General features: G+C 48.2%; 1 protein-coding gene across 1 annotated transcript; it reads left to right on the top strand.

Moving 5' to 3' along the window:
* The first annotated feature begins 15,311 nt into the window (after nucleotides 1-15,311).
* Nucleotides 15,312-16,640, top strand: LOC117850734 (2'-deoxymugineic-acid 2'-dioxygenase-like). Its single transcript, XM_072292454.1, has 4 exons — nucleotides 15,312-15,507; nucleotides 15,641-15,825; nucleotides 15,964-16,278; nucleotides 16,380-16,640. Exons 1-4 carry the CDS (start codon nucleotides 15,312-15,314, stop codon nucleotides 16,638-16,640), a joined length of 957 nt encoding a protein of 318 aa, XP_072148555.1.
* Nucleotides 16,641-62,204: the final 45,564 nt, after the last annotated feature.

A 62,204-nucleotide genomic window follows, 5' to 3' on the forward strand; every position in this document is an offset into this window, starting at 1 on the left:
GGGTTTTCCTGCTATTCTGTGGGATACCTTAAGGTGGTTTGGGTACTAGTCCCCGCCTCTGTACGTGGGACGGATGTACCAGGAGCACAGAGTGCAGAGATGCAACGTGCAGGTGGTTGTACTTCCACCCCCTGTGCAGCCTAAGTGGCCCCAGCTCAAAATCTTGACTTGCGGACACGCTCTGGAGGATACCTGGGAGTCGGCTGCTCTGCAGATCCTCACCCAGTTCTGTCGGTTACACCCGCTTGAGGTCACTTTGGACCCAATGGGCCTGTTTCCTGCCAGGGACCGGCTAGACCCAGCATGGCTTGATCGCGTCAACAACATGGAGGTGTTGGCAACCTCCCATTCGTTGGTCACCATCTCTACCACCACCAGATGCATGTCAGCCTTGTATCGGCTGATTGAGCTTCAAGGTCGAGCTATGGCTGTCTTGGCTCGGATAGCCATAGACACCAAGGGCATTTTAACGCCGCCAAGAGAGACTTGGTGGGACGATCATATCAGCTCATCTAGAGAGGCATACAGATCCATGACATGTAGACCAGGATCTCCGAGCTCGAGGGAGAAGTGACAGACCTAGTGGATGGCATGATCGAGCTTGCCGAAGAGAAGATGGAAGTTGAGATGGAGCTCGCAGTTGCTAATGCTCATTTGGACGAGCACCACGCCGAGCTCGATGCTATGCATGCCCTTGAGATGCAGCTGGACGAACAAGAAGACCCTGCGGAGGTAATAGGAGCGTCTAGTATGGACATGGAAGAGGACGATGCCCCTTCTCCGACTCATAGTGTTCCCTCATAGGTTGAGAGCTGTGGGAATCTAATCTTTTGTTGTACTCCTCGGCAACCTAAGTTTTGGATGGTAATGTAATAGGTTAGCCTTGAGTTGAGTATTCCTCCTGTGTTTTGGAGAACAGCAATGAAATGATCTTAGTAAAATCAGATCTTGACTTGACTTTTGACCCTTGTGACACGCCTTGGATGCCAAGTTGTGTGAGTATGGTGCTGTGACCACACACCCGTTTTTTGTGGGTCTGTCCAAAACTTGGCCGACCCCGAGTCGCAAGGTCGGATGCGCTCGACCCCTCGAGCAGGTCTCCGCCTCGCCCGACCCCTTGTTGTACGGTTTCGCTTCGCTCGACCTGAGTTGCCTAAGGTCGGCTATAAAGGAGCCCATGGGATACGGTTTTAGTTCGCCCGAGGTTGTGCGCAGAACCGAGCTAGTTGCTAACACAGATGGCAAGAAGAAGTGTGTATCCCCTTAATGAGAAATGTTGTTGTGTTGCACTATCGGCAAGAGTCGCATTTGAGGATTTAACATATACGTTCCCGCATAATTGGAATACTTCTGGGGATTATGGAATTAATGGAACGTTGACTCTTGCAGATGGCACACCGCACCCGATCTGGCTCTATGCCCAGCGGCAGCGAGCAGAGGCAAGATCTTCCTTCGCGTCCGCCCCCACCTTCGCTGGAAGCCATCCTAGCGGCTCAAACCGAGCTGCTAAGGTACATTGTACAAGGACAACAGCAGCCCCATGGAGGGAGGGCTCATCCGCAGCCACAAGTTGCTCGTTATGAGGACTTCTTGAGCACGCAGCCCCCGACCTTCCACAAGACTGAAGACCCACTCGATGCAGAAGCCTGGGTTCGTACTATCGAATCCAAGTTCAAACTCCTCACCGCCCCGTGTCCTGACCAGAACAAAGCCCGGTTCGCGGCTCAACAGCTGCGTGGTTCTGCCCGGCTTTGGTGGGACCACTACCATGCCATGCTGCCGGCCGACCATACTGTCAGCTGGAACGAGTTCAAAACCGCTTTCAGAGGGCATCATATTCAAGAAGGTCTTGGAACGCAAACTCAACGAGTTCTTGGCCCTTACCCAAGGAAGCCGTGACGTCCTACACTACGCACAAGCCTTCAAGGACCTGTGCCGTTACACTGGCTATCATGCAGATACCGACGAGAAGAAAAGGGATAGGTTCCGTAGAGGGTTAAGTCTGGAGCTAAAGGAAAGGCTGAATCCCATCAAGGTGATACCTACAACGAGTTGGTGAATCTGGCCATCTCTTAGGAGGAATGCATGCAGGCTTTCAAAGCTGACCAGAAGAGGAAAGCCTCAGCGGCATTACCGAGCCCGCCCGCTCGAAGATTCAGGATGGTTCCCCCTCAGGTGCCCCACAGGACTTAACAATCGGGATGATGGATTGCTCGCCCTCCACCACCAACGGCACCTCGTTTTCCCGATTTCCAACAGCAGGCGCCCCGGCCGACCTTACCGTCGCTGCGCCCTGTGAATGGTAACCGCTGTTTCACCTGCAGTGCGGAAGGACACTTTGCCAAGGACTACCCCAGGAACAAGAATCAGCAGCCTGGCCAGAACCCCACGGCCAATAGAGGAAGAAGGCCCAAGGTGCAAGTTCGCCAAGGATGGCTCAACTACACCAGCATGACCGAGCTCCCCGAAGGTGCGCCAGTGATGACGGGTACCTTCCTTGTCCATAATCAAGCTGTTGTTGTTTTGTTTGATTCGGGAGCCTCCCATAGCTTCATCGGGAGTAATACTAAAGAGAGATGTGAGCTGAGTGTCGGCCACACTAAAGGTTCATATGTGATCTCCACTCCGGGAAGAAAGATAGCCTCAGACAAGATAGTTACACTTGTACCTATCCAGCTAGGACAAACTCTTTTTAGGGAGAATCTCATCATCCTTGACCTATAAGGAATAGATATCATCCTTGGGATAGATTGGATGACCCGACACCAAGTGGTTCTAGATGCAGCTGCCCGAGCTCTCCACATCGACTCACCCTTGCATGGCAGTTCTACCCTATCCTTGACCCACCTTGAGTACGCAATTCCTTGTGCGTACCCTATATCAGAAGCCCGGATAGAAAACCTTCTTGTTATCTGCAAGTACCCGGATGTGTTCCCAGATGACTTGCCCGACATGCCGCCAGACAGAGATATCGAGTTCGCCATTGAACTGCAGCCTGGCACCGCTCCGATATCCAAGAGACCCTATCGGATGCCACCGACCGAGCTGGCCGAGTTAAAAACCCAATTGCATGATCTGTTTTAGAAAGGCTTTATCCGACCCAGTACTTCACCCTGGGGTTGCCCAGCCTTGTTTGTGAAGAAGAAGGATGAAAGTCTCCGCATGTGTGTGGACTACCGACCTCTCAATGCGGTGACTGTCAAGAACAAGTATCCACTTCCCCGCATTGATGTCCTGTTTGATCAATTAGCTGGAGCCAGAGTATTCTCCAAGATTGATCTTCCTTCCGATTATCACCAAATCAAGATCAGACCCTGTGACATTCCCAAAACCGCCTTCTCCACAAGATATGGACTCTATGAGTACCTGGTTATGTCTTTTGGACTCACCAATGCACCCGCCTATTTCATGTATCTCATGAATTCGGTGTTTATGCCCGAACTGGATAAGTTCGTGGTGGTGTTCATTATTGATATTCTGGTGTACTCTAGGAGCGAAGAGGAACATGCCAAACATCTTCATGTGGTTCTTCAACGGTTGAGAGACCATCGGCTCTATGCCAAATTCTCCAAGTGTGAATTCTGGTTAGAGAGTGTCAAGTTCTTGGGACACACCATTTCTCGGGATGGCATAGCAGTTGACCACAGCAAAGTCTAGGAAGTCATGGACTAGAAGCCACCCACTTCAGTTCACCAGATTCGAAGTTTTCTTGAACTAGCAGGCTACTATTGGTGCTTCATTCTGGATTTCTCCAAGATAGCTAAGCCGATGACTGAACTGCTGAAGAAGGAAGTCAAATTTGTGTGGAGCAACAAGTGTGAAGAAGCCTTCAACACCTTGAAACACTTGCTGACCTCAACCCCGATTTTAGCTCAACCCGACCCTTCTAGGCTGTTCGACGTATACTGTGACGCCTCTGGCACTGGACTTGGGTGTGTTCTTATGCAAGACAACCGAGTCATTGCCTATGCTTCGCGGGTGTTACGACCTCATGAGCTGAACTATCCGACCCATGATCTTGAGTTGGCAGCATTGATTCATGCCTTAAAGATATGGAGACACTATCTGATGGGCACCCACTGCAACATCTACACCGATCACAAGAGCCTCAAGTACATCTTCACTCAGGCCAACCTCAACATGCGCCAAAGAAGATGGTTGGAGCTGATTAAGGATTATGATTTGGAAGTGCACTATCACCCCGACAAGGCCAACGTGGTGGCCGATGCTCTTAGCCGCAAGACTCATTGCAATTGCCGGATGGCAACCAATTTCACAGAGACCCTGTGCCAGGAGATGGGAAAGCTCAGTTTGCAAATTGTTTCCCATGGAACCCTCGGCCATATATCTCTTGAGTCTGTTCTGGAAGACCAAATTGGGTCAGCACAGTTAAAGGATGAGGAAGTGAGGCGAATCAAAAGGAAGATTTCATGGAAGGATGAAGGGTACAAGCAATTCCGACAGGATGAGACTGGGAGAGTGTATTATGGAAATTGACTTGTTGTACCATCTGACCCGAATCTGAGAAAGCAAATCCTAGATGAAGCTCATCTCTCCAAGTTCTCAATCCATCCTGGCAGCAATAAGATGTATCATGATCTCCGTCAAACTTTCTGGTGGAGTGGAATGAAGCCAGAAATTGCACGCTATGTTTCAGAATGTGACACTTGTCAACGTGTCAAAGCCAGCCATTTAAAGGTAGCCGGTACCCTACAACCCCTACCTATTCCCTCTTGGAAATGGGAAGACATCAGCATGGACTTCATTGTAGGACTGCCCCTTACATCGCAATGACATGATTCCATTTGGGTGATTGTGGATCGTCTTACCAAGACTGCCCACTTTCTTCCTGTTTACACCACCTACCTAACCAAGAAATATGTAGAGCTGTACCTTGACCGTATTGTTTCTCTGCACGGTGTGCCTAAGACGATCATATCTGATCGGGGTGTTCATTTTGTAGCGCATTTTTGGGAACAGCTACAAGCATCACTTGGCACCAAGCTTATTCGTAGCTCTACTTATCACCCTCAAACCGATGGTCAGACCAAAAGAGTAAATCAGATCCTTGAGGACATGCTATGAGCCTGTGTCATCCATTATGACAAAAATTGGGATAAGTGCTTACCATTGGTAGAGTTCTCCTATAACAATAGCTACCAGACTAGCTTGAAGATGGCACCGTTTGAAGCCCTATATGGTCGGAAATGTCAGACGCCGTTGAATTGGTCACAAGTTGGCGAAAGACAGACCTATGGCCCTGATTTAGTAGTGGAAGCAGAAGAGCAAGTGAAGATAATTCAAGAAAATCTCAAGGCCACCCAATCTCGACAAAAGAGTTACTCCGACAGGAGGAGAAGACCCCTGCAGTTTGACATTGGTAGTCACGTATACCTTCGAGTCTCCCCGACCAAAGGAGTGCAACGGTTTGGAATAAAGGGAAAATTGGCTCCCCGTTACATTGGTCCTTATGAAATTATGGAGATCTGTGGACCAGTTGCTTACCGGATCCAACTCCCAGAACAGCTTTCGGCCATACATGATGTTTTCCATGTATCCCAACTGAAGATGTGTGTCCAAGTTCCAACTGAGGTCTTGGAACAGCAGCAACTTCAAATCGAGTCCGATCTGACTTACACCGAGTATCCGACCAAGGTCCTCGACTGAAAGGAGAGACATACCCGAAGACAAGTGGTGAAAATGTACAAGATACTATGGAACAACCACACAGACGAAGAAGCAACCTGGGAAACAGAAGAGTATCTGAATAAACACTTCCGAGGTTTTCTTTCCAATCAAGGAGGTAAGGATTGCACACCCCCACTGGTTACCCTTATACTCGAATCTCGGGACGAGATTATTTTTTAGGGGGGTAGGCTGTAACAACCTTGGTTAAATCAGCTGAGTTAATCCTAATCTGAGTCCCTAATCCCTCCGTCTCAGCCCCCTGAGCTTAAGCGCTTCAAAACCGGTTCTTAGCCCCGACCCCTGAAAACCCAACCCTAAACCGTCGGTTCTTCTAAGTCCAAAGGCAGTGTTCCTTTCCATCTTGGAGTAGAGGAGAAACTGAGACTGACTGGTGGACCCGCAGATCTCTTCCCCGGATCTCCCGAGGCAGATGCGCCCAAGCAGCATGCACCCGCTTCAGAGCTTCTCCGCCGCGTGGCCTGATCTCTCCGACGCCCGCCGCTTCGCCCAGTCGCCGACCACGACAGGATGGATTCTCGTGTCCTCCTCCCCAATCACAGAGGAAGCCCTCTGCAACCCTTTCTGCATCGCCTTGTCTCGCTCGCGCCCTCGCCGGCCGCGCCAAGGTGCCCCGTCGCTATCGTGGCAGAGTTTTGACGCTGCTGCGTCAGACCGCCTCGCGACCCGCGCCCATCATCTCGCCGGATCCCCGGCTGCAAGCTCCGATGCCTTCCGGCTTTTCCGCCTCTCCATAGTCGCGCCGCCCACGGACTCGCTCTGCGACGATTCCTCCCTCGCCAACCCCGACTCCGGCAGCGACCGCTCCTTTTCTCGCCCCGCCAGTAACGTGCTCCGACAATGCCGCTGTTTCGCGCTCGCCTTCACCACCGCTCGCCCTGTCTTTTCACCTATTGCAACCTCGCTTGCAGCGCCTTTTTCCCTGTCACACCAATCAAATCCGCCGCTCGACACGACCAGGCGACGCCCGCCTCCGCCAAATCTAAATCCCGGCAAAACCGCGCTTGCGCCGCCTTGTCTCCAGTGCCCAATGGCCGAAGATGCTATCTCCGAAGCTCTGTTCCACCGCCCATCGCCGCTCAATCGCCACCATGGCAACGCACTCCATCCTTTTCTTCCGGTCTTCGTGCCGCTCGAAATCTCTCTCTTCCACGCCGTTATAAAAAGGAAGGCCAGAGTCCCACCGGATTTCCTTCGCCATTGCTGTTTCACCGCCCCTACTCTGAGAGCACCTGAGCACTTCTGCTGAAATCTCAAAAAGTTCCCTTCTCCACTCAGACCCGCTTCTCCCCAATCCACCCAACCGTCTACTCCTCCGTGCTGTGCTAGAGCTTCCTTGTTGCCCACAAGAAGCTCCACCGCCGTCGGAGCACCGTCAAACCTCACCGCCGCCCAAGCCTTAGTGCTTTAGTCTTCCATCCAAGTCTGCTCCTTCCCGACCCCAAAGCTTCACCTATAAACCTTAAGGTAAGCTGCCGACCCCTTACCGGTTCGCCCGACCCCTTTCCGTCTCGCCCGACCCTATCTGTTCGCCGATCCCTATCCGCCTCGCCCGAGGACTCGGCTGTATCTTTTCCCTTGACCCGAGGGTATCTGTGTAAAACATCGGGATTTCTCTGCGTTAAGCCTGAGGGCCCAACACAGCTATTCCTCTAGTTTAAGGGTCAGATCACAAGTTTATCCCCATCCGACCCTTTTTATCATGTTCTCCACCGACTAAAGTGAACTTCCCCCACTTTTTCTGTAGCTTTGCTACAAGTATCCGAGCTTTAACTGCAAGTGTTGTTGAAATAACTGTCTAAGCACTAACTCCTGCATTTGCATCCGTGTAGAGTTACACCTCGCTGACGGCGTCTACGAGCTACACCCGGCGCCCAAAGGCGAATCTGTAGCTGAGCTGCAAAACCCAGAAGCTGGAGCCGCCCCAGCTGAAGAACAGTTCCCCTCCCCTCCGCTTGAAGGCAAGCCCCGGAGCATGAACCCAACTTTCTAAACTTGCACATGCCTTCCTTCTCATGTTTGTGCATTTACGTATAAGAGTTGTGTGCAACCATAGATGCATGACATAGTTCCTTTGATCTGAACGCTAGTTTGTTGGGTCGAGTAGTTGCTATGCTTAATAAGGAATCGGTAAAATTCAAGTGATTTCCTGTCACTCGCAAGTTATAGGAGTTGGTTGTTTTCCTTCTGTTACAACTATAAGGACGATGGATGGGGCAGGGTTTTGGTTAACTCTTTGGTGGTCGGCTGATCGCCCCGTCTGTCTATGGAATCTGTTAAGGCCCGACAGTGGTGGTGTTCGTGATCAAGTGTTTGAAAGTACTAACCTCATACTTAGTATGGGATGGGGAAGCCTAGTACCTGATTGAACCTAGACGTGAGCGGTCGCTCCACTGTCCTTGGAACGAAGTTCCCTGCGGCCACACGTGGTGGCAAGAGTGGTCACAGAACGGCAGAGGCCGTGTCTGTGGAACCTTGCACCAAAGGAAGTGGACCCGACATGGGTTAGGGAATTGATGGGGAAGGCCGACACAGGAAGCGACCCTCGGTGGTGCGCGGATATCGTGAGGTTAGGTTCACCATGCATGGTTAAAGAACTTAAATCGATTCGTCTGCCTGTCACAGTTTGAGACTGCTTGATCATAATGCTACACTGAGTAATGAAGGAGTCTGATGATGACATGGTCTTGATGATGAGTTTATATACATAAAGTTGGACCAATGCTTGCTTGGAGTAAGTTGACAACATAGACTGGTTGATGAACCTAGAATCTGAGCTAAAACTTTGAAAGCAAGGACCTAACATAGCGCTGTCTGCAAACAAACCCCTCAGCCAAAGAGCCTTGCATGTCTAGAAGTGGTGGAGTAGCTTTTACCACCGGTCGGTTAAGTCTTGTTGAGCTTAGAAGCTCAGCCTTGTTGTGGCTTCTCTTTTAAGCTGAGGTTGAAGCCTCTGAGCTTGCCGCTGACACTTGGCCGCCCCAGCTCCCTCCGAGTTGGACGGTCGAGTGGGATCCTTCCTTGGACGGTGGGGAATGGGATCATTGATGTCCTGGCTGGCCTCACCAGGGACATCCGACCCGACGAGTAGCTTCCGCTTTGTTTTATCTTCTGTTGTTTTCTTCAGAATTTGTAAAACTCTGATTTATAACCAAGTGTGTAACAACTTGCTAATCTAATGGTGGACCTGTTGTATTCTCTGGAATCACTCACCTTCGTGTGGGTTATGCTAACTCGGTCTTGTCAAGTGGTTAAATCGGATGAAATCCGATGGCATCTCGAGTTAACGCGATTAAGGTAGGAGAATCGCATGTTAAGCGACTTAACCGTGCTTTAGTTGAGTTAATCCGAGGTGGTTCCGCCATAGCTGCATTGTTGCTTTGAAAATTTTTTGAATCTCATTTGCTTTTTCTTCGTGTGTACATGTCCATCCACTCCCTTTCCTATGTTTCTGGACGTAATTTTTACGTCGCCTAGAATTGGCCCGTCGGTGGAAAAAAACATGCGTTGGCGTCACCTAGCTTGAGGTTTATTATTCTGCTTGCTTGATTCCTACGTGCCCATTCAATAACCGCAAGTCCCATGACCTTTAATTTGAGACGGCTACGTAGTAGCTGCTCTTCATCAGTAAGAGGTCGGTGCTCTTGCACAGTGTCGAACCGTAGAATGACTTCTAGAGCCATATTCATTAGCATCTTCGTGTCTGGTATGATCCTACTGCTCCATTCTCTTAATTGGGCGGCTGTATGTTGTAATTTGTGATACAGCCTGTGGAATGGCTCAACGTGCGGTGATTGGATGTTCCATGCCCGGCCTACAGTGTCTTTGAAACCTGGGAGCATTGTCCAAAAGTTTTTGAACTTGAAGGATTTGGGGCGTCTAGGTCCACCTTGGTTTGATAGCAAGAGCGGGCAATGGTTGGATAACAACGTTGACAGGGCGTGCAGCATGTTTTTATTGAAGTCCTGTTCCCATTCCTCATTGGCGAAAACCCTATCCAGCTTGACAAGGGTCGGGTTGTGTCGTTCATTACTCCAAGTGTACCTTCTGTTTTGGAGATGTACCTCGCGTAAGTCACAATCATCGAGCGCCTGTTTGAATGAGTCCATTAGTCTCAGGTTTATCTTGTTGTTGTTTTTGTCAAACGCTTTATATATCAGATTGAAGTCACCTAGTACCAACCATTGGGAACTGGCGCTAGGTTTTTGTTGCCGAATTTCTATTAGGAAGTTTGCTGTCCTGGTAGAACTGGTAGGGCCATAGACTACTGTCAAAGTGAATTCGTTCATCGCTTGTTGCGCTGTTACCCTTGCTGTGATGTGGTACTCTCCTACAACAATGTCGTTTATCATGACATGATTACTATTCCACAGTAGCAAGATGCCTCCTCTTGTGCCGCTCGGGCCCCCTGCTAGTTTGTACGTGAATTTGTCAAGTATGTGCCCTCCTAGGTACGTGGCCGTGAAAAGATCAATCTCACTAAGCTTTGTTCCTTGTAAACATGCAATGTGGCATAGAGTGTCAGCAACTGTCTCCCAGACCATGTCACGCCTGGCCCTCTGGTTAAGCCCTCTAACATTCCAGCGTAATATCTCAATGTTCATTTGCAACTTTTCTAGTCTCCAGTATTGCAGGATAGTGGTTGAAGAATGATGATCCCCAATGCATTAAGATCTGATTTCAGTCCATGTAAAACAGTGTGCCGGCAATGACAGTTTCTCTGTACTCTGTAAGCCCTTTAGGAACGAGGTCTGATATGAGCTTAGCAAAACCAACATCGCCAATTTTGCTTACATAATTCTTGTCCAACAAGATGTTTCCAGGCTTTAGATCACGATGGACGATAGGCTCTGGTTTTGTTCCCTACAAGAAAGCAAACCCACAAGATACCTCAAAGAATTTGGCATCGTAGAAACCAATGGAGTGGATGCCCTTTATTGTTGATAAGTTGGTCTTCTAGACTCCCATTCTTATCTGAAATTGACAGAAGCATTACAGGAGGCGCAACAGGTACAGAAGCTTGATATAATAGTTGCATATCGTCGACTGGACTATGATTGAAGCGCAGGAGCAAAATAGACACAGTTATTACAGAAGCAAGTACGGAAGCCTGATATAACAATAGCACATCATCGACTCGACTGTGATTGAAACGCAGGAGCAAAATTGACAGAGGCATAACAGAAGCACACGCTAAATGTAAATAAAAGTCAATGCAAGCATAATTGATGGCCCAACTCAGGTGTCTAGTTTTAGGATTACAACCAAATTGAGAAGATGCACATGCTGAAGGTGAACACACGATGATGCAAACATAGTTGCTAGCCCATATCATCTGTCTGGCTTTAGGCTTCAAATTGGGAAGACGCATTGAACATCTGGAGATTGTGGATGGTTTTTGCCCTGGAAAGTAACTGATACACTGCACTTACCATTGGTGGCTTGTGAACTCTTGGTGCTGCTGGAGACACAAATTAGTTGGCTTGTTGGATGGTTGCCGCCTGGGCAGGCATTGCCTGGACAGCTTCTGGCTGGCGTGAGGCTTCTTCCTGGAAATCTTCAATGGCTTCACCGGCCACTGTCGCCATGGCTTCATCAAGCTGCTTGGCCACTGGGTCGTCGAGGTTGAAGATGGCTGTCAGCGCCGCAATGATGTCCTGTGGCACCGGCCCCTGAAACATGGACAGAAATTCCTGCAGTGCAGCCTCGATGGGCTGCATCTCATCAGTTAGCAGACCAAGCTTTCTACATAGATTATGTTGTGCCCGTTGCATCGCCGGCATGGGTCTGCTGGTAGCTAGCCTTGCGCTGCGGCGTACCGTGGACATGTCGAAGACGCGTCGTGGTCGGCGGGTTTTGTTCCTCCCCTCCTTGAGCTGCTGGTTCTGCTCGTCCCTGTGTTCCTCCACTGGAGGTTCCTGGAGCACTTGCGCTGGCATGGTGAAGAATGTGTTGATGACGTTGGTGCTGCGTGGGCTGCTGCGTTGCAGTGCTGTTGTGATGGAGAAGGTGCTGGCGAGGTTGTTGCTGCTGGGACTGCTACGCTCCGAAGTTCTCTGCCCTGCAGTCAGCTGAAGGTTGAAGTCACTGTCATGCTCACTACCGGCGTGAAACAGACCCACCTCAACCCCTGCCTCTCCATCGATGTTGTTGGTTGGCTGCATCTGTGCATCATGAAGGCGAACAGGGGATGCAAGTTGAAATGGTGAAATAGAAACATTGTTAAAACACGGCGAGTCTGGTTGCTAGGCATGGCCTTCCAACTGAACCTGTAGCTTCTGTAGAGCCGCATCCACCTCTTGAATAGAGATGGTGTTGACGTTGACTCCACCCTCCTTCTAGACGTGCTTGACCATGGACAGGTCATTATTGGCTTCTGTATGTCCACGCGCTTTGGACTAGGCTTCAATTTCTTCATGTGGCAAGCCAACCTTGTCCACCAGGGCGGCCACTTTGCTACCATGGTCGAGGGAGATGGTGTTCAGGTGTAGGCCTTCCCTATCCTCCCCTTCCTGAAACCTAAATAGAAAATTCTTGGCGGCCTTCGCCATTGTGGAGGCGCGGTTGGAGAACAAAAATTGTAACTCGATGGACTTCCTGTCGCGCAGGGGGTTGAAGGATAGCGGTGGTGGTGGCGTGGTGTTGTCGCAGTTGGAGACGTCGTGGTGCTGACACCTCCCATTCCTACTGCTGCCACCCCACGTCCTGCTCCTGGGTGAGCGTTCACGCTCGTGGTAGGAGTCGTTGCCCAGGTGTTTGCGCGTGTCGTGGCCGCGGTGAGCGTGGTCACCGCGCCCATGGTGTTCCCAGTCGTCGTCGTCATCCTTCCTCTGGCGCCACACATTCCACCTGGTGTTGTGGTAGTCATTGTTTTGGCTTCTCCGATGACGGCCATGGTCCTCCCTATCCTGGCGCGTTCCTCCTCCCTCGCCACGCTGCTCCGGCCAAGTCGAGGTTGGTCCGGGCGCGGTGGCGAGCGTGTCCTTGCTTCGCATTCCGCCGCCCTGCGTGGTGTCGTCTCCCTGTCAATGCAACCGAGATGCCAGGGAGGAAGCTGGAGGACTATGGGCGTGGACGATGTCCTGTCGTTGAGGTTGACCGAGGATAGGGTGTAGTCATGGATCTCCTCTAGGTGCAGGATGATGCAATGCTTGATGCCGCGCTGCCATTGGTCGGGTGGCGCCTTGGACACCATCACAGACTCCAACCTGGCATCCCGCGCATGGCTGGTGAACATGAGCCACATGCACTTGGGGATGGAGCTCGGGTTCGCCATCCAGGCCCACAAGTTTATGATCTTCGTCTCCTCCAGGTGGTTGAGGTTGGTGTCGATGGCCTCCAGTGCGCAGGTGTTGCCGATGATGTGCTCCGCGATATCTGCCCTCCAGGCGTGCATAGGCACGCCATCGAGATAGAGCATGACTCTGAAGAGGAGAGCTGCTCCTTCTGCATCTCGGAGGCTCCTCCACTTGGTGAAGAGGACCTTGACGCTGGCGCCCGTTGCCTTGCCCCTCTGAAGCGCCTCGGAGCAGTGGCTGCTGTGCTTGAATTTGATCAGGAATGCTTTAAGGAAGTGACGTGAAACAGTCACCTCACTGTGGCACAGCTTGAAGTCTTCTCTGATGGCCCTCTCGACGTCCTACGGTTCAACTGGCTCCTGGCCGTGGACTGCCTAGGTGACCGCAGCCGTGGAGTCCCAGTCCCGCACATCGGCGTCGATGTCGCCGGTGGACTGAACAAGGCAGTCCACCTGCTTTGGCCTAGTTACAGGGTCTCCTAGCCTGGACATGTTGGTCGTGGAGGTGGGCATCGGCGGCGGAGGAAGTGGAGATGAAGCCCAGACACGGTGCGCTGCTTGGTGTCGAGCAGAAGCAGGTGGAGCTCTATTACCACTTGTGCTTGGTCGATGGGGAGGTGGAGCTCTGTTGCCGCGTGGCGCTGCTTGGTGGCGAGAAGGAGGCAGGCTGTAGTGGCTGTGGCGGTTGTTGGAGCAGGATCTTGCATGGTGGCCAAAGTGGTGGCAGATGAAGCAATGGACGGGGTTCCGGCAAGACGCGGCACGGTGGTCGGGGGCCAGACAGATGAAGCAGCGCCCGTCTGTTCTTGCCCGGAAGGCGCGTAGACTTAGCGAAGCTGGATGCTGCGGTCGGGTGCTGGGAGTGTGGCGCGAATGGGGTCGGTCGCCTCAAGGCGCAGATGGCCGACGAGTTGAAAGCGCCCCCCTCAGCCACCAGTAAGGTTGCCTGATGGGCGTCCAACCATCTTGAGTAGTGAATGCATTGCCCTTGCGCCGCACGCCGGTCAGCTCAGGCGCGGCTTCAGAGGCGGCCGGACGACGGGTGGTTGAAGAGGGGGAACCACGACTGTTGGAGTAACTGCGGGCAGCTTCAGTAATGGCGGCCTGCCAGTCTTGAGGTTGCTGCACGATTTGAAATGACCTTGGCAAATCTTGCACCGCGGATCCTCTTACCAGTTGCACGAAGGAGCGGCGGAATGGCGGGGAGAAGCCTTGTTGCGCCTTCGGTGTGTCCTGCACAAAGGGGCTTACCTAGGATGCAACACCGGCAATGGATTTGTGGGGAGGGGATCTTGGAGGGGCGGATGTGCTCAGATCTGGTTGAGATTTGGATTTGGTTTTTGGTTTGGTGGTGGGAATCGGGGAGGGCCAGGCAGCCGCAGAGGCCCTGGGAGCAGCATTGAATCGGCGAGGGGGTGAAGCTGGCGGATTGGTGCGGCAGCGGGGTGTAGTTGGTGAGCAGGTCGCCGTCGCCGTCGCCAGGGGCAGGACGCGCTGGGGGCAGCTACAGTTGTGTGAGACGGCTACACTTCTAGCAACATGCGCTCCACGCCCTCCACGCTTGCATTTCGTGTGGAGTCTTTTTTTAGTTTTATTATGGATCCTTGGTTCTGATGAAATTTTGGCCATGAGGTTCACATATTGCAGTGTATTGGTCGTTAAAAAATTTATCTCACTGAAAATCACCCCGACAACAAATTTCTTATTTATTTGGAATATTAAATGTTCCGAAAAATTTTATTGGTGTAGTTACATATATATATATATATATATATATTGCATATAATGTGATGGCCATAAAACCATGTTAAAGCTAAGTACTCCCTTGTTCCAAATTATAGTTTATTTTGGCTTTTATAGATTTATAGATATTATTATGTATCTAGATATGGTGTATGTCTAGATGCATAATAATATCTATACATCTAAAAAACCAAAACGTCATACAATTTGGAACGGAGGGGTACTATACTACTTCCTCCAACTCAAATAACTATTCGTTTTTGCTTTTCTAGATACATACTAGACATATATTATGCTTAGATTCACAACAAAAATTATATATAGAGAGAAACCAAAACGAACAGTATTTTGACAAGGAGGGAGTAGCGCTGTAACATTCACCAGTGTTGTAAATTATATGCACACAAGGACAGCTCTATAATATTTCTTTTTGAGACCCTGCCCTGAAAAGTGACGCTAGCTGCTCCAAAAGAATGCTTGGGCATACAGAAAGTGGCTTTCATTTTTTTTTCTTACAGTTATAGGGGATTGGATTTCGATTATCTCCACCAGTTCATGTTCGTCCATGGAGAGTTTGCTCCACTCAACCCCGTTCCACACGACCGTCCCAAGCTGCTTCATCTTCCCACCTGACCAGCTCAAACCGGCCACATCCACAGCTGTCTCCCTACCCCTCGTCGACCTGTCCGGCCGCCGTGACGAGGTCTGCCGCGCCATGCATCCTCGACTCCGGCAAGGATCTCGGCTTCTTCCAGGCAAGAGTACGTCCTTCCCCAGTCCAATGAATCGACATCAATGATCTCCCAGTTATCAATTGTAGCATCATGAGAACCAACTAATTAAGCAGGCGGTAATTAAGTACTGCAGATGGTCAACCATCGCGTCTCTGAGCAGGCAATGTAGGACATGAAGTGTCCAAGGAGTTCTTCCAGTTGCCGGTGGCGGCGAAGGCGGATTTCTATTCGGAGGATGTAAACAAAGCCAACAGGCTCTTCTCCGGCACCGTCTACGACACCGACGGCGAGAGGTATTGGCGAGACTGCCTCCATCTCTCCTGCTCATTCCCCGTCGGCGACAGCGCGAAAGGGTGGCCCGACAGGCCCTACCGGCTCCGGTAACTAACATTGGTCGAAGCAGATCAAGTAGACAAAAACATCACAGTCCATCTCGGAGTGTCCTTTATCTGATATGGTTTGGAGTTGATTCCTGTGCTACAGGGAGGTTGTCGAAAAATACACCGTGCAGACGAGGGGCGTGGCTATGTAGATACTGCGGCTGCTGAGCGAGGGCCTGGTCACGACTACTTCGCCGGGGACACCGCCGGCGGCGACGTGGTCCTCAACGTCAACCACTACCCGCCATGCCCGGACCCGAGCCTGACGCTGGGCCTGCCGCCGCACTGCGACAGGTGCCTCATCACCGTGCTACTCCCAGGCACGGTCCCCGGCCTTGAGGTCGCCTACAGGGGCGACTGGGTCAAGGTCGAGGCCGTGCCCAACGCCTTCGTCGTCAACTTCGGCTGCCAACTTGAGGTGATCCCTCACTTCTAGTTGCTTCAGATTGTTGATCAGTCCTCTAGGGATCGCCGCCACGCGTAACCAAGAAGATTGGCGAATTCGTGGTTTGGACGCAGATCGTGACCAATGGAATCTTGAAGAGCATAGAGCACCGCGTGATGACCAACTTGAGGGTGCCGCGGACAACAGTGGCAACGTTCATCATGCCGACAAGAGATTGCGTCATTGGCCCTGCCGAGGAGTTCATTGGCGAGGACAACCCGCCGTGCTACCGCACCCTCACGTTTGGTGAGTTCCAGCGCATCTTTAGAGTTGTCAGACTGGGTTCGTCCCTGAATTGCACTACAAATCTGAAGAACGCTCAGAAGGAGAGATGAAGCAAGACCGGCAGTCCTTGAGGATGCGGTGTTTTCTCCGATCCCAGTTCCCATTTCTCTGCACAGGACATCGATGTCAGTTAAATCCTGCTGTTAGCTGGGATGTACCAGTAATCTGTACCCGTCCCGCTGATGATATTTTTCTTGAAGAATTAGTGGACTCTAACCCGCCTGCCCATTTCCGTCCTGTTGATGATTTTTTTTCAGGAGTTAGTGGACGCTGTCCCTGTCCATTTGCGTCTTTCGTGATTTTTCCCGTCCATAACAACGACAGATAAGTGGATGTGGACGCATCCCGTCCATAACAGTTATGAAGGAAAATTTTCAAATTAGTCCGGATAACCCCATAAACTATATTTTATTTCAATTTACCGTAAATTATATCTTTTGATTCAATTTACCTCTAAACATAATTTATTTTTTTTTGCTCCATACACAAGTTGAATTTTAATTTAAAATTTTGCGGGACGGTGGTGGACAACATAACGTGTGTCAAAAAATAAGATGAATTTTTCATCATTATTTTTCTTATAATTTTGTATTCCAGGAATTGATTTATTATAAATATTTTAACTATCAAATTAATGATAAAAAATTATGATACATTTTTCTAACATGATATCTACTATCATCTTGCAAAATTTTAGTTTAAGACTCCACTTGTGCATGAAGAAAAAAAGACAAATTATGTTAGGGATGCATAGTTCAACAGTAAACTGAATAAAAAAATAGTTTAGGCGTTATCCAGACTTTATCTCTATTTAAAAGGAGTAATTTGAACTTTTTCCAACTTGGCAAAGCGGACACCGGATCGCGTGCCATGTACGAAAATGAGCAATGCTATACGTAAAATCATTTTAGTACGAACATTTAATCTAAGGGTTGAAATCGCCTAGTTAAATGCGATGGAATTGTACTCAGCCATTTCCGTGCTACTACTCTTCCATGCAGAGAAACGAAAGTAATACTACACTTCCATTCGCAACGGCCCGTATGTTCATGTTCATTAGTTCAGCCGTCTAGTCCTCGTTTGCATTCCTAATCCATATTTTGCCGCGGTGTAAAAAATCATATTGTACATCTAATCGGCCTCTTTGATCCTATACCTTCGTTTTTATGAAACGTAGTACAGAAGCAGACGCTCACATGAACGTACGTACATTCACCTGTACCTAACCCTACCTCATGAACACCTCTGAGAGACTGAACCGACGCATCCTCGAGATTGATAAAGTCACCACAAGCGTCTCGTTGTCGACGGGTACGTAGCTTACCACTAAAAAATCATGAAAAATGTAAGCACCGGTACCAAGTCGAGCACTTGAACTATGGTAGGCAGGTTTCACCACAACTAACCTTACCGTACACTCTCAGTTCGCTTCTTAGTATGTCTGTTGGTGAGACTCAGTCGCATTTTTTTTGTAGGATCGAAGATAACTAGGTGTGGAATAGCCTAGGTACCTGCAAGCATCGATAACTAGTGCAATCTTGTAAAATAAAACTCGAAGCTAAACACTATCATTAATTGGCAACATCGATCATCAAACACATTATTAAAGAATAATCAATCAGAACAACCTGCAAGCAATGGACTAGGAGAACCAAATACGCATCAAATGATGCGAGAGCTTCTATAATTCGTCGGAGAAAATCACAAGACCAAAGGGTAATGATCACTCTGTCAATTTGTTAGAACACAAGTGAACAAAAATGATTTGTATTTTGATTACCAAAGTCATGAGAATATCATATATACATGAAGTATTTATACAAGGAACGATTCTCTTAGTTGGGTGTAAAATTGACATGGAGTTTATAAAGCTAGGCTAGATGAAAGGTCTCCCTGAGTTGTAACTCCCGTCAGTTTTCACGGGTCTATTTAGTTTCTCGCAGGTAGTCACTAAATGATCATTACTACTTATTGACAAGTCCAAATGGTAAGCCGTTTGTTGTGTTGAAAAATAGACTTCATATGATTTTTCAACCATATGTACTATGCATCCCGAAACGTTGCCGATTGATGTAGATTTAGACGAGAAGTTAAAGCACTAGCTTGCTGCGTAACCTGCCATGTGGTTTCGGTTCGTGTAGGGTGTACCCCTGTAACGACCCAGCCTAACAAATCAGTTCATGCCCATTCTACACACTGAGCGGATTGCATCTACACTGCAATAACCTGCTTACGCTTTCATCCTCGCTTCATGTAAAAGAGTCAACCCAAGGTTGCAATATCTCCTAGAGCTAGCTATTTAAGTTAGCTCATCCCACTCTCCACTTCCCATTTCGGACTATTCCTAGAGCAATCATGCCTCATGCTTGGTACTCAAATTGTTAGCCCAACTGGCCCATTGGCTGTCACATCCACACACACTTAAAGACTCGATGTCCTTATCGAGAGCTGAGCTAACTCACCCGTACGGGACAAGGGTTCAGGATCGACTTTCCTGACCACATCCGTGCGTGCAGTGTTGGCGCATATGCCATACCGTGTCCACATAGGACCCACGCATTTGACCCGCACGTGCCCATGACCCAACCCAACGAAAGTTGGCTCTGATTACCAATTGTAACGACCTAGCCTAGGAAATCTGCTCATGCCCACTCTGCATGCTGAGTGGACCACACCTACACTGCAACCTGCTTATGCTTTCGTCCTCCCTTCGTGTAGAAGGGTTAACCCAAGGTTGTAGTACCTCCTAGCTATTTAGGGCCTATTTGGGACTGCTCCACTCCACCAACTCCACCTTCCTTCAGCTCCACTCCACCAAATCCACGAAAACATGGAGCCATTGCATTTGTTTGGCAAATGAGAGGACTCTAGCTCTAGAAACATGATGTTTTTATGTGCATTGTCTATTATACCCCAGTATTGTGGGATCCACGCGTCAGTGTACATTGAAACCCGATCTAGTCTGCGGTGGCGCATGGCCTGAGTGGGGACAGCGGGAGCCGGCGCGCGGCACGCTCGGTGAGGTCAATGACCACAAGCTCGCGGCGCTCGTTGGTGGCGAACAGGAAGGAGCTGCTGGACGTCGCGAGGAAGTAGATGTCGTCGCCAGGCGGCACGGCGGGGGCGAGGATGGTCGAGACCAAGATGCGGAACCACCGCCCCGAGGGCCCGTGGAAGCCCCGGATGGCGGCGTCGTGGGGTGGAAGCTTCTTGAAGAGGAGCAGCCACGCGGCGGCTGGGCCGGGGCCCAACGACACCGAGGAGAGGTGGTAGAGGCGGCGGTCACCACGATGCCCGTCCCAGCGACCGGGTGCCTGTCGTGACGCCCATGGCTTCGAGCTCCCTCCAAACCAGCGCTCTCATCTTGTGCCCCTGCAACGCCAGCTCGGACTGCTCGTGGATTGCTCGCCTGACGCCGGTCATCCACGTCGCGAACTCCGGGCGCTGCACCAGCCGTAGCACCTCGCTGGCACCGGCGCCCGGCGGCGGTGGTGCGGCAGCGGCCACTAGGTCTAGGTGCAGCGTAGGGCAGCATGGCCGGTGGCCGGAGGCACGGGCGGGTGCGGGAGGATCTCGTGGAGGAGCTCCGATGGGAGAAAGGAAGGGGCGACGGGAGGAGGGGAGGGACTGTTTTGTTATGCAAACTGGTATCTTGTGTAACCGGTGGTATGGTAGTAATTACTCCTAACTCCAAGAGAAGGTTTGAAAACTGGAGTTTTTGGAGCACCCATTGAGGTGCCAGAAAAACCTTAGAGTTGGCCTCTAGATCCACCTTTTTTTTCTGGAGTTGGTGCTAGTAGAGCTGGAGGTGTTTAGCAAGATGAATCTGGAGCGGAGCTGCAAAACTTGGAGTGGAGCGGTCCCAAACACGCTCTTAATTTAGCTCATCCCACCCTCCATTTCCCATTTTGCATTATTCTTGGAGTAACCATGTCTCATGCATGATACTCAAATTGTTGGCCCAACTAGCAGCCTACGAGCTGTTACAACCCATCCTTGCATTGGTGTAATCCTGCTCATCTTGGCTAGCATGTTTGGTATTCTCCATGTAATTTTTAATGTCATCCATGTAACCCTTCTATATGTGAGTAACCTTTGTCTCCTCGTATGTAAAACTAAACAATGTCTATGTAGGTAGTATAACAATTTTCTGTCGCAAAAATAGTATAATTGACGGGTATCTGTACCCCAGGTACCCACAAGGGAGCAACTCTAAAAGGTCCTGATGGGCCGCACGGCCCAGCAACACCCGCCGTACGGGGGCAGCCCATCACCTGACCTCCTCCCGCGGGGACTAGAGGGGCCGGTACCGCCGTACCCGAGTCGGCTGCAACCCCCACGTCAAAAGGAGCAGGCGAGACCCGGTGCGGGCGGAGCATTAGGGCGTGCTTGGTTGCTTTGCCTCTCCAGCTTGCCTCGCCTGACCTGGCAAGACAAAGCTTGCTGGCGCAGGAGAGTGATTTCGGCTCGCTCGACTTGCCGTGCAAAAAAACTTGAAAGCTCAAGACCCGAGGCAGCTAGCTAGCTAACCAAACAACGCTTCACAGGACCTGTTCTTGCTGAGCCAGACAATACAGTACTTCCTCCGTGCTAAATTATAGATCATTTTGGATTTATTAGATTCATAGATATATTCCGTATCTAGATGCATAATAATATTTATGTATTTAGAAAAGATAAAGTGATCTATAATTTGAAACGCTTAATCGTTGCCACGCGGATGTGACGCGCATGCTCTTCCTCCACATTTGATACTATGCAGGGGGCCAGGGGAGTCCGCTATGGACCGACGGTTCCTCCGCTGAGGCCTCACCAAAGAGACCGGCCGCCTCCTCACGGCCTCGGTCAGCGGGACCATCATTGACCGCGCGGCACGCCACGGGCACCCTCTCTTGCTACCTGCCCGCCATCGCGTCCCTAGCACTGATAGGGCCGTACGGCCTCGTCGTCTCGTCGCCGGTCTGCACCTGAAGAGTGCTCCCGATTGATGGGGCTCGCAGACTAGACGATCACGGCATGTTGTCTGCAAATACTTCGAATGGATAACAAATAGACAAGACACCGTGTAGAATAACTCGTCTATTAGGTTGTTTGTACAGTATATTAATTCATACATATGCATACAATTGATCAAGCATGACTTTCATCTTTATATATTATATTGTTCACTACGGGAAACAAGAAATTCGCCGAGTGCCAGGGGCACTCGGCGAAGGGCGAAATACACTCGGCGAGCCATTTGCCGAGTGTAACACTCGGCAAACGGCACACGGCAAACTCTGTGACGGCAAATAAGGTTTTGCCGAGTGTTTTCTGTCGCGCACTTGGCAAAGACTTTGCCGAGTCGCCAGAAAACACTCGGCATACAATTGTTGAAAAAAAATAAAAAAAAACCTGTTCCGACCGCCGCCGCCAGCCACCACCGCCAGCACCGCCACCGGCCGCCGCCGCCACCATCCACACCCAGCCACCGGCCACCGCCGCCACCATCCACACCCAGCCACCGGCCGCCAGCAGCACCACCACCGCCAGCCGGGAGGGGAAGGGCCGGAGGCTGGAGGGGCGCCGCCCGCCGGAGGAGAGGGAGGGGAGGGGCGCCGCCCGCGCCGGAGAGGGAGGGGAGGGGCGCCGCCCATGCCGGAGAGGGAGGGGAGGGGCGCCGCCCGCGCCGGCGGATCTGGAGGAGGGAGGCGGCGGCGCCAGAACCGGGGGAGGCGGCGGCCGCACCACCAGCACGTCACCACCATCCACACCGCCGCCACCGCCACCATCCACGCCGCCGCCACCGCCGCCGCCGGCCACCATCCACGCCCGCCGGATCCGGGGCCCCCGACGCGAGTCCCCGCCGGATCCGGGGCTCCCGACGTGAGTCCCCGCCGGATCCGGCGAGGAGGGGCGGATTCCCCGCCGGATCCGGCCGGATCTGGGGAGAGGGGCGGGGCGGCCACGCGAGGGAGGGAGGAGGGGAGAGGAGGGGGAGGGGCGCCGGTAGGAGAGGGAGAGGGAGGGAGGGAGGGCGGCGGCGGTGGGAGAGGAAGGTGGGGGAGGGGGGCGTCGGTAGGAGAGGGAGAGGAAGAGGGAGAGGGAGGGAGGGCGGCGGCGGCGGAGGGGGCCGGGGGGGGGGGGGGGGGCGCTGGAGGGAGGGGCCGGGGGGGCGCTGGAGGAGTTGGGGGCGCGGTCTGTCGCGGGGGGAGGGGGCCGGGGGGGGGGGGGGGGGGGCGGGGGGGGGGCGCGGTCTGTCGCGGGGGGAGGCCGGGGGATTGTTTTGAGGGGTGGGGGCGGTCTGGTTTGCCGAGTGTCTAGGACACTCGGTAAAGAGTTTCTTTGCCGAGTGTCCAACGTAGGACACTCGGCAAACTTTTTTTGAAAAAAATTTAAAAAATATCCAACAGTTTCAAAAAAATACCAAATTTTCACACGAACCAATATAGGTTCCCTACTGACTATACAAAAAGTTTTGTAGTCAAACCGAACTCGACCGTCACTTCGACTCTAAATTTTATCGAATCCTTCTCAAAGTTACTATTCTTCTTATGAGATGCTTCGGTTTGTAATCATCGTACATGATGAAATGTGCAAAACCTTCTCAATTTTTTTCCACAGCCTCCACGTATTATATCATCACATCATGACAAATCTTAAGATTTTCAGACTTTGATTGTTTTTTTTACAATTTAAAAATACTACTGCCACACGTTCATGGTCGTGTTTCCTGAACAAGATGTTCGAAATTTGTTTTCATTTCATGGGTCAGGTCTCAAATTGGTCCAAATAACATGAATATCATTTTTCTACTCATTTTATTCCATAATTTGAATCACTTGCAGTTCAAATTTGACTTATACCAAAAATTCCCTTGAAATGCAATTAATTAATTAAATATAGCAAATAAATTCAAAAATATACCAAATTTTAACATGGAGTACCACATGTTGTATGTGGGGAGTAGAAAAAATTTCATGGTGAAAAGAGAAAAAAAATTATTTTTTTGCCGAGTGTCAAAAAAAAACACTAGGCAAACCCACCTCTTTGCCGAGTGTTTTTTTTGACACTCGGCAAAGAGGGGGCTTTGCCGAGTGTTTTTTATTTGACACTCGGCAAAGCCCCGATTTGCCAAGTATTTTTTTTTTGCCGAGTGTTTTTGGCTTGGCACTCGGCGAAGAGCTTGTTTGCCGAGTGTCCGAAAAAAAACACTCGGCAAAAAGAAAACACTCGGCAAATTTAAGGTTTCCCGTAGTGGTTGCTTGCTGATGAGAATGCATGATGTATATATCATAATGTATATTGATTTTGTTTTGTTAGTTTATGTTAAAGGATTAGAAGCTAGAAGGGAAAAAAAAAAGCTTAGTCGAAAGACCAAATTGCCCTCTTCTCCCGTGAGACTTGCGGCCTCTCATCTCTCTCTTCGGTGTTGTCACTTTCATCCTCCTCTCGGTCTATCTCTCTCTCTCACATGGCGCTGAGCTGAGTCTCGTAGGAGAGGAGTGAGGAAGGCAGGCATGGAGACTGGCGTGGCATAGCCAAATTCTCCTGGCGTCACGTGGCCGCCGCGCTTCGCGGCGCGGCCAGCTTCCTCGCGTTGGTGCGCCGCCGCCGTGGATTGAAGGCGGCGTGGCCTCTGCGACCGAGCGCAGCGTTGCTGCTTGCTTGAGACAAGCGTGCGGGTTGATTTTCGCACTCGATTCGGAGGTGCATGGATGGATCATACAACGGGACGTGGAGGTCGTCGCCGGGCGTTGGAGCACGGTGCGCGGCGCCGCCCTCAGGCGCCCTCCATCGTGCCAACAGGGGTGAGGACAAGACGGAGAGCTGTACCACGATGGGTCCACCGCACTCGTCCAAGACCGAAGCTCCGACCACTCCCGCTGGGCTCCCCGACCACCTGGATCGTGGGGCCCCTTCTTCCTCACTGTAACCCAGTCCGCCAAACCTATATAAGGGGAAGCTGGGCTTTCTTTCTCTCTCTACCATTCATACACAACAGTCCCACGCTCTCACATGCTTACGAGCACCCCGTTGAGAAACCTTCACGCGCTAGGCTTTAGGAAAACGAACTCTCTCCAGAACCTGGACGTAGGGTTTCAGCCCGAATCAGTATAAATCCAACTCCTTTGTTCAAGTGCGAACTATCGATTGCTAGGTGAGCGCGGCATAAAATCACTATTCGGCGGTACGAAACATCGATAATAATATTTTCATGTACGTTGAATGTATTATTTTAGGAGTGGGGTCACATGTTGATGTAGCTTCTTAGCTCGGCTGCGTGTTGGTGGTTCAACGTTTACTCGTCATATTGGTTGGGTTACCTCCTTTATTATGGGTTTATCTTGAGTTTGCACATTATCTTTGGTTTGCACGGGATGGTCTATGATCGGCTGGAATGTGCTCATCATGAGTGGCATGTGGCGCATCGAAGCTGAAACAAAAAAACTCTATCGGCCAACGGTGCCTTGGATTCCCGGTGGTGTTCATCAGCTGGTCAGGCATGGTCCAGATTCCTTGAGCAGTCGGTGACCGGAGGCGCACCATGCCCCCATCTGAGCAGCTACCTAGTTAATATAATCTGTTGACCGGGATGCACATGCAATGCATTATATTGGACCAGCTAGCTGTACATATGCTCTATCGGGTCAAAAACAAGTGTGGTTTTTGAGCATCGATGTGTCATCAACGTACTACTTGGACTATCAAGTACTACTGACATACATAGAATTTAGCAAAGTTGTAATATCACCAAACTACTTCCCAAGGTAAATTTGCACGTACAATTTTCAACATTACAATAATAAAATTTAGAAATATATTGCCAGTAGAAAAATGAAACGAATTGATTGCAGGCAACCGATCAAAAACGCCACTTATCCTAGACTAGATAGAAAATATGTCGATCTGTCATGATGGGGGTTGCAATTGCATTTGCAATTGAAGTCCAATCCGGTGCATTGCAATTGAGTTCTATGACTACCTACGAATTTGTGCTATGAAACTATGCATTGAAGGTATTGTTTCATACATCGATAAAAAAACAGCTTAAATGATATGACAGTCTTGCAAACTGCCCCATGCAACCCTTGGGGTGAGAAGTATTGTGTTGGGGATCTGGATCAGGGATATTAATTGTCACCCTCGCACGCCACCCTCGTTGGACCGCCAGTGAAGGTAAGTAGTGTTTACTTAACCATGATTGCAGGAAATGATGCTTGGACGGAGCAAATGAAGGCGTGAAGGTCATGGACACCTTCGCTTTGTAGAATCAAGGAAGAAGGTGTGAAGGTCCAAGCACCTTGGCCAGGGAAGTCCAAGTTGGGGAGCGTGAAGGTCTCGTGAACTCCCTCGAGGAAGAATCCGGCGGCCAATCTAAGTTCCTCAAGCGAAGGTGTGGAGGATTGGGGTCACGTCGTGAACGTGACCCTATTGGCGTGAATAACGTGATCCGTTTGGGGTGTACAAGTTGGATTAGGACTCTTTCTATACTAAAATGTAAAGCATATTCCTGGAATGTAGTGGTTGCGTAAGGGTAATTTTGGTATGTAACATCGGTTGGCCTCCCTATAAAAGGGGAGGCACCCTTACTGTATAAGAGTTCACATTTTTGGAGAAATACAAGCTTTAAGAGAGTTTTATTTTTCATTTGTGTGTGCTTTCTTTAAGTACTCAGTGAAGATCTTGCTCTGAGCCAACATTTTGGCGCCCATCGCTTGTGTTTGAGAAGAAATCCACAATGGTTCCTGCCAGGAAGAGGAGAACAACGACAAATAGAGCAAAGCAGTCCCAATTTCTTCTACAATGGTTCCTGCCAGGAAGAAGAGAACGACGACAAATTCAAGCAAAGCAGTCCCAAGTAGTTAGGAGAATCCCAGAGATCCAAATGCAGGCAGTAACCATGAAGAACAAACAGAAAATGGAGCAAACCTCCCGCAACAAGAGAATACAAGAGAAGAGCAAGGGGCGAGGGTCATCGCCAATTGACTGCCCATGAGGTTGAGATGGCAAGGCTGAGGTAACAGGCTGAGGAATTGAACCAAGCAAGGCAAAGTTTAATAGATCAAGCGGCAGCACAGAAAAGGGCAGCACAAGTAGCTAGCGAGGTGCAGCAAGAAAGAGAAGAAATCAAGAGATTGCGAGTGGAGCTAGAGCAGCTCAAAGAAAGGCAAGTTCACCACCAAAACACCTTCCCTCCCCATAATCCAGAGACACAAAACCATCATCAAAACACCTTTGCTAATCCCAATCCAAAAAGAGCTCAATCAGATGAACACCCTCGCAAGTACAAGCACGAGGTTTGGAGGAAGAATCATGGCTAATCAGTTTGAGTTTGGTCCTTCATCTCAAGAAGTGAGAGTTTTGCATACAAGAGCATGGGATCGAAAGTCCCCATTGTCATAAGAGCTTGACCTAACTCCTTGCCCTCAAACTTATAGGCTAGGACCTCTGCGAAACTATTCAGGGCATTTTGATCCAAGGCAATTTTTGATGAGTTATGAAGCTGCAATATTATGAGCCAGAGGTGACAACTCAGACCTAGCAAAGTCTTTTATGATCGCAGCAGAAGATTCAGCCGCTTAGTGGTATTCATTATTGAACCCAGGGATAATTCATTGTTGGGAAAATTTGAAGCTAAGGATACTCATGAACTTTTAGAGTTTTAGAGGCCAGAATTTACTGAAAATGATCTGTTTTGTTGTAAGTAGAAAGATGAACCATTGTAGAACTATTTCAGGAGATTTGTGCATTTGAGAGCGCAAGCTCTGAATGTGTTAGATGCTGTGGCAATTAGAGCAGCCATTATTGGCCTAAAGATAGGGCAATGCCAATCTCGTCTTATGCTAGAAATGCCAAAAACAATTCAAGGGCTATATGAGGAGTTCGAGAAATACTGCAGGTCTAATAATGATTATCGAATGTGCATAGAAGAACAAGCCCTGTAGAAGCAATCTGTGAAGCAGAATCCTAACAATAATAGGGGTTGGGTGGATCCTAGAAATATTCCAATGCAACCAACCAGAACAGTATTTGGTGTCGAAGGTGGAAATCAGTAAGAGCAACTTGAATAGAATCCCGTCAACAACTCAAGCAATCAATTCACAGCAAACTCAAACAATCAACTTGCAACAAACTCAAATAATCAATCCGAGGGAGAATTATGAGGCGAAAGAACTAGGGGAAGAGGAAGAGGCCGAGGTAGAGGCCAACTCTCCCAGCAGAGAAGAAAATTTCATTGCATTTTCCATGGGGGAAATTTTGATCACGGATCCAAATACTGCCCAGACAAGAAAAGGATGGATGCAATACTTGAGGAAAAAGAAACAAAAGGAGAGAATGAATCTAGTTGACCACACATCTACACCTTGGCCTCCGCAACCTTTCTACCCGGTTTACTCAGGAGTAAATTCAAGCACGATTCATACTTCTACACTTGCAAGCTTAGCATCCACACCAACTTTCAACTACCAACCAACTCCCACATTTAATTACCAACCTACGCAAGCATTCAGCTATCAACCAACTCCCATTTTCAATCAAAAACCAATTTGGCAGTCTCAAACTTTCCAAGCTCAGAACGTAGAAAGAAGAGCTCCGCATGAATGCCCCATAATCCCACAACCACCACCATACTCTAGAGCATCAGCACCTCCACAGCCAGCGAAGGTAGAAAGGCAATTGGAACAATCAGATCCTTTGCCGACAGTTGGGATGATTATGCTAATAACCGGAGGATTAGCCATGGAATTTGAGAACAAGGAATAGAGAAGCAATTACTTCATAGAAGTGGGTAACATATTCGTGGAAGGCAAAGTGAAGAAAACCAAATGGTCTCATGTCCCAATCACTTTCACGGAAGATGACATGTTGTTGAAAAGCTATCCTCACAACGACGCCATGGTAGTTAATGCAAACATTACGAATTGGATAATTGGAAAAAATCTTTGTGGACAATGGCTCTTCCGCGGATATCATGTTCGCCAGTACCTTCGACAAGATGAAATTAAAAAGGAATCTGTTGCAACCCCAGACACGCTTCTGTACAGTTTCGAGGGAAAAGTAATCCATGCATTAGGAAAGATTTCTTTAGTAGTTTCATTCTGGACAATTTAAAATGCCAGAATAAAGTATATATCATTTGATGTGGTGGAAATATATTATCCATATTTCAGAATTTTTGGTAGAGGATTCTTGAACAAATTTGAAGCTGCAATTCATCAAGCCTATCTATGTATGAAGATGCCTGCATTGCATGGTGTTATTGTCATACATACATCAATGGACCCACCAGAAGGTTTTGGACAGTCCTAAATACAAGGCTAGACACCAAGATGTGTCTGACATGGAGGCTATGGTGCAGGATGGCGTAGTCTACGTGGCAAGATCGGAACTAGTCGAGGATTTGGAAATGTACTCATAGTAATCAGAGTAGGACTTGCCTAGTCGAATCCGACTAGTAGTCTTGTAAATCAACCAACTTGTAACCTTGCCCCCAGCAATATAAGGTGAGGTTGAGACCCCCTCCAAAGCAATTCAATCCAAGCAACACACATGACGTAGGGTATTACGCAATCTAGCAGCCCGAACCTGACTAAATCGTGTATTTGTGTTCACCTTCGAGTTTCTGATCTCGGCGAGCCTCATTAACCAAAACACTACCTCGGGCACCCCCCTCGATAGGTTGTCGGGTCTAAACACTGATAGCTGGCGTGCTAGGTAGGGGATCTCACTGAGAATCCACTGGTGAACTCGATGGCTCAAGTCATCATCAAGCCAATTGTCGCGTTTGAAACAGGCGCGACATTCATCTTTGACTCCTGGGTTTGCGTTGCAGATGGTGCTGGAAATTTCCAGCCACATTGCGTTAGCCTCGGAGAAGAAGCAGCAAGCCATGAAGCTCCATCATAGAGCTCTGGAGGATCTCGTCGAGAATTTCGGTGAATTTTTCAATTTCTAACTTAGTCAGAGGCTAGGAGGATGAGTCCAAGTACAACTCAACTTCTCCCACCAGTCGGATTGATTTTCACGAGCCGATGCTTAAGCCATCGTCCAAATCGGACTACAACCCGAGTCGATTCCCATTCGGACTCCGCAATGCGGCTGCTATTTAATAGGCTACCCTGTCCAGGTCACAATCCGATATGGATACGATCGAGAAACTCGACTACTACTCAGACCCGGTTGAGGAGATGGTCCGTAGCAGGACCTGGTGATCACATCAACTCCCCCAGGCAGATTCGTTTACTGGCCCAATATGAAGCCACCTGCTCTCGCCAAGGGCGACGATTCATGCCTCATTGCCTACCTTGACACCCTCCCGTACCAGGAGGGAGCTCCTCTGTCGCCCATTTACGAAGAAGGCGGCTCCACGGAGGTCATCACTTCATGCTCGGGAAGCTACTCTCCAGAACGAGAACTCTTGGCTCTCGTCACTGGACAAGAGGATGAAGAAGAAGAGCAACCGGTCAGAAATCCATTGCATGAACATCACCCAGATAATGTCTCACAGGATGGGCTCACCGCCAATGTTGCCGGAGAGGAGACTGAAGCTCAAATAACTCGACGGTGGGCAAGAAACACCACAAGAGTAGAGCACCGCTGCCGCCTTGCAGCAAACCTGCCAATCATTAACCTGGATAACGCGTTTGAAGCAGTCCAATCATGTCAACATCATACTTTCCTTGCCACCATCGCGTCCATTGGCCTCATTACCCACTCAATGCCATAGGATAAGTACACTAGACAATTGGTTGAATTGGCAGATGGCGTGTACGAACAACTCGATCAACAGAACCGATACATTCAGTTCAACGCACCCCATCCCAGCATAGTCAACATGGCAGTAGCCATAGACACACTCCATCCAGACCAAGTCAAATTGGAGGCGCCAGATCAAAACTAACTAGAGCAGAGGGTAGTCGAGCGGGACCCTTGGGAGGCCGCGGCCACCGTGGGGCTAACCCAGAGCTTGAACACCCAGTAGAAGATCTTCGCAACAAGATCAACGGCAACCGCAACGCTCATACCATCATTGATGGACGGCACCGCTAGCACAAACAAGAAGTCGAACACCTAGGGGATGATTCTGACGGGTTCCCCGCCTTCTCTAGACGTGTGATGAGGACAATTCTACTCGAAAAATTCAAACCCCCGAGTATCACCAAGTATGATGGCAAGCAGGACTCAGTCCAATGGCTTTGATTCTACTCATTGTCGGTGCAAGCAGCCGGAGGAAATGACGACACCAAAATCATCTACTTCCCCATCTGCATGGAGGCGGTGCCACTCACATGGTTCGAATCATTAGATAAGAACTCCATCGACACGTGGAAGGACCTGAAGGTAGTGTTCATCAACAACTACGCAGGGGCAATGCAGCATATTGGTAACAGGATCAACTTGTCTCAAGTTAAACAACAAGAAGGTGAGACCCTGCGGAGTTACTTACGTTACTTATTTGACAAGAAAGGCACAATTGTGGACATGACAGAGCACAACATTATAGATTGCTTCCAGAACAACCTCTATGACCGTCGGATGTTTTAGGACTTCAGCAGAAGATGCCCCGCTAATGTCAAATCTCTTTAAGATCATGGTACAAGCGTTGGCAGATGAAGAAGATAGGGAGATCGAGAGGTTCAAGTCCAATCATAATAAGGGCCAATGCAATGACAAGAACTGCAATGATCGCCCCAATAATGACAACCGAAATAACTACTCGGGAGGTCTCAACCGCAAGCAAAAGCCAGACAATACTATCGCGGCAATATCACAGTCATCCAAAAAAGGTGGCGGCAGAAATCAAGATAGACCCTCATTCAACGAGCTCCTGAAGAAATAGTGCCCTTGACACCCACACCACAAGCACACTGCGATAGATTGTTTCAGTCTATGTAAAGTCATGAAGGACCTGCAGGAACCATCTGGCACTAAAGGCAAGGGCAAGGCCAAGAAAGACAAAGATGATTGTGATAATGGCAAGTTTGAGAATCCATCCAACACCATCAACATCATCTTTGGCGGCACACCGGGTACTGCTACTAAGCGGTCCTAGAAGCTCACCCTTCGAGAGATTATGTCCATTGAACCTGCAACACCAATGTTCCTCAAATGGTCCGTGGTACCAATTACCTTCTCTAGGAAGGACCAATGGACTAGTTTTCAGATCCAGGATGGTATCCCCTCATCCTGGACCCTGATGTCGCTGGCTCCAACCTCATTAAAGTACTCATTGATGGCAGTAGCGATCTCAACATTCTATTCGCCAAGACACTAATGAAGATGGGTCTCGATATCACCGACATGCTCACCCCAACGATCGTTCCATTCTACGGGATCATCCCTAGCAACGCGGCTATACCCCTTTGAAAAGTGGTTTTGTGAGTTACCTTAGGGACCAAAGAACACTACTGGACAAAATATATCCAGTTCGAGGTGGCAGACTTCAAAACATCGTGCCATGCTATCCTCAGAGGACCAGCATTGGCCAAATTCATGACCATCCCGTACTATGTGTACTTAGTATGCAAGATGCCGGGACTCAAGGGAGTACTCTCCCTCTGCGAAGACTTGAAGAGATCATATGAGTGCGACACAAAAGCTGTGGAGCTAGCAGCAGCTACACAAGTATCAAATTCGATGATGCAAGTCTTCACCGCATACAAGAAACTGTCCCCATCAGAACTCGAGATCCTAGAAAAGAAGTCAGGGCCAACCGCCACCGCTATATTGTCGATCCCCACGGCCGCCTCCTCCACCAACTGCTCTGCGCCTTCACCTCCCACGGCAAGAGCTTCAGGGCCTCTTCCTCATCCTCATCTCCAAAGAGGGGAAAAGAGGATGTGAGCATCTGGAGCATGCACATGGGAGGAGGGTGGCGGTGGTTCAAGGTCCGATCAGGCGTGCGCATGTAATTGCCGCATCCGCCCCTAGCTCGTGGCAACGTCCACTCCCCCCACGGCCTGCTGAAGCTCATCACCTCACCACCAAGCATCTTGTTGCCGTTGACCACAACTTGTTGTAGGGAGCCATCACCGCTCATCACCGTCCACACTCCGCAGCCCTCGTCGAGCCACCGTCTCCCTCAGCTACCGAGGACACTGGATCCATGAGCTTCCTCCCCATAGTTGATGTATTCGTGACTTGAGGCGAAGCTGCTCGTAAGAGTGCAGGGACCGCTGCCACCACCGCTGGCCACCGCATTGAGGTTCAAGCTCGCCGGATCCGGCCGCCCTGCTGCTGCTTCTGTTTCAAAGCGCACCGTCGGTTAACATAGCCACTTTCATACTGTGTCACCATCTCTCTCGGACCGAACATTCAATCTACAACAAGCTCCAAGTCAAATCCGGCTGCCCTCAAGTGAAGAGTGTAGGACACGACTACTACGTTATGTGAGAAGCTCATTGGTTGTCAGGTTCGCGGAGGTGAATTTTGCCTGCCGCCGCAGTGACCTCGCTGTCTCCTTTAGTCAGCAGTGTCATGTCCTTCCCGAGTCCACCACTTCATAGGTGCAACCGTGGGAGCAGTGCTGCTGCCACATCACCCGTTCTGGGCCTCTACTACCTGTTTGCCATAGTAGTTATTATGCCTTTCCTACCTCGATGTCTTCGAGCCTCTAGTCTGTAGTCACATCTTTGTTGGAGTCATTACGATCAAAGCTCCAACACTTAATCACTGTTCGTTTGGAGGAAGTGGTGCATCCCTTGAGGGATGAGGCTTCTACCATGAAGTTGTGGCTAGCACCAGTGGCCCACCATTTGGATGGTGCAGAGATAAGTGGAGAGCATACTTTTGTTTCCGACATGTCCGAGCTGTTTGGCCCCTCTTCTCCAATACGACGCTCTCCAACGTTGTTGGTCCTCACTTTTCTAGCTGCGGCTTGCACACCTGCTAACTCCGTGATGTGTGAGGACACATGTGCAAAATTTGCAGACTCCGTCATTGACAGCATGGCATTCGACACCGAGACACTCATAAAGCAGTCCATCGAGGTGCCCACATCGATTTCAACGGCACAAAAGCACTCAAACTCACCCATAGAATAGAAGTCGGTACAAGCCATTAGCTCCATTGAGGAGTTTGTTCTAGTAAAGGATGCATTCGATGATGAGGAAACTATCTCAGATGCGCATGTGACACTTTGTTAACGCTCGTTATTGACACACTTTTAGTGTCATTTAATTAAGTGGTGTTTTCATACATATTCTTATACTAACCCATCACTTGGTACATGAAATAACCCCATTTTTGTAGGAAATTGGACTAAATGGAGCATAATTGGATAAAGCTCAGAACAAGCGATGAACCAGAGAAATACGAAGGTCAATGGGCCCAAAAAGGGCCTAGGCTGATCGACCTATGGAGGCCCAGGTCGATCGGCCTATGGTCCTTTGGGGTCCTCTGATGCTCATTTTTGGCAAGCACTTCTACAAGCTTACTTAAGGGCTAAGTTTGCAAGGATATGTCAAGATGAGTTCAGGATCAAAGAGGATCAAGTGGAGATTTGGAAAGTTTATCGAAGATCAATCTTATCCCGAAGCTATCGACGTGCCAGGCCCAGATGCAAGTAAAAATAAGGGTGCGTTTGGTACCGGGGACGGGACGGGACGGGATGGGACGATCCCAAATCTGACAGTGTTTGGTTCGGAGGCACGAGGGATGGGACGGTCCACAAATGGGAATATGCTGCCAAGATGCGGGATGACCCCGTCCGGCCAAAACGAGCGGACAGGGTCATCCCACTTCGGGCGCCGTCTGCTCTGTCCTTCTCCGTTCGCGAGACTGGCGCGGGAGCTTCTTCGTCTCCGGCAGGGCGGGGTCCTCCAGCCGCGCGGCCGTGCCCAGGGTCGGCGACGTGGCCTGGGGCGGGCGGGGCGAGCGGCCGGCCGGGCAAGCGGGTCCAGCCGGCGGGGCGAGCGCCCCCGATGCCGCGGCCGGTGCCCACGGCCAGCGGGGACCTCCGGCGGCGCGTCTTGGGGCGAGCGGAGACCTTCGGCGGCGCGGCCTGGGGCGAGCGGGGGCGGCGCGGCCTGGGCGGCAGGGAGCTCCGGCGGGGGCGGCGCGGCCTGGGCGGCAGGGAGCTCCGGCGGGGGCGAGCGGGGGCGGCGCGGCCTGGGGTGGCAGGGAGCTCCGGCGGGGGCGGGAACCGGCTTGCCGGCGGCGGATGGGGAGATGGGTCTGGTTGGAGAAGATAAGGGTGAGGAGAAAAAAAAGAAAAGAAGATGACATGTGGGCCCATATATGACATGTGGGTCCCACTAAACACATGCAGCTAACGGTGTTACCCGAGCCATCCGTCTCTCGTTTTCAATCCATCGTACCAAACAAAAAACTGGGATGAATTCATCCCTCTCAACCAAACATCAGACGGGATGATCCCATCCCAAAAAATAGAGACGGCACCATCCTATCCCTTCTTGTCTCCAAACCAAACGCACCCTAAGACTACAGGACACCTAAGAAGACTAGGGGATGAAGGAGGGCGCGAGAGGACACAAGGAAGGGCTAGGCTGATTGACCTGGACCCCCCCTCCCAGGCCGATCGATGTAGGGTTTTCCTTGCTCCTTTCGCCTTCCAATTTCTATCACGCGGTCTCCAGACTATAAATACCCCAATATTTCATCAAGCACACAGATCCATCCACCAGAACTTGATGAATAAAGGGATACACACCAAAGGGAGCTGAGGGCATCAAGGTTTATGTATACGTGATGGTGATGTCAATCTAATCTTGTGCTTACTTTGATCTACTATGATGCATGCCTGTTCTCATATGTTTAGCTAGCATATATTTTTAGTAGGAATAGATGTAATCATGGTGATTAGTCTATATCTTGCAGATACATCTTAGTAGTACGTAGGAAGTTGGTGTGATTAACCTTGCGTGGTGATAGCATGTGGGAGGGAAAAGGCCGAACGATTGCGTAATGTTGAGTAGGATCGATGCCAAGTATTGCGGGAGTAGTTTGAGGTAAAGCTTTGGGAAACCGAAGGCGTTAACACGCACCTCGCAGTGGTGACCACAAGAAACTAGACCACTTGCAAGCTGCCTTTTCGAGAGATGTTTCTTTACCAAGGTGCTACATATATTGGTTACCACTTTGGAGCTGAAGATGAATGTCGTGCCCGCTTCGAACGCTACAATTGGCTTGACGATGATTTGTGCCATCGAATTCGCCAGTGGATTCTCAGTGAGAGCCCCTACCAGGGGTCAGCTGTCGGTGTTTAAACCCAGCAACCTACTGTGGGGGTGCCCAAGGTAGTGTTTTGGTTAGTGAGGCTTGCCGAGATTAGGAACTTGAAGGTAAACATAGACAAATGATTTAGACAGGCTCGAGCTACTAAATAGCGTAATACCCTACATCCTGTGTGTTGGTTGGATTGAATTGCTTTGGAGGGGATCCCTACCTTACCTTATATTGCCGGGGGCAAGGTTATAGGTCGGTTGATTTACAAGAATACTAGTTGGATTCGACTAGATGAGTCCTCCTCTACTACAAGTAGTTTTCCTAACCCTCGACTAGTTCCTGTCGTGCCATGTAGACCATGCCGTCCTGTACTATAGTCTTCATATCTTACACGTCTCGGTATCCAACCCTATATCTAAGACTATCCAAACCTTCTAGTGGGCCCATAGGTATATGTACGACAGTATGAATTTGGATTTGCATTCGGATATCTACTTGATATGGGTGATAACGATAAGGACGTATCTATTCACCTTATCGATAGTTTTGGAAGTACAAACTCATCATAAAATGTACGTACCGGTTGGGATATCGGAAATACTTTGTTTAATTCTACCACATATAACAAGATCACTCATCAAAATATTTTTATAAAAATATTTCAATAAATAAATATCAATAATAAATAAACCTATATAAAAATACTTATAAAAGCATATAAAATATTTAAAATCAATTAATTAAATTATTTGAAAGTAATTAACATCACTAAATATATCAGTTTCAATATAAATAAAAGTAATATATTTATTGGATGGTTTAAAGATTGTTTATTCTGCATGAATGCGGATAATATCAAATATTCGATCCATTTTGAAGTTTTCCACAGTAGAACAAAGAAAGACAAACACATCTTAATGTTGTACTCACCACTACCACGATGATATGTACAAACGCCCCCCTTTGAAGCTCAGACGGAGACGGTCATAATATGTAACAACGACTACCTGTACAGTCGTACGATATAGTGGCCTAGCTTATGAACTCCCTCTTCTACTAGACTTGTAAACATTGGCATAACAGCGCCACGTCCATGCACGCAGTGCTACATTAATGTCATAAAAGCTGATTGTTTAAGGCCAGTCTCAATATGCTGGTTTCATGCATAATTAATTACCTGCCATGTAGGCAAATCACTGAGATGGCACTGCATTTAGGAGGGGAACAAAGAGAGAGATCTCGTTTCACTGTGATGAAATGAGTTGTACCTAGTTTCCAACACCTTGAAACGGGCCGACACTGCATTGAGAGCCTCCGGTTTCATCGTCGTAAGGACAAATATATGTAGAGCTCCACGAAGCGAAGATCGGTTGGAAATTCCAACCGGGACTAGGGGGGGTTTTGTCCCGATTGGAATTTCCAACTAGGACATTTTCACGCGCGCGCCCCCAACCCCCCTTCTCTCTCCACCTTATCTCCTCCTCTTCCTTTCTTTATCTCGCAGATGCTAACTCTCCGACGCTAACTCTTCCTCCTCCATCCTCTGTCGGTGTTTTATACCCAGCAACCAACCAAGGGGGTACCCGAGGTAGTAGATGGCTGGTGGGGAATCGCTGGACCTGGAACTCGAAGGTAAAAGACACGGACACAAGATACGGATTTATACAGGTTCGGGCCGCCAGAGCAGCATAATATCCTATGTTTTGTTTGGAGAGTTGTATATTGCACCTTGCGCTTGGGTGTTGTGTAGCCTGATTGTTGGCTATTGATGATGGTTCTGAGCTGAGGTGTCGATCTAGGTACCCCTACCCTCCTTTATATACTCCAGGGGACAGGATTACAGTCAGTTACAAGGAGTCATACCGTGTAATCCTACTAGGACTCCTCCTCCTTGTAGGATTACAGGGAATCTTAGTAGAAGTCTGTCTTCTTCCTTTTCTTGCGGGTACTAGGGATCTATCCCCGACATCTTCCTCCTCTCCCTTTCTAACAGGCGGGCCGGGAGGGGGGGGAGGGGGGGTGGCCCGAGTGGCAGGCGGCCGGCGCGGGTGGCCAGCCCGGGCGGTCGACACGAGTGGCCCATTTTTTATTTTATTTTGAACCTTTTTAGTCCCGGTTGGTAATACCAACCGGGACTAAAGGGAGTCTTTTGTCCTGGGTGAATGACCCGGGACTAAGGACCCCCCATTTTATCTCGAAAATTTAGTTCCGGTTGGATTTTCATGATCTATGGCCCTATCCAACCGGGACTAAAACCGCGTTTTCCACAAGTGGTTCATATGGAGAAATAGATCACAACATAATCCAGTAATTTATGGTATGGCTAGCTTTGGAAATAGTGGAGTGAAACCATGCATTGTTTACCATTTCATCCCACATGGTGTGATGTGGCAGTCTTTGAAACTGTGAAGTGAAACTCGGCATTGACAATACTTGTTGAGAATGAGTGAAGAATGCGCCATAAATTATTACTAGAGGAACATTAAGGGTGTTAGATTACAATCATTGACTTGTCGGAGCACGTTAGATCAACGTGCAAGGGTGATTATTCTCGATGATGATCGATGGGTAGTCCTTTTTTTATTTTGAAAGGAATAGGTACTTCCCCTAAAATTAGATGCGCAGGCTTCCATGGGAGAAAACAACCTAAGTGCTGCTGGGGTGGTGTGCATCAAATCGAAGCGGATCGCTTTAATTATATAAAAAAGCTTGTTTAGTTAGCTGTCAGGATATTCAACGCTTGGTTGAACTAAACAAAGGGAGCACATGAGTGAAGCATGTGTGTTTACTTTAACTAGGAGAAGCTCCACGGACTCCCGCTGCAGTGGTGGCTATTCCAGCTCTTGATGATGGTCGATGTTCACGCTTCCTCGATCGGGAGAAAAAAAAATAAGTTCGACGTGCCGGGATGGTCTACATCAAATCGAAGCGAATCTCCTTATAAAACCTTGTTTAATTAGCTGGCTTCGCGCTACGGTTATCCGCAACATGATCCTGGATGTATACTCAACGCATATGAATAGTACTAATGAATTAAACAAAGAGAGCAGGGTGAAACCTGTGTTGTTACTTTAATCAAGCAAATCATAAGCTCTACAAACTCCCGAGGCAACGAACACATATAAAAAGGCTTGCAGCAGGCATCCCATCGCCGCACCCCAACACTCCATATTCATTCATTTCACACCCCAAGATACCAAGATATCCAAGGAAACATGGCACCCTGCAGATTCCGCAAGCATCAGGGCGTGGCCGCAGGGGGTCTTGCGCTGCTGGCGGCGCTGGTCGTCGTTGGCCTTGCACTGCCAGGCGGCGCCGCCGCCCAGGAAGACGAGGGCGATGGCAAGGACGTCGACATCCCTGAAAGCGTCCAGAAGGCCTGTTTCGAAAACAACACAGGAGGTCTTCTTGCCTGTGCATCGGGCCAAGAGAAAGATATTCAAGGTTGCTGCGGGGAGCTGATGTCCAAGGCTGGGAGTGACTGCGCCTGTGGCGTTCTCAAGGTGATCAAGGGTAGGGGCATTGACCCCAATAATGTCTGCAACACTAATGATATTGAAAAAGCTTGTCAATAATCTTTTTCCATTTCAAAACATCAGCCCAGTCCGGTGTGTGGGTTTCTTCGACAAATGCTTCATTTCCTTTAATTTCCTATATTTACTGTAATGATATTTCCCCTGTTTGTTTTTGCAAGTAATGCTTATATTTCGCGTGCACACGTGCTTGTGCTATTATTTGAGAGCTTGTATGTAATTCTGTAATGATTTCTCCGCTGTTTGTTTCTGCAAGTATGAATAAGGCTGCCACCTTTAACTTACTTATTTCCTGTTTATCTTTTGTCTATATCCTTTGCTAGCATTCCGCTGTTTCTACGATCTTTTTATTTCGCTCAACATTACAGATTACATTATAGTGTTATGTTCAACATTACAGATTACAATATATATATATATATCCTTAACTGAATATGATCAGTATGCACGAGCTGAGGCATTGTTCGTTTAATCCTCCCTCCCCAAGGGAACTGAAGGTATGTTTTGTTAACTTGTAGGGGGGGGGGGGGGGGGGGGGGATTTAAACCCTCCCAATCCAGTTCAATCCTCTCCTAACGAACAAGCACTGACTGGGTAAATCTGTCTTTCAAAATTCTTGTGGAGTATCATTAGTCTGCTGATGATGACAAAGACGAGTAGTAGATGCATCATTTCTCAGTAATTAGATGATGAACGTGCACGGATGATTAACATCGAACCGAAAGCTAGTCAATTTCTAACAGCTTTTGTTCAGTTCGCGCGAATCGGATATATCTCTCTCTCGGCAACCTGAGATCCTTGATGGATTTTCAACGCATCAATAAATTAAAAGGAGCACAAGAGAAACATGCAAGCGTTCATTATTCACCACAAGCAATTTCACAGTACTCACACCCCCATACTAGCATCAAGATTGTTACTGTGTGGGTAGTGTGGCTGTGGAAGCAAAGCGGATTCATGATGCTGCTTATTTTGCTGGGCACGGTCTGTCCATAATTCCGAATGATCAGTCCCGGTTGAGAAAATCGAGGTCTATAAGATTTTCCAACCGGAACACTAACGCTCATGCTCGTTTCTCTACTAGTGGTTAGTATGTTCACTTATGCTTGCTTGTTGGGCGAAAACAATAAATCTACGTGCTGGATGGTTCGCACCAAATCGAAGTGAATCTCTTTAATAACAGCTTCTTTAATTTGCTGTCTTCGTGCTTGGGCTACCTGCAACATGATTCTATTTGGACTTTCAGCGCAACACGTGCAGGCCTGTGACTGCTATAAAAGGCTAGCAGCAGGCACGAATCATGGAATGGCTGCTTAGCCCGCGAAGCTTTCACTGCGTTTCTTTTTATCGCCCCCAACAACAAGAAGGCGTTTGCTTTTTGATGATAACCTTCAAATCAATTTTTTTAAAAGCTAAATAGGAATTATCTCTATTTGTTAGTGACAAAAATAGCTCCAACTCAAGCAGTAACTTCTATGGATAGAGCGCGCTCTAGAGATCCCCTGAAAATGGATGGTGGATGGAGGAATTTGGAGACCTCCTTGAGATAAGGAGCCTAATAGAAAAGAAATCTGCTAGAGTGAGTTTAGTTTTTACTTGGTCTTCTAAACTTTTGAGCTAGCTAGGGAGCAATTTAGAGGGTTTTTGGAGCCATAATGAAAATGTACAAAATCTCCCTTTTTTTCATTTTGTCAACTCTATGCGGCGCATCCTCGATGAATGGTATCATGGATATTGGCAAACCTTAGGACGTAAACCATATCTTGAGTGATTGGATCTTGCATTGGTTTGGCAGCATCCTTATTTTGGGCTATTTGGATATGCCATAAAGGTATTGTCTTTGTGATAAACTGAAACCCAACAATAACTTCTTAGGGTTAGCTGACCCGCAGGAAGCCCCCGTCGCTACCGCCGCACTGCCGATCCCATCATAAGGTCAAGCTTGCAATTGAAGTAGACATCAATGCCATTGACCTTGAGACTGGTGATAGCTCCAAGACAGCCCTGATTGGCGCAGGGCTGGACCCCAAATAAGAAAGCGTGCTTGTCAGCTTCCTTCGGGCCAACCGGGATATCTTTGCGTGGAAGCCAACGGATATGCCGAGGGTGGCTAGGGAGTTGATCGAGCACTCGCCAAACGTAGATCCGAAAGCTACACCAAAATGGTAACACCTACAACAATTCACCTAGGATAGAAGGGAAACAATCAAAAAAGAGTTGGCCAAACTACTCACGGCGGGCTTCATAAAAGAAGTCTATCATCCAGAGTGGCTTGCCAATCCCGTCTTGGCACGAAAGGAAAACAAGAATGAGTGGAGGATATGTGTCGACTACACGGACGTCAACAAGCACTGCCCAAAGGGTCCCTTCGGGCTCTCTAGAATCGATCAAGTCATCAACTCCACAGCTGGGTGTGCTCTACTCTGCCTCCTCGATTGCTACTCGGGGTATCACCGGATATCTCTTAAGGAAGATCAAATCAAAACTATGTTCATCGCTCCATACGGAGCTTTCTGCTACACTACAATGTTCTCATGACGTAGAGCAAACAGAAGTAGAGTAAGTCTCACGACGCAGCAAGAACTATATTCTAGTTGGAGACAAGCTTTATAGAAGAGACACATCATCAGGAGTACTCATGAAGTGTGTTTCACGGCAAGACGACAAGGACATACTGGAGGAAATTCACAAAGGCATTTGCGGCAACCATGCATCCTCATGAACAATCGTGGGTAAAGCTTTCTGAGTAGGGTTCTATTGGCCTACAACTCTCGCTGGCACCGAGGAACTAGTCCACAGATGCTAAGAATGCCAATTCGTCGCCAAGCATTAGCACGTCCCTGCCTACAAGCTGATCACCATACCAGCATCTTGGCCTTTCCTACGTTGGGGGCTCGACATGATTGGTCCATTGCCTACGACGCTTGGAGGATTCAACCGAATACTGGTGGTGATTGACAAGTTTACCAAGTGGATCAAGGTGAAGCCCATAACCTGCCCCAAGGCAGACAAAGTACTCAACTTCCTTGATGAAATCGTCCACCTCTATGGCTTTCCCAATCACATTATCATAGACCTGGGCTCCAACTTCAACAATCACGAGTTCTAGGAATATTGTGAGAACAACGGGATTGACATCCGGTATGTCTCTGTCGCTCATCCATGGGCCAATGGCCAGGTTGAGCTTGCCAATGGGATGGTACTGGAATCTCTCAAGAAAAGGCTACATGATATTGGAAACATGGAAGGGGGCAAGTGGCTAAAAGAACTACCCAATGTCCTCTAGGGGCTCCGTACCCAGCCGCGCAAGCCTACAGGGCAATCACCCTACTTCTTGGTCTATAGATCTGAAGTGTTGGAGGTATGCCCTAGAGGCAATCATAGAGATGATGATATTCCATTTGTATCCATGATTTTTATATTGTGTTCCTTGAATATCCATTAAAGGCTACTTGGATTGATTTGCAATTATGTGAATTGTATGTGAAACTCTTTACTTGTATGGTTTTTCTAAAGTTGTCCCTAGTCGGAGTTCATGTGAGGACACACATGAATATTAGACTAGCACATGCATTAGTTGATGACTATATTTCACAAGTCATGGATATGGAGATGTTAAACTAATAATGTGGGCACATGTGGAGACATGTGCTAGGACTGGCCCAACACGAGAAGTAGTTCTCTCTTTACACAACATGTACGCTTTGTCCTTAGACCTGAGATTGTCGCATGTACTCAAGATGTGGATCGACTTACTTATGGGCCATCAAACGCTACGCCGTAATAGGGTAGTTATAAAGGTAGCTTTCGGGTTTGTCAGGAAGCATGCTGTGAGGCATGGTCAATCAAGATGGGATTTGCCCCTCTATGATTGAGAGTGATATCTCTGGGCCCCTCGAGTGATCGGATCCAAAAATGTATGGCCATGCTACATACGGTTAAGAGTTAACCTACAAAGGGAATCCGAATCACAGGATCGAGAAAGAGCGGTCGGCTTGGAGCTAGACCAAATATCGTGAGGCAAAGGGAATAGCATGTACATAATGTTGTGACGGTTCGTCTGATATGATCTTCGTGTGCGTATAGGAGTTGGCACGTCTTGCTAGAGGCCGCTACCGACTATTGGGCCGAGTAGGAGTACTCGGCCATGTCTATACGTATCCAAACCCATAGGGTCACACACTTAAGGGGCTAGAAGCCCAATTCGGATGTGATCCGAGTTGGATTAGGTTTAGAAGTATTAATGGGCCTCGGACCTAGAGGCCCATTAGGAACCTCTATAAATAGAGGGGTGGGGGCACCCTAGGGTTCACACCTTTTGGCGAAACACATCTGCCGCGCCTCCCACGCCCTCGCCTGTTGCAACTCACGAACCTAGCAGTCTGGCTTGTGACGCTTCCTCCCTGCACGTGTGGATACCTTGGAGGTGTTGCGCTTGCAGCACTTGGATGAGCCATGACGAGCCGCGGCACGAAGACGATCTTGCTGCACGTGGACGAGCTGCTGAGGAGCTGCTCGACATCGATGTGATCGACTACGTTCGACTACGCTGATCGACTTCGCTGCCCCGACGTGATTCTATATCTTTCACACCAGTGCGTCGAGTGGTAATCCCATGATCTTAATACGGCAGTTTTCCTGGTTTACACGGTAGAAAAATTTTGATTTGCGCTAGCGTAGCCTACCTCATATCCCAACACGAAGCTGTCCTCCCTGCCAACGTCATGTGGAAATCTCCAGTAGTCGAGCAGCACGAGGAGGGCGCAGCAGAAGAAACAAGGCGTCTAGACTTAGACAACCTCGAAAAAGCTCACTGTGCAGCACTCATCCAGTCTGCAAGATACCTTGAAGGAATCTGCTGGTATCACGATCGCAACGTCAAAGAACGTTCATTCAATATAGGTGATATGGTCCTCAAGCGCATCCAAGACATCAAGGGGCTGCACAAGCTAAACTCACCATGGGAGGGACCGTTGATCGTCTCCAAGGTCACTGGACCTGGGTCGTACAGGCTCCAACATCTCTCTAGTGAAGACGTCAATAACTTGTGAACATCTAGCAACTCTGTCGATTTTATCCTTAGTTTACGTACTCATGTACACCAGCCATTGTCCTTAGTTGTAGAATTACAATTCAATAAAGAAGTTATATTTTTTTTCTTCATAATACAACTACTTATTTTTGCCTATTTAGGGCTTGCAAAAGCAAGTTCGCCGAGCTACTCGGCTCCCTGGGCAAAATTTCCTACATGTAGCTTGTAATGACAAGTCTGCAAAAGTTTCAAAGAGTTATGCAACTCATTGGACGAAATTGTCCAAACGCGGCTTGCAAAGACAAGTCCGCACCAAACTTCATGAGTTATTCAACTCATTGGACAAATCTGTCCCTTAGCGGCTTGCAGAAAAGGAGTCGTCAACACTTCAGGAGTTATCTAGACTTCCTAAGATACTATCCACTAGATAAATTTATCTATTCATGACTTGTAATAACAAACTCATAGTTCCAGGTTTTCAAGAGCACATCATTAATACAACTTACAGAGGTGGTAAAGATAGGCTCTAGTCGAAGAAATCCTGAAGAGACTACTCGCCCAAGAGATCTAACTACCTAGATGCCTTGAGTACTCATACTCCGTAGAAAGGAGTCACATCCTAAACTACTCTACATCGTGTATCTGAAGAGGCTCATCAAAGAAGCCTTGTGCGCAAACACTTCATCTACTGTACAAGCATTTATGAAGGTAGATCGTAAGATGCACTAAACAACAAGTCGAATGCAATAAAAATCGCAAGAAGACTTAGAATTATTTACATTTCAGAAGCATTCATATCATGTTTACATTACAAGCACTAATGTTTGCTTTCTGTACAAGATTACTCAAGGTCTAAATGATTTGCTACTTCTTCCGCGATAGGATCCATCTCTTGCAGGTACTGCTGAAAGAGCTCATCCGAGCAGTCCTCCGCTATTCCCTCCGCAACAAGAGCAAGATCAGCCTGCAGGTATAAGGACTTCATGAAGTTCAGCAGCTGCTTGGAGACGGACTTCGCTATCTTCTAGACGTAGCCGACAAACTTCGTTGGCACATCCTTGAGTATTTCAGATAGAGGGCGGGGCTCTACACCCTCAACGGGGGGCTCCACCATATCCGCAATTGGCTGGGCTGCTTTGGATATTTCCTTTAGAGCAAGTCTCACAGCTTCCAGCTCGACTTTGGGCTCCTAGATTGTATTCATGGAGTTGACCAAGTTGACCTCACCATCTTCACGCATTTTCTTCTCCTTCTTCACGTGATGGTCCAGGTTCTCGTATAATGCAGTCAGCTTATCATGTTGGTCTGTCACCCGGTAGTAGGAGTTCTTCCAGTCGATGACTTAGCCCTGGAGATCTTCTTTCAATTTCTCGAGCACTGCATGAATAACACATAAGAAGATTAGTATTACAGACAAAATCAGTACTTGAAGACTAAGGAAGAAGTTCAATTACCTTTCATCTACTACTTTAGAGACTTGTTGCGACCCTTGAGGCGGTCTTTCTCCTCTTCCAGCTGTTGGACATGATTCCGATATTCGACGGCTTGTCCGTCATACTTCATCAGCAGCCGGGAGGAGTACTCCCTCTCCGTCACCAGTACCTTTGCAAGGGCCTCAGCATGAAGTACTGGGACCCTATAGTTTGCTAACCTTTAACATTCTTAAAGCTGTTGGCCATTGTGATAACTTTGCATGTGCATCATTTCTACCTTGGTGTATAATATAATTCAACCAGTAGCTTTGTGCTATTTTTAGATCATGGAATAAATGATATCCTAGGCTTGGAAGAGAGCCCATGTACGAGCTAAGGCAGCCATGTTAGCAAGAGAGCCCATATCTGCGTTGCAGCAACTCCGAGAGGATGAGTAAAATGAAGCTGCCTGTTGGTTGCTCCCAATCAAGATTTTTTGCGATAGCGGTATTATTCTCTTTCTAGTATGCTTGCATCACCATTCCACATCAGGCCACCCCAGCCGCACCCTATGGCCTCCAGGTAGCGGTAGCTATTCTATGGGAAGATCAGTCTTGGCTGGATCCAAATCTTGGTGAGTTGAAACTTTTCATTTGGAAAATATTCACATGATTTAGTTTAAACATAAGCATATCATCGAACCTAATTTTAGCTACCTTGTAAGGTGAAGTGTGTAAGCTGGATCCATTTGAATGATTTCTTCTTCGCCTCCATGTTTCTACACTCATCAAAGGTGAAGTGTATACACTTAGCCCCGAGCCTTGAGAAGAAAAGAATAATCTGGTCGAGGGTCCAAAAAAGTCATAAGTCTTGATCCTTCATCTTGAAACAATATATGACGTGTATTGAGTAGGTGCACCCATAGGGTCCCCTGAGCCTTGAAGCAAAAGGTTTACTTTTGTAAAGGCTAGCATCGTAATTTGGACACTTTTCTAATCCTGCACGCGTGTATTCTTTGCACACGCATCTTCAATGGATTGATAATCTTCGTTGCTTCGTATGTGTTTTTTGGTATAAAGTTAGGCTTCAGGAGCAACTTGCCTAGCAGAGTAAGGAGATCATTGAAACTATTGTCTGACTAGCCGAATTTAGCCTTCAGGATCAGAAGATGAAGGACAAAACGCAACACTGTGCACTCCTTCCACATCCCTCATACATACGGTCCTTTGCTGCTTTCTTTAGTGTCTCGAAATTCTCTAACCCTTTAGCACTCACTAGCAACACTTTCGCTTCAATATGGTGCAACATGTCCTCCATATCAACATCACATTCCTCATCCACTTGTGGTTGCACATGCGTATCTGTTTGATCACCTTTTTGATCTCTATGATCATAATCATCATCTATCATAATATGATCATTTTCATTTGCATCATCACCACCCACTTTATCGGAGCCAGTATCGATGTCTGTGTTATTGAAAGTACCTCCTGCCTCACCATGGTAGGACCAAATTGTGTATCCATCCATAAAATCTTGTTTTATTAAATGCCTCTTGATGACATCAGTATCCTCCCATGCAATATTGTTGCTATAGTCAAAATACGGACAACGTCTTTGCTTTGTCTTGCAAATGCGAGCATGCTTCTCCACAGCATCGACAAACTTTGATACCTCTAACATGAATGTATGCGAACGTCTCCGCATACCATACATCCATGCTCTATGATCCATCTTTAACATCCTATGGCAACAATTCTATGTTATATTAACTAAATTAATGAGCTATGGGTCGCAATAATTAATAACTCAATTCTATAAACTCAATTAAATTATGGATGTAGTAACTAATAAGTAGGATAAAAAATAATAAAAAATAATTCTATATTACACTAAATGAAACTCAAATTAAACCATGAATGTAATAGTTAATAAGTAGAAGGAAAAAAATCAGAATTAATTATATATTAAATTCAATCAACCTCATTAATTAAAACTATGAATGTAATAATTAATATAGAGAGCTAAGGAATCGTGATTTGCTTGGCTGCGGACTGCCGAGGATAATTTCCTTGACGGTTTGGCTGCCAAGCAAAATAAAAAATACCAATACGTCATATTTGAGTGCTGGAGTACTCACATCATGTGCATACCTGTAGTCTAATTATAAACTAAATTATGCTTGCAATGCAACGGTTTGATTCCAAGCACAAAAGGATAACACCACAAGTGGGTCAATTTTATTATTTTGCACAATTAATTGGGCTCCAATCTCCATGCATCATCATGTTATGGAGCATGGCTAAACTTAATCCAAGTCAAGTCTTCCTAAAGAAATTAGGGCTCACCGTGGGCGGCTATACTTTATCGATGACCTCATGTGGTGGCCACATGGATGGATTCTCTGACAAAACATTGCTAGAAAATACGATTCTTATGAAAACATCCTTGCAAGATGTAACTGACACGGGGAAACTAAATATAAGTCCACGACTCTAATCTGTGCTGGTCTTAGAACAAATGCATAAGACGAAGTAGTATACGTATCCTCTACAATACCGTGTGAATGAGGTTAGAAGGTTTGCTCGTTGCTATTGTCTTTTCTGAACTTATTCTATGCACAAGGTCACTAGTAGAGAATTGGCTTTCGATGCGCCCCCTTTTGTCCCGGTTTAAAGTTGGCCTGGGACAAAAGGGGGTGCACCACGGTAGGCAAAAATGGAGGTGAGAGTTAGTCCCGGTTGGTAATTGCAACCGGGACTAAAGGCCCCCTTTTAGTCCCGGTTGCAACGGCTAGCTGGGGGGCGTCGGTGGCGGCACCATTTTATCCCGGTTGGAGGCTCCAACCGGGATAAAAGGTCCTTTTATCCCGGTTGGAGCCTCCAACCGGGACAAAAAGTTTAGTCCCGGTTGGAAGCTCCAACCGGGACAAAAGGGTGTCCCTTTGGTCCCGGTTGGAGCTTCCAACCGGGACTAAACCTTCAACCGGGACAAAAGGTGTTCCTTTTTGTCTCGGTTGGAGTTTTTAACCGGGATAAAAACTCATCCCTATTATATACGGCCAAGACAGAGGACTTTCTTCCTCCTCCAGCCCAAGCCAGTCTAGCACATTGACAGAGAGAGCTGAGCTTCACCTACTCTCCGGTGGTGCCAAAGCAAGGGAGGTGCTGCTCGAAGTTTTTTCCCTCATTTTCGTGGAAATTTCACTCGGCCAACACAAGTGTTGTGAAGGTTTGCTACTTCATCCTCGTGTTATGCTTTGATTTATGCTTTGGAGATGGAAAGATTATTTGCTAGAATGTGATGATGAAGTAGAAAATGGAGAGGTATTTTGAGCTAGAATGTGAGGGAGATTGATGTGTCATATATATAGTATGCATTATTGCAGTGGTTTAAGAATGATGCTACCTTGTCTAGACCATTTATGTTATCAAATTCAATATGGTTTTTCAAATCCATACTTGTTGAACTTGCATACCGTGTTCATCTCTGCGATGATGTTCTCCGCCGAGCAGCAACGTATGTCAAGAAGGAGGTTCGATTCTACGAGAAAGAGTGGATACGGACATCGTGACCGTGTCCCCTTTTCCGTAGCATCTAACCTCTTTCATGACGAAGTGCGGTGCCGCCCAATTGAGAACATGCTCGCGAGATGATCACGGTCTTCAAGTTTAACAACTTCTGCAGTGGTAAGGAAACAATTTTTGTACATAGATGACTTCTGCTACTTGTTGAACTTATCAAATTCAATAAGGTTTTTCAAATCCATACTTGTTGAACTTGCATACCGTGGTCATCTCGCATAGGATGTTCTCCGCCGAGCAGCAACGTATGTCAAGAAGGAGGTTCGATTCTACGAGAAAGAGTGGATACGGACATCGTGACCGTGTCCCCTTTTCCATAGCATCTAACCTCTTTCATGACGAAGTGCGGTGCCGCCCAGTTGAGGACATGCTCGCGAGATGATCACGGTCTTCAAGTTCAACAACTTATGCAGTGTTAAGGTAATAATTTTTGTACATAGATGGTTTCTGCTACTGGAGTAAGTGGTGATGGTGGGGGCGATCGTGGTTCCTATTTCGGTAAGGGAAAAATCATAGTTGGCCCTCAGCATAAGCCAAAGAAAAAGAGCGCGCTGGAAAAAGCAATGCTTCGTTATTTGCAGCAACGTCATGAAGAAGCTGTTGCCGCGGGTTAGGAACCTCCTTTTGGTGGTCGTTATGCTCCACCCTCAATCCCGGGTGTTTCACGTCCACTTAGTACTACCGTTTCAGGCGGCACAAATAAACCTAAGGATGAGGTTGGGTCAGCGGAACTTTCGTCTTCACCGTCCAAGGATGCTTAAAGTCCTCCTAGATAATAACTAGTGGATGGCTTGTTGTATTGTATCATGTTGTTTGGAACTTTAATTTAAATATGTGTATTTGGATCTTCATGTTGTTGTATTGTACCATGTTGTTTGGATCTTTAATCGATTTTCACGCGTAATCCATTGTCAAGTGTAATCCATTTTCATGCGTAATACGATGCAGATGGACCGACAATGGATATATAATGCAGACAGGTGGAGCAAGGCGTTTATTAATGGCTTGCATTATTTTCTCGAAGTGGCCAAAGCGAACAAGCCAGAGAATGGGTTCGTATGTTGTCCATGCTTCCAATGCAATAACAAGAAGGAGTATTCAAAGGATTCCTGGGGGACTATTCACAACCACTTGTTTAAATACGGTTTCATGCCTAACTATTTGGTTTGGACCAAGCACGGTGAACTAGGGGTTGTAATGGAAGATGGCGAGGAGGAGGAGGAAGATGACACCATTTCGGACTGGGTTGCAGGCCAAGCTTTTGCAGGTACTACAATGGGCGAGGCTGATGAAGATGAGTTTGCAGAAAATGGCCCTACTGATGACCTTGGTCAGGTGATACGAGATGCATACAGAGATTGCGAAACTGAGAAGGAAGTAGCAAAGTTGCAGCGCATGATAGATGATCAACAAAAATTGTTGTACCCAGGTTGCCAGCAGGGCCATAAAAAACTAGGTACGACACTAGAATTTGTGCAATGGAAGGCAAAAAATGGTGTGTCCGATAAGGCATTTCAGGGGATGTTGAACATTGTCAAGAAGATTCTCCTCGAGAATAATGAATTACCGTCCACAACATATGAAGCTAAACAGATTATTTGCCCTCTCGGATTGGATGTTCAGAAGATACACGCATGCCCTAATGACTGTATCCTCTATTGTGGTGATGAATACGAGAAATTGGATGCTTGTCCCGTCTGCGAAGCCCTGCGGTATAAGATCAGGAGAGATGATCCTGGTGATGTCGAGGGGCAGTCTCCCAAGAAGAGAGTTCCCATGAAGGTGATGTGGTATTTCCCTATAATACCACGCTTGAAGCGCTTGTTCAGGAACAAGGCGAATGCTAAGTTGATGCGATGGCACAAAGAAGACCGTAAGGAAGATGAGATGCTGAGACACCCCGCAGATGGGGCACATTGGAGATCAATTGATAGAACATTCCCGGACTTTGAAAGTGAAGCAAGGAACATAAGGTTTGGTTTAAGTACTGATGGATTCAATCCATTCAGTGAGTTGAGTAGTGGCCACAGTACTTGGTCAGTGACCCTTTGTATGTTCAACCTTCCTTCTTGGCTGTGCATCAAGCGGAAGTTCATTATGATGCCGGCGCTTATCCAAGGCCCAAAACAACCCGGCAACGACATTGACGTGTACCTAAGGCCGTTGGTTGATGACCTTTTACAACTCTGGAAGGAAGAAGGTGTACGTGTGTGGGATGAGGATAGACAAGAGATCTTTAATCTACGAGCATTGTTGTTCGTAACCATCAATGATTGGCCTGCATTGAGTAACCTTTCAGGACAAACAAATAAGGGATATCGGGCATGCACCCACTGTTTAGACGACACAGACAGCATGTACTTGAAGCATTGTAAGAAGGTCGTCTATATGGGTCATCGTCGATTTCTCCCTGCTCACCACCAGCTGAGAAAGAGCGGGATGCATTTCAAAGGGGCGCCAGACCATTGTAAAAAACCTGCACACCGTAATGGAAAGCATGTCTTCGAGATGATGAAGGATGTAAATGTAGTCTTTGGAAAGGGTCTTGGTAGCCAACCTGTTCCGAACGACGATAATGGACATGCACCCATGTGGAAGAAAAAGTCAATATTTTGGGAGCTACCTTATTGGGAAATCCTAGAGGTTCGCAACGCAATAGACATGATGCACCTGACGAAGAATCTTTGCGTGAACGTGCTAGGCTTCATGGGTGTTTATGGGACCTCAAAAGATACATTGGAAGCACGATAGGACCTGAAAGCCATGGGGCAACGAGATGACCTACATCCGGAAAAAAGAGATAATGGACAGCACTACTTACGTCCTGCCAGTTACACTCTCAGCAAGGAAGAGAAGGATAGCATGTTTGAATGCTTGAATAGTATGAAGGTCCCGTCTGGGTACTCCTCGAATATAAAGGGAATAAGAAATATGAAACAAAAGAAGTTTACAAATCTCAAGGCTCATGACTGCCAGATGTTGATGACCCAGTTGCTTCCGGTTGCACTGAGGGGTGTTCTACCAGAAAATGTTCGGTTGCCGCTCATAAAGTTATGCACGTTTCTCAATGCAATTTTGCAGAAGGCAATCGATCCATCCAAGCTATCAAAGCTACAGATAGATGTGGTGCAATGTCTTATCAGTTTTGAGTTGTTATTTCCACCATCCTTCTTCAATATTATGACACACTTCCTGGTTCACCTAGTAAAAGAGATTGGTATTCCCGGACCTGTATACCTGCACAATATGTGGCCTTTCGAGAGGTTCATGGCTGTCCTAAAAAACTATGTTCTTAATCGTGCCCGTCCAGAAGGAAGCATCGCTAAGGGATATGGAACAGAGGAGGTGATCGAGTTTTGTGTTGATTTTATTGATTCAATTGACTCGATTGGGGTTCCAACTTCACGCCACGAGGGGAGGCTCCAAGGAATGGGCACCCTTGGAAGGAAATCAGGTTTGAGCAATGATATTGATTTGTTCGATAAGGCACACTACACTATTCTACAACAGTCATCCTTTGTGTCTCCGTATATCGAGCAGCACAGGCAGATGGTAGCTTCCAAAAACCCGACCAAATCCGATGCTTGGCTTACCCGTCATCACATGGAAACTTTTCCCTCCTGGTTGCGCTAACAACTTATGGGTAACTCTGAGATTCACCCACAGCTTGCCTGGTTAGCCAGGGGACCTGCTAGCACAATCGTCAAATTCCAAGGCTATGAGATAAATGGTTATACATTTTACACGAGAGCCCAGGACCAGAAAAGCACGAACCAGAATAGTGGTGTCCGCATAGATGCCATGGATAGAAATAATAGCAAGGAGTCGTATTATGGTTTCATACAGGAGATATGGGAACTCGAATACGGACCGCTGTACATCCCTCTATTTCTTTGCAATTGGGTGAAGCTAACTGCCGTAACCAAAGATCAGTATGGAATGACAATAGTAGATCTGATCAAGACTGGATACAGTGATGACCCATTCGTACTTGCCAATGATGTGCATCAGGTGTTCTATGTGAAGGACATGTGTAGCAAACCCAAGAGGAATCCAGAAGAGACATGGGAGCGAAAGTGCCACATAGTTCTTCCAGGTAAAAGAAAAATGTGGGAGTCGAGGATAAAACAGACCAATCAGATGATTATGATCAGTTTGATGGCATGCCTCCATTCGCCGTTGAAGTTGATCCAAGCATCCTGCTATCCAAAGAAGAGGCTCCGTACTTACGCCGCGATCATGATCAAGGAACTTTCGTGAAGAAGAAATTTTACAACGTTGTATGGTAATGCAATAAATTTACATGACCTTTGTGTATTAATTGATACAATTTTTAATTTACCCTATGTATGATTTCATGTGTTCTTAAATTTGTTAGGTGAAGATTTTTTAGATAAACATGAGCAATGTTAACCACATACAAACATGGATTTTTCTGCTCATTGAAATTATTTAATTGAATAATTTCTTGATCACAGCGATGCAGTAAAATAAATATTTTAGAGGCTAAATGAACTGGTATAGAATTAATGACTAAATCATACTTATTGTCAATTTACTCGCTAATTAAATATATTTTTGCATGTACAAAATATGGTTTTTGGTTTTCATCCTGAAATGCAGTGAAAAGATAAATAAAATCCATTTCCAAAAAACAGGCGGGAGAAGAAAACTAGGAAAAAGACCTTTTGTCTCGGGTGCCAACAACAACCGGGACAAAAGGCCCCCCTTTTATCCCGGCTGCAAACTGCAACCGGGATAAAAGGGTACTTTTCGTCTCCCGCCTGGACGTACCCTTTTATCCCGGTTGCCAACTGCAACCGGGATAAAAGGCCCCCCCTTTTATCCCGGTTGGTGGTGGCACCCGGGATAAAAGGGTAGGCTCCCAGCCCCACCTGGCGGATGCACCCTTTTGTCCCGGGTCCCGGCACCAACCGGGATAAAAGGGGGGGGGCCTTTTATCCCGGTTGGTGACGGGACCCGGGACAAAAGGCCCTTTAGTCCCGGGTGCCATTACGAACCGAGATAAAAGAGGGGGGGGTTAAAAGGCACTGTACTCCCTTCTACCCCCACGCCAGTTACACTTAGCAAAATTTTCGCCAAGTCCTGCGCGTTCTGCTCCGTCACCGCCCGTCCGCCTCCCTCGCCGGCCGCCGTCGTCGTCGTCGACCCCCATTGCCCCGGCTGTCATCGTCCCGCCGCCGACCGCGCCCAGACATCCTCCTCCTCCATCGCCCCGGCCGGCCCGCCTCGATCCTCCTCGTCTGTTGCGCCCGGCCCCTACCTCGTCGCCCCCGGCCACCAGAGCTCCATCACGGGCCTCGTCGCCCCCGTCACCCCTCATCGCCCCTCGTCGCCGCCTCGTCACCGTCGAGCCTCCGCCATTCCGCCGTCCCGCGCGCCTTGGCTCCGTCGTCGCCTCAGCCGCCGTCCTCGCCGCCCCGGCCGCCGCCGTCCCGTCGACCAGGCCCCCTCGTCGCCCCGGCCACCGTCGACGACCGCGCGCGAGAGGTCCGCCGCGCCAGCCGGCACTGGCGCCGGGAGTACCGCGTTGCTGACGCAAGCCGGTGGGCTTGCGTCAGCAAGGGCCTTTTTTTTAAGTTAGAAAATTAAGTTAGATTTTTAAGTTAGATTTTTGTATATGTGTTTAAGTTTGATTTTTAAGTTAGATTTTTAAGTTAGATTTTTTTTTAAGTTAGATTTTTAAGTTAGATTTTTTTTAAGTTAGATTTTTGTATATGTGTTTAAAAATCAAATTAGTGTAAATTAGTAGTAATTAGTAGTGATTAGGTTCGTCGCTCCGCCTAGGTTAGAAATGAATCGTGTTTCGTCGTGGTTCCGTCCCCGCCTCCATCGTCCCGCCGCCCTGACCGCCGCCGTCACAACCTAGTAGGCACCGCCCGTGGTTCCGTCCCCGCCTCCGCCGTACCGCCGCCCTGACCGCCGCCGTCACAACCTAGGCACCGCCTGTGGTTCCGTCCCCGCCTCCGCCCGCCACCCCGGCCTCCGCAAATTCATGTTATTGCTAGAAATTCGTACAAATTCATGTTATTGCTAGAAATTCGTACAAATTCATGTTATTGCTAGAAATTCATAAAAATTCATGTTATTGCTAGAAATTCGTAAAAATTCATGTTATTGCTAGAAATTCGTCACAAAGTACTACTAATTTGTAGAAATTTGTATAAATATTCCGGACTTTGTAGGATTCATGTTATTTTATGATTTCATTATATACATATAAGTAAGGCGATTTCTATGACTGTCATGTATGATTCCATGCATGTTTCAATCAATAGTTGAAATGGCAGACGATGAGACCGCAAGGTATATCATGGAGCAGATAATCGCTGGTGATGGTAGTGGCGACAACCTTCCACTATCGTACACGGATGAAGAGGGCACCCAGGCGGACATGTTCCTCAACATGTCCGCTGATGGGAATGAAGAGCAACAGCCCCAGCAACACCTTGCCGTGGCGGAAGGTTCCGGCGAGGTATATATAACGATTCTTGTATTGTTTCACGCCACCATTACTACTACGTATTAATTAACGAATCTTGAACTGTTAGCCCTCCAGATCGACGCAAGGGCAGAAGACCCGAGGTCGTACAAAGGTGATGGAAGGGAGGCTTGTTATCACGGAAGTGACAGAAGAGGGCAGGCCGGTTGCTCCCGAGAAAGTAGCAAAGAAGTACGTGAGTCAGATCGGGGCAATCGTGTGGGACAACGTGCCTATCAGCATCAGAGAATGGAAGGGTAGAAGCACTAATCCGTACGCCCTCCCGGAGACAGAAAAGAATATGCTGTGAGAAGACGTCAAGAAACATTTCACATTCCCCGAAGGATATATTGAGAAGGATGTGAAAGCGTGGACGCTTAAGAAGATGGCTACACAATTCCAGACATTCAAGAAGATGTTGGATACCCACTACATTAAGAAGGGCCGAACTATGGCGGAACCGCCCAAATTAACCTGACTAAAATGCATTGAAGTCGCCTGACATGCGATTATGCACTTTAAGCAAGTTAACTTGGTTGACCGTCGGATTTCCTCCGATAAACCACATAACAGGATCGAGAAGCATCGCTCACGCGAAGGTGAGTAGCACAGAGATTACAACATTCCATCATGACAACATAGTTCAACAATTTATTACATCAGAGTTTTTGGAAATTCAAACCGAAATTTTGCATGGTTCGAAGTCAAATTAAAACTAGCGGAAGCTAAACGTCGATACAAGACATCATGACGGAGCCGATCATGACATCAAAAGTTCCTTCCTTCGCCGTCCGAGGAAGGATCCCACTCGACGGTCCAGCCTGGAGGAAGCTGGGTCGGCCAAGTGGTACCAACACCCAAGCTATTGGCATTACTTGAAAAAGATTAGCCACAATAAGGCTGAGCAACTAGTACTCAACAAGACTGACCCGTCGGAAAGACACGACCGAGACCTAGACATGCAAGGCTTTCTGGCTCTGGGGTTTTCTTACCAAAAGCGTCTAAAGTCAGTCCTTACTTTCAACCTTTTAGCTCATGTTCTATGTTCTTTATTCATTCTAGATTAGCAACTTATACTAAACAAACATGGTTTCCAAGCAATTACTGAACAAGTATCAAGATTAAAAATCATCATCATGTTCCATCTTTACTTAGTGCAGAATAGTGATCAAGTAGTCCCAATCTGTGAGAGGCAGACGAATCGATTCGAATTTTATTAACCATGCATGGCAAACCTAATCTCACGACATCCGCGCACCACGAAGGGTCGCTTCATTTGTCAGTCGTCCCCATCGATCCCTTAGGCACGTGTCAGGGCCAACTTCCTTTGGCATGTAATGCTCCACAGTCCTGGCCTATTGCTGCACTGTGACCGCACTTGCACCCACATGATGCACCATGGGAACGACGTTCCAAGGACAGCCGGAAGGTATGCCACGCCCCAGTTCAATCAGGTACTAGGCTTCCCCATCCCATACTAGGTATGAGATTAGTACTTTCAACACTTGATCACGAACGCTGACACGTTTCGACCTTAGTTCATTTTCATTTAGATAGACGGGGCAATCCACCAAGCATCGAGCACAAGCCTGGCCCCGTCCGTCGTCCTTATAGTTGCGACAATCTGAAACATTCAACTCCTATAACTCGCGAGTGATAGGAGATCACTCGACTTTTTCCGAAACCTATTAAGCAATGCAACTACTCGGTCTTAGCAACTAGTATTCAAAAACAAGGTACTAAGTTATGCATCTAAGGTTCCATTACAACTCCTCGAAACGTAAAGGCGCAATCAAGTAATCAATAAGTGGCATGAAAGTAAAAGAGGGGGTTCATGCACCGGGGCTTGCCTTCAGAAAAAGCTCTCGGGTCCTCAGGGTCTTGCACTGGTTCGGGCTCTCCTTCGAAGGGGTGCAGCTATTCCTCGGCGGGGTCTTCTTCCGGTGCTGGATGAAGCTCGTACATTCTGTCGGCGAGATTCAACTCTACACGGAAATGCAATGCGGGGGTTAAACATTTTAGATGGTTATTTCAACACACTCATGTTTTAACACGGACACTGGTAGCAAAGCTACAGAAAAGGTGGGGGAGTTCAACTTCTGTTGGTGGAGAGCAGGATGAGAGGGTCGGATTGGGGAAAACTTAGGGTCTGACCCTCAGGTTTTAAGGAAAACCGTACCGAGGTCCTCAGACTCAACACAGAGGAATCCCCGAAAACATTTCACCGATACCCTCGGATCAAAGAAAAAGATACAACCGAGCCCTCGGGCGAGGCGGAGAAAGGGTCGGCGAACTTGGCAGGGTCAGGCGAGGCGAATGGGAAAAGGTCGGGCGAGACGAAAAGAAAAGGGGTCGGGCGAACCGAAACAAAGGGTCGAGCGAAACGAAAAAGGATAGGGGTCGGGCGAAACGAAAAGAAAGGGGTCGGACGAGACGGAAAGACAGGGGTCGGATGAACCTAACGGAGAGGGGTCGGACGAACCGAACAGAAAGGGGTCGGACGAACCGAACAGAAAGGGGTCGGACGAACCGAAAAAAAAGGACAGGGGTCGGGCGAAACGGAAAGACAAGGAGGTTAAGTAGCTTACCTCCAGGTCCACCGGCGAAGCCTTGGGGCCGAGCAGGAGCAGGCTGGGGCGGGAAGGTTGTACGCACGAAGGCTTGGGCGGCGGCGAGACTTCGACGGTGGTCCGGCGGCGGCGTGCTTCTGGTGGACACCAGCAAGCTCTAGTACCGCGCGGAGGAGCGGGTGGCTGGTGTGTTGGAAGAAGCGGCTTGAGGGTGGCGGCGAAGTCGCCGGAGTGTGGGGTGGCGCAAGGGGGTGAGCTCCACGGAAGCTCAGCGGCGGCACGGGAAGAAAGCGGTGGCTCAGAGGAGAAAGCAGGGCGCAGAGGAGAAAGCGGCGGCGCAGGTGCGGGCGGTGGCAAAGGGGTGGCATTGCCGGTGAGGGGGGTCCCTTTTATAGGGCCGGGGTGGCGCGGAGGGTCGAGGCGGGGCTCCGGTGGGGAAAGGATAAGGCTGGGAGCGGCGAGTGCACGGGCAAGGCGGCCATTGGCCGACGACGCCATTGGGCAGAGGAGGCGGAGCTACGGGTGGTCTTCGGCGGCGATTGGCCTTGGGCGGCGCGCGTCTGGGGCTTCCGGTCTGTCGGGCGGGCGAGGCGGAAGGCTACCGTGGGGGTTGGGCGAACGGGTGGAGAAGCGGGACGTCGGGGGCATCTCAGCTTTCTCGGCGAACGGGCAGAACAGGGTTGGCGGAGCAGAGCCGTGGCAGGCGGAAGGCGACCTGCGCGCCGCCGGCGATTGGCTCGCCCTGCGCTCGCTCCGTCCTATCACGGGTGCGGGTTGGGCGCCCTGGCTCTCGTCCTGTCGCTGTCGTGCTGGTGATAGGGCGCCGGCGAGCTGCCGGTGGCCGGCGGCCACGCGGCGCGCGGCGCGTGAGCGAACATGCTCGGGCGCGCGGGCGTCGAGGCTCCCTTCGGGCAGCAAGCCCGACCAGCTTTGGAGCGATCCTTCTCCGAATCTTTCAACACAACTCCCAAAACTCCTTTAAACAAACTTGCCCAACTCTGATCGTTCTTCAAACTTTGTTTAAGGTGTCGGTTTTGATTGTGAGAGGATTCAAAGATATTTCCGGCCAAAGTTAGCCAAAAAATCTGGGATTCCAGACTTAGGATTTCTAAGCATCCGGGGCGAGTTGACTGGTTTACCTCACTTTGACCGGGATTTTGAACAAGCTCGGGTCTGATTTGGATCTGGGTCAGTGTAACAAAGTTGGAACACTCTTGAGGTACTACAACTTCTATTAAGGCTCTGACTCGAGTTTAGATAGAAAAAAACGGGAGATGATAGCTTGCAAGGATGGAGGAAAACTCGAATTTCAGGACTTAAGAGATTTTCAGGGTCCTTTAGGAAAGCTGGCTTTGGTTGTTGTTTTTGACTTCCTTTCACTCCGAAATGGTCAAAGTGCCTTTAACAAAAGTTGTTGGAATTTAAAAGTTTTACAACTCTTATTTGGGCAGAAACTTAAGTTTGTATATAGAATTTCAAGCTTTAAAACAAACTCCAAAGGAGAGCTTCTTAGGTTTAAAAAGGTCATTTCACTTCTTAACTTTAAGGATTTATCACTGGTTTAGAGCTAAAAGCACTTAATTTAGGTAGAGTTGTTACAGCCTACCCCCCTTAAAGGAATCTCGCCCCGAGATTCAAGTGCCGAAAGAACTAGTGTGGCTGGTGCAACGTACCTCCTTGGTCGAAAAGAAAACCGTGGAAGTTAGCGTTGAGATATTCTTCCGTCTCCCATGTCGCTTCATCTTCCGTATGGTGACTCCACTGAATTTTGTACATCTTGACCATTTGCCGACGAGTGTGTCTTTCCTTCCAGTCGAGGATCTTAACTGGATACTCCTTATACGATAAATCGGGTTCAATCTCCCATTCTTCTGGGGTAATGATCTCAGTTGGAATCCTGATGCACTTCTTGAGTTGCGAGACATGGAAAACATCGTGTATCGCTACAATCTTCTCTGGAAGTTTTACTCGGTACGCTACAGGTCCACACGCCTCTACGATCTCATAGGGACCAATATAACGCGGAGCTAACTTTCCCTTTACTCCAAAACGTTGTACGCCTTTGGTCGGTGAAACCCGTAGGTATACAAAATCTCCAACCTTAAATTGGATGGGTCTTCTTCTTTGATCGGAATAGCTCTTCTATCGAGATTGGGCGACCTTGAGATTTTCACGGATGACTCTCACTTTTTCTTCGGCCTCTATGACCAGGTCAGGTCCATACACTGTTCTCTCTCCGGGTTGCGACCAGCTCAGAGGGGTTCGGCATCTACGTCCATACAAGGCCTCGAAAGGTGCCATTTTCAGGCTAGCTTGGTAACTATTGTTGTAGGAGAATTCCGCTAATGGCAAACACTTATCCCAGTTCTTGTCATAATGAATAGCACAGGCGTGCAACATATCTTCCAAAATCTGATTAACCCTTTCAGTTTGCCCATCGGTCTGAGGGTGATATGTGGAACTGCGGATCAATTTCGTGCCAAGTGAAAACTGCAACTGCTCCCAAAAGCGTGCTACAAACTGACTACCTCGATCAGAGATGATCGTTTTTGGTACACCATGCAAGGAAACAATCCGATCAAGGTACAGTTCTGCATATTTCTGTATGGTGTGGGTGGTGTGTACTGGAAGGAAATGTGCGCTTTTGGTTAGTCGGTCTACTATCACCCATATGGAGTCATGCTTGCAGGAGGTATTGGGTAGTCTGACTATAAAGTCCATGCTTATGTCTTCCCATTTCCACGAAGGAATAGGCAGCGGCTGCAAGGGGCCAGCTACCCTCAAGTGGCTTGCCTTAACTCGCTGACAGGTATCACACTCTAAAACATATCGAGCAATGTCGGGTTTCATCCCACTCCACTAGAAATTTTGTCGGAGATCGTGATACATCTTGGTACTGCCGGGGTGAATCAAGAACTTGGACAGGTGTGCTTCGTCCAGAATTTGTTTCTTAAGCTCGGGATCATTTGGAACTACAAGTCGAGTTTCATAAAGTACCACTCCTTTCCAATCCCGTCGAAAACGTTTATATCCTTCGTCCTCCTGTGCAAGTTTCGCTTTGATAAGGTTTATCTCTTTGTCCTCTAGCTGTGCTAGAATTATTTGGTCAAGCAGGGTGGGCTCCAGAGAAATATGACTTAAGGTGCCGTGTAGAACGATTTCCAAGTTGAGCTTAGCCATTTCGTGACACAGGGTCTCGGCATAATTAACCGCCGATAAGCAGTTACAATGGACCTTGCGGCTGAGTGCATCTGCAACTACGTTGGCCTTTCCTGGGTGATAATGCACTTCTAGGTCATAATCCTTGATTAATTCTAACCATCTCCATTGATGCATGTTGAGGTCTGCTTGAGTGAATATATATTTAAGACTCTTGTGATCTGTATAGGTGTTGCATCGGGTTCCCATGAGATAATGCCTCCACATTTTCAGAGCATGAACGACTGCCGCTAACTCAAGATCATGAGTAGGGTAGTTCAACTCATGTGGCCGTAACGCTCGTGAGGCATAGGCAATGACTCGGCTGTCTTGCATAAGAACACAACCAAGTCCAGTGCCAGAGGCATCGCAATACACATCAAATGGCCTAGTGGTGTCGGGCTGAGCTAAAACTGGCGCAGAAGTCAATAATTGCCTCAAGGTATGGAAAGCTTCTTCACATTTGTCACTCCACACAAACTTTCTCCCTTTCCTCAGCAGTTCCGTCATTGGCTTAGCTACTTTCGAGAAGTCAGGGATGAAGCGACGGTAGTAACCGGCTAAACCAAGAAAACTTTGAATCTGATGAACTGAAGTGGGCGACTTCCAGTCC

The sequence above is a fragment of the Setaria viridis genome, chromosome 3 (assembly GCF_005286985.2).
Source record: "Setaria viridis chromosome 3, Setaria_viridis_v4.0, whole genome shotgun sequence".
Lineage (NCBI taxonomy): Eukaryota > Viridiplantae > Streptophyta > Magnoliopsida > Poales > Poaceae > Setaria > Setaria viridis.

Coding starts and splice junctions, on each gene's coding strand:
- LOC117850734 (XM_072292454.1), top strand. CDS start 15,312: ATGGAGAGTTTGCTCCACTCAACCCCGTTCCACACGACCGTCCCAAGC. Junction 15,508..15,640: donor TCGGCTTCTTCCAGGCAAGA/GTACGTCCTTCC, acceptor GTCTCTGAGCAG/GCAATGTAGGACATGAAGTG. Junction 15,826..15,963: donor CATTCCCCGTCGGCGACAGC/GCGAAAGGGTGG, acceptor CCTGTGCTACAG/GGAGGTTGTCGAAAAATACA.